At 36.9% G+C, this 68,908-nt stretch overlaps 11 protein-coding genes and 7 non-coding genes across 22 annotated transcripts; 5 read left to right on the plus strand and 13 right to left on the minus strand.

The window, feature by feature from the left end:
* Window positions 1-199: 199 nt before the first annotated feature.
* LOC125202901 lies at window positions 200-283 on the minus strand. Its single transcript, XR_007173232.1, has one exon. It is a non-coding gene; the product is annotated as a small nucleolar RNA R44/J54/Z268 family (small nucleolar RNA).
* A 231-nt stretch (window positions 284-514) lies between these two features.
* On the minus strand, window positions 515-603 carry LOC125202900. The gene has a single exon (XR_007173231.1). It is a non-coding gene; the product is annotated as a small nucleolar RNA R44/J54/Z268 family (small nucleolar RNA).
* Window positions 604-685: 82 nt separating this feature from the next.
* Window positions 686-759, minus strand: LOC125202898. Its single transcript, XR_007173229.1, has one exon. It is a non-coding gene; the product is annotated as a small nucleolar RNA Z267 (small nucleolar RNA).
* Window positions 760-6,823: 6,064 nt separating this feature from the next.
* LOC125193630 (E3 ubiquitin-protein ligase RNF130-like) lies at window positions 6,824-7,306 on the plus strand. The gene has a single exon (XM_048091468.1). It carries the CDS (start codon window positions 6,824-6,826, stop codon window positions 7,304-7,306), a length of 483 nt encoding a protein of 160 aa, XP_047947425.1.
* A 319-nt stretch (window positions 7,307-7,625) lies between these two features.
* On the minus strand, window positions 7,626-9,143 carry LOC125202493 (flotillin-like protein 3). Its single transcript, XM_048100894.1, has 2 exons — window positions 8,580-9,143; window positions 7,626-8,490 (listed from the first exon to the last, which is right to left on the minus strand). Exons 1-2 carry the CDS (start codon window positions 9,141-9,143, stop codon window positions 7,633-7,635), a joined length of 1,422 nt encoding a protein of 473 aa, XP_047956851.1. The 3' UTR covers window positions 7,626-7,632.
* A 2,798-nt stretch (window positions 9,144-11,941) lies between these two features.
* LOC125201046 (chlorophyll a-b binding protein P4, chloroplastic) lies at window positions 11,942-13,106 on the plus strand. Its single transcript, XM_048098929.1, has 3 exons — window positions 11,942-12,162; window positions 12,351-12,766; window positions 12,849-13,106. Exons 1-3 carry the CDS (start codon window positions 11,972-11,974, stop codon window positions 12,980-12,982), a joined length of 741 nt encoding a protein of 246 aa, XP_047954886.1. The 5' UTR covers window positions 11,942-11,971; the 3' UTR covers window positions 12,983-13,106.
* Window positions 13,107-13,225: 119 nt separating this feature from the next.
* LOC125201045 (agamous-like MADS-box protein AGL65) lies at window positions 13,226-16,176 on the minus strand. Of its 5 annotated transcripts, none has more exons than XM_048098928.1 (13): window positions 15,984-16,176; window positions 15,779-15,836; window positions 15,404-15,611; window positions 15,100-15,159; window positions 15,007-15,025; window positions 14,850-14,914; window positions 14,743-14,758; window positions 14,581-14,642; window positions 14,319-14,415; window positions 14,115-14,162; window positions 13,858-14,036; window positions 13,441-13,771; window positions 13,226-13,363 (listed from the first exon to the last, which is right to left on the minus strand). In XM_048098928.1, the coding sequence occupies exons 3-13, from the start codon at window positions 15,586-15,588 to the stop codon at window positions 13,340-13,342; spliced, it is 1,086 nt and encodes a 361-aa protein (XP_047954885.1). In that variant the 5' UTR covers window positions 15,589-15,611; window positions 15,779-15,836; window positions 15,984-16,176; the 3' UTR covers window positions 13,226-13,339. The 5 variants fall into 5 exon arrangements, with proteins under 5 accessions (XP_047954885.1, XP_047954883.1, XP_047954884.1 ...); XM_048098926.1 differs by having other exon boundaries at window positions 15,404-15,619; XM_048098927.1 differs by having other exon boundaries at window positions 15,404-15,836.
* A 337-nt stretch (window positions 16,177-16,513) lies between these two features.
* Window positions 16,514-16,734, plus strand: LOC125202913. Its single transcript, XR_007173243.1, has one exon. It is a non-coding gene; the product is annotated as a small nucleolar RNA U3 (small nucleolar RNA).
* Window positions 16,735-19,754: 3,020 nt separating this feature from the next.
* Window positions 19,755-19,873, plus strand: LOC125202917. The gene has a single exon (XR_007173247.1). It is a non-coding gene; the product is annotated as a U5 spliceosomal RNA (small nuclear RNA).
* Window positions 19,874-21,308: 1,435 nt separating this feature from the next.
* LOC125193641 (E3 ubiquitin-protein ligase RNF130-like) lies at window positions 21,309-21,791 on the plus strand. Its single transcript, XM_048091480.1, has one exon. The coding sequence runs from the start codon at window positions 21,309-21,311 to the stop codon at window positions 21,789-21,791; it is 483 nt and encodes a 160-aa protein (XP_047947437.1).
* Window positions 21,792-25,388: 3,597 nt separating this feature from the next.
* Window positions 25,389-26,875, minus strand: LOC125215057 (cyclic dof factor 3-like). The gene is made up of 2 exons (XM_048116362.1): window positions 26,620-26,875; window positions 25,389-26,222 (listed from the first exon to the last, which is right to left on the minus strand). Exons 1-2 carry the CDS (start codon window positions 26,764-26,766, stop codon window positions 25,527-25,529), a joined length of 843 nt encoding a protein of 280 aa, XP_047972319.1. The 5' UTR covers window positions 26,767-26,875; the 3' UTR covers window positions 25,389-25,526.
* A 5,006-nt stretch (window positions 26,876-31,881) lies between these two features.
* On the minus strand, window positions 31,882-33,524 carry LOC125204476 (protein ENHANCED PSEUDOMONAS SUSCEPTIBILITY 1-like). The gene is made up of 2 exons (XM_048103143.1): window positions 32,888-33,524; window positions 31,882-32,741 (listed from the first exon to the last, which is right to left on the minus strand). The coding sequence occupies exons 1-2, from the start codon at window positions 33,489-33,491 to the stop codon at window positions 32,059-32,061; spliced, it is 1,287 nt and encodes a 428-aa protein (XP_047959100.1). The 5' UTR covers window positions 33,492-33,524; the 3' UTR covers window positions 31,882-32,058.
* A 208-nt stretch (window positions 33,525-33,732) lies between these two features.
* Window positions 33,733-38,383, minus strand: LOC125204465. The gene is made up of 2 exons (XM_048103133.1): window positions 36,503-38,383; window positions 33,733-36,422 (listed from the first exon to the last, which is right to left on the minus strand). Exons 1-2 carry the CDS (start codon window positions 38,381-38,383, stop codon window positions 33,852-33,854), a joined length of 4,452 nt encoding a protein of 1,483 aa, XP_047959090.1. The 3' UTR covers window positions 33,733-33,851.
* Window positions 38,384-44,481: 6,098 nt separating this feature from the next.
* On the minus strand, window positions 44,482-44,599 carry LOC125202923. The gene has a single exon (XR_007173253.1). It is a non-coding gene; the product is annotated as a U5 spliceosomal RNA (small nuclear RNA).
* Window positions 44,600-44,964: 365 nt separating this feature from the next.
* On the minus strand, window positions 44,965-45,078 carry LOC125202922. Its single transcript, XR_007173252.1, has one exon. It is a non-coding gene; the product is annotated as a U5 spliceosomal RNA (small nuclear RNA).
* Window positions 45,079-53,929: 8,851 nt separating this feature from the next.
* Window positions 53,930-56,268, minus strand: LOC125203479 (protein ENHANCED PSEUDOMONAS SUSCEPTIBILITY 1-like). Its single transcript, XM_048101835.1, has 2 exons — window positions 55,554-56,268; window positions 53,930-54,705 (listed from the first exon to the last, which is right to left on the minus strand). Exons 1-2 carry the CDS (start codon window positions 56,198-56,200, stop codon window positions 54,048-54,050), a joined length of 1,305 nt encoding a protein of 434 aa, XP_047957792.1. The 5' UTR covers window positions 56,201-56,268; the 3' UTR covers window positions 53,930-54,047.
* A 3,383-nt stretch (window positions 56,269-59,651) lies between these two features.
* On the minus strand, window positions 59,652-60,995 carry LOC125193645 (uncharacterized acetyltransferase At3g50280-like). The gene has a single exon (XM_048091486.1). It carries the CDS (start codon window positions 60,993-60,995, stop codon window positions 59,736-59,738), a length of 1,260 nt encoding a protein of 419 aa, XP_047947443.1. The 3' UTR covers window positions 59,652-59,735.
* Window positions 60,996-64,476: 3,481 nt separating this feature from the next.
* LOC125214109 (uncharacterized acetyltransferase At3g50280-like) lies at window positions 64,477-65,997 on the minus strand. The gene has a single exon (XM_048114996.1). The coding sequence runs from the start codon at window positions 65,946-65,948 to the stop codon at window positions 64,677-64,679; it is 1,272 nt and encodes a 423-aa protein (XP_047970953.1). The 5' UTR covers window positions 65,949-65,997; the 3' UTR covers window positions 64,477-64,676.
* Between the last annotated feature and the right edge of the window lie 2,911 nt (window positions 65,998-68,908).

Here is a 68,908-nt window from a genome sequence, read left to right on the forward strand (position 1 = left end):
TTCTGGTAATATGCTTAATAAATGCATCATTGGCAAAGAGAGTTAATAGATAAGAAAATAAGGCCTCAGCTACGATGATTCATAGAAACAATCATTGTTCAAAAACTCAATAATATACAATATTATGCATCACTGGCCAACACATACAAGAGAATTCAGGAAAACAAACAAGTTCTAATGGAATAAAACATGAAATATGTATGCAACAGAGAGATTCCCAAAGACAAATCATCATATCCTAATTGAATGCAGATGTCCCTGTCTGTTAATCATCACTTGCATACAACAATCACTAAAGTGAAACATAAAACACAAGTTTTCATGACAATTGATAAATCGATCTTGTAACAACCAAGTAATAATAGCAACTGTTGGCAACTAGTATTACACAGTTTTCAAATGGACAACAAAATATCCAAATAAACCACCTTATGATTCCAAAAGATGATAGAAAGTTTGGTTTTAAATTCTATGCCAAACCAAAAAAAGGATGCAAAACTTAAGAATTGTCATTTGAGCATCAGAGAGATTCCCATTAGACTAAGTCATCTTTTCTCCTCAAGGAGTTCTGATGTCCCTGTCTTTTGTATCATCACTTGCTTCATACATCATAATAATAAAACAACATAATCCGAAAAAAATGGATCATATTTTCTGATTTCAAATTAAATATCTTAATGCCCCGAAGCCTCAGTTGTACAAGTTTTTTCATAATGAAGAATTCACTCAAAGTATATTTAACACCATCATCGGCGCAGCGCAAGGGCATTCCAATAAATATTACTACCAATTACACAAAAAATGCATCAGAGATTCTGATTTCCGTGTAAAAGTATCATCTTTCTCCAATTCGAGTAAGACAGATTGTAAATATCATCACTTGCACACAAATTTATCAAATAAAACCTGTTGCACAAAACAACGGAGCTGAAATCCGAAAACCTGGAAACGAATCCAGCTGGTTGATAGCTATACAAATCATTTCAGCAGAAATAAAACAGGGATTGCTGAGGTTGATTGTGTGATTGAGATTTAGGGTTTATGAGGGGCCGTATATTTATATATAGGAGATTGTATCTGAAATCATCACGTTTCGGCAACTGGGCTCAATCTATCATTTGTTTTTGTGGGCTCCAAAAATACCACCAAAATAAATTTGGCCCATTAATTCGGTCCATGTAAGTTTAAACATTTATAAAGTAAGAGGCTCCATGGAGTAATTTTTCATTTACATATTTATAAAGATATTAATTCGGTCAATGTAAGTTTAAAAATTAAGACGCAATTATTAGCATTTGATTTATTTTTTTTGAAAATAATCGTAGTTTTGAAGTAGAGAGTGTTTATAAATTGATGGTAAATTATCTTAATCTTTTGCTTTTTTAGGATTTTTATTTGTATCTCCTAATTTTGGTTGGTACACCAACAATAAAAATAGTTTTCAAAGTGCTGGTGGTATACTTAGACACATAAATTAACATCAGTAGTATTAAAAAAATGTTCTTAGCCGTTTTTTTTTGTTGTGTTAGCAAAGTAGCTGAGTAAGTTTGTGGATGTATTCCCGACAGGAATTATTGAGTATTTTTTAATCTTTTAACAAAAACTTACTCCCTCCGTTCTAGATAATTCGTCCCATTTTGACCGGACACGAATTTTGAGAAATGTAATGAAAAGTGAGTTGAAAAAGTTAGCGAAACGTGAGTCCTACTTTTATAGGGAAATTGGTCTATAAAACCATGAACTTTGCCTAAAATTTGGTATTTCCCATGAACTTTGAAATTGGTATATAATATCACGAACTTTGCATTTTGTTTGGTATTTCCCACGGCATGTCTATTACTATATTGACTAACTTACGAGGCTTTTTCATCATACTTCACACAATTAAATTAACGTGATTTTCAACGTAACTTTTTTATCCTACATGTTATGAACTTAAAAAACTGGTTCAAAATATTATAAAACATATCACAGTTGCGTAAGAAGAAATCAAAATTCATCTTTTTTGAAAAATCTAAGAAAAAGCCCTTTCATTAAAAAGGTAGAAAAAGTCGAAAAACACGTTAAATAAGATTTTGATGAAAATATCTTATTTGAGTGAGTTTGGGAAATATCAAACAAAATGCAAAGTTCATGATTTTAGAGACCAGTTTCCCACTTTTATATATTAGTTTTATAATAAAATGTGAGTATGAATGAGTTAGTGGAATATGAGGTCCACTACCAAAAATGATAAAAGGTGAACTGAGACGTACCGAAATAGAAAAGTGGGACAAATTATCTGCCCGAGGGAGTATTAAATGACAGAAAAACCAAAGATACGATGAATATATAAAAACTAGTCCATAATAAAAACAATGAAGAAATAAAGAAAAAGCAAAATTACACCAAATGGAGGCAACATCTTATATATATATATATCCCACCAACTTCCTTCGGCCACGGCATTGCTCTTTGCCGTTTATCATCAAGTAATCCCTGACCGGAGAATAGTTATTTGAGCCCCTCGGCTTCCTTCTTCGGAGCGTAGAGGTATCCCTCCAACTCCAACTTACTTCGCCCTCCACCTTCTCCTTTCCTTGATACTCACCCAACTTCAATTCTTGCTCCTTCCCCCTCTGGCTGGAGATGGAGAGGTTCTTGGCGTCGAACTTGGCGGCATTCTGCCTGGTCAGCTTGGGGCCAACCTTGTTACATGGTTCAAATTAATTAGCTAGCTTTGATTTCCGTTGCTTCTACAAATTAGAGTTTCCTAAATTTCTTAACTTCTTTTGATTTATAGTATTTTTAAATAAGTAAATGGCAAGTTATTGGCCAGATTAATATGATTATAAGTTTTATACCTTCTCTTGGCGTCATACATACATGGTTGAAATTAATTAGTTTTGATTTTCTTTTCTTCTACAAGTTCCCTAAATTTCTTTAACTTCTTTTGATATATTAACTTTAATTTCCTAAATAATTTGAATAAGTAAATGAAAAGTTAGTGAACATCTTCTACAAATTTCTTAACTTCTGTTGATATTTATTAGCTAGTTAATTTACTATGATTATGAGTTCTATACCTTCTCTCCGTGGCCTTGGACGCCGACGACGGGCTGCTTGACGTCGGCTTCGTAGACGAGGAGGCCGACCTGGTCGAGCTCGAGCTGGACCTTGTCGACGACCTTTTGCATGAACTGCCTGGTGCCCTTAATGATGCCCTCCATGGTCGGGGACGCGGCGAGGGACCGGGTCTCGCTCTCGACGATGCCCTCGAGAAGAGAATGAGGAGATTTATGATTCAACACACAAATTGAAGCTCCTATTTGTAGAGGTATATATAAACAGATCCCGACAAGGGAAAGGAGATGGATTATAAACAAATCATCGAAATCTTTGAATCGAGTTTTTCGGTACTACGTAGTCACTATCTCTAGGTTTCCTATCGCTATACTAATTCCTATGGATTTTAACAAATAATATTTGACTTATAATAATTCTATTAGAATTCGGGTCCAAATATTGATATTTGTATATTTTTCTTGTTGATATTGAATAAATGAATGTGAATTAATTAAGTTTTTTAACCTTTATTTTCAATATTTAATCTGTTAATCACACATTTAATTATTTAATTTTAGTCTAATACTCATTCCATGGAAAAAAAAAACTATGTTGAGCACAACACAAAGGATGATTCTTTTATTGAAAACACATAAATTCAAATAAACATTACATTTGATTTGGGATTTTTTAGAAGGAAATCTAACAAGGTTACGTTGAAAACACATAAATATAATATCCCAAATGAAAACACATAAATATAATATCCCAAATGACTAACTACGAAGATAAAATGAAGGTTACGTTGATGGTAACAAGGTTAGAGACATGTTATTAGTTGAAAGATCTACTATTCGTAAAATGGCTGTCAAGCTTGAAATAAGCAAGATTGTACTAGGTGTTAAAAAGGAAAGAAATAAATCCACCAAGGCAGGAGGATAATCCGACAATAGGGTGACTTTATCCAAGAAATTGCCTCCTGAAATTGACCAAAATCTAGTGCAAAGAAGTGCCCTTGAGCTAGCTACAATTTGCAAAATTACATTGTTGGGCAAGAATGCAACAAGGTCTCCTTTAATTTATTAGCCTCAATTTTAAAAATATTGCTCTGTTACAGACTCTGAACTTGAATTGCTTCAATGATGAAGTTGAGCTCATAAATGAAAATAATGTGGAAGACTTGCAGAGATGGTTCAAAACGTGGTTCATATGTATGGCGATATTGTGCCTCACGGAAATCTGGTATATACTTAATACTCATTATGTATGGAGCTCTCTCAGGTTTTATTCAAATAAGTTGGTTTAGATTATTTGAATAAATTCCAAAATTGGTCTCTTACGTTTATTAAAAAAATTGATAAGAAAGGTGAGATATGAGATGATATGTAAAATAAAATAAGAATTACGTGCTTCATGTCAATATATGCAGAAATAAGATTTTTTTTCGTTGTTGTTTAATAGAAAAGAAATGATCTAAATTTGTGTAGTATTAAGTAACGGTGGCTTAACTTGACAAATTGGTGAGTTACATATATATGGTTAAATTTATAGTTTTGGCAAGATTGAGGCAGACCTTGTCTTATATATTGAACTTTGGGTTAAGGTTTAATATGATATCAAACAATTGGAAATGTCCAAATATAATTCTCTATCTTGGTATTACTATTTTATCAAACATGTAGTGTGTTAGTTTTTTATCGTAAACAATATATTTTGGTCTATATTTAATGGTTCTATCAAAAATTAATGGACAGTCATAACATTCGGACAAAAATCTATTTGGTCATATGTAGATGTGTATGGAGTAGTTTTTTTTTTTTTTTTTTTTTTTTTTTTTTTTTTTTTTCTCATTAAGGCAATATATTTTTGGTTTATATTAAATCAATTAAGTAAAAATGTAATTCATCACATTTTTTCCGAAACCATTAAACATGAACTATAATATTTTTTAGGATCAAAAGCTAATACACTTAGTATGGATCAAAAGCTAATATTTTCCGAAATCGAGACGCGTCGGAGAGGAGGAGGGTCGCAGAGCACATCAGAAGCAAAGTGGTGCGTGATCACAGAGATGATGGTGATGGAATGTGTGTGGTTTGCCAGGACAATTTGGTTGAGGAAAATCGGGAAATCGCGAAGCTTGATTGTGGGCATCATTATCACCAGGGCTGCATCACCAATTGGCTCTATGTCAAAAACACTTGCCCCTTGCCCCTTGCCCCTTGTGCCAAACTACTGTCTTAGTATAATTCTTGTATTTTAATTTGTTTTTAAGGGAGAATCAGTTATGTACACGACCGATGCTTAATATAAAGTCTCTTATGATCTTATCCAATCTATTGAGAAAATCGATTTATTTTATTAAAGTATTAAATAATGGATAAATAATAATGTAAATAATTTATTTTATTAAATTATAAAAACACAGAAAAACTAAAGATATGATGAAAAAAAATTATATAAAAACTAGTCCATAAACAATGAAGAAATCGACAAAAAGAAGTGACAAAGTAAACGATAAAAAGTAGTCCAAATAAAGAATGCAGGCATCCGGTTTAATTTTGATCGGTAGATAGTTGAGGCATCCATGAAGGTGGAAGCATTCTAGTTTGTTCTTGCACCGTTTTGAATAATGGAGGCAACATCTTATATATTCCACCAACTTCCTTCATTGCATCACTACCACTGGAGTTATCTCCGTTAGTCCAGATGCTGAGCTTAGAATTCCACACTTAAAAAAGAATTGTGGTCTATTATATATAGATTTTATAATAGCGACGATGAATTTTTGTTTGCGTTTTATAGAATGAAAACTGTTTTTGGGGCGTAACGATAATTTATGTTTTTAAAGTGTTGGATTTTTTCTATTGATTCTTTTTCAGTTCTAATGAATTATTTCGATCTATATATGTTTTGAATATTGATATACTACTTTCTTTGTACTATAAAAATGGACATTCTTTCCATTTTGATCCGTCTATACAAATAATTCATCCGTCAACCATTTATTATCTCACTTTGATTTAAATTTTTTTTTTTAATTTGTGATTGAAAAATGGGGAAATTAGTTAGCGAGTGTGACCCCATTTTTACGTATATAGGATTTATTCTTTAATTAGTGATTTAGTTGAACGTCCGGGTTGCACTTAATCAAGATGGAAAAGCGTAAATAAGATTTTAAATTGTGGACGTCTCGAAATAGCAAAATGAGATATAGTATTTTTTACAGAAGTATATTTTACAGACGCAAGGTGTAATACGATACAAAATACTTTCTCTAGGTGGCCTATATTTTCTACGAAAATATTTCAATTACATTTTCTTTTTATTTCACTATTACTTTATTAATAGTACATTAGAATGTGTAAAATATCTTTTTTATGGGTCAAAATAGAGTATAAAAAGTGAATTATAATACTATTGCAAATTTATATGCAAACTAGAAAGTATGAGGATCGTGCAAAGAATACATTTTGTAAATTGGTGCAAGCTCAAACATTCTGGTATGATAAAAAGGAACGTGCCGGATAATAAACAATTTATTGACAAAATAATTAAACTCTAAGTATTTTTATAATAAAAACGTCTAACGGTTATATAATATAATAATGTCAGGATTAAAGTTAACGTTGAACTACAAGGAAAGTTTTACTCCACAAGGAAAGTTGTACCTATAAATAGACGCCTAATTAACACCTCTCCAATCTTACTCTGAAATCTTGCTCAGAATTCCAAAATTTCCTTTGGATTTTGACACAATTCATTCTTGTGCAAGAAGATGGCTGTCTACAGAAATGGCGCGACTTGGTACGACCGGTCGATGCTGCAGAGCGACGAGACGATCTTCGTGATCCCGCCCAATCAGAGCCGTCACCGCTCCTCTAATTGGTACGACTGCTCGATGCTGCAGGGGGACGACACCATCTTCCTCGTCCCACGCATCCAGAGCCGTCGATTCGTCGCCGCCGCCGACGGTCATGATCGAAATCAATTAGGGGTTCCGAGGAGGAGGAGGATGATGATCGCGGAGCACATGAGAAGTAAATTAGTGGTGCGTGATCACAGTCACAGAGATGATGATGATGATGATGATGATGATGGACTTGGAGTGTGCGTGATTTGTCAAGACAATTTGAATTTGGTAGCGCAAAATCATAAAATCGTGAGACTTGATTGCGCCCACTATTATCACCCGCGCTGCATCACCAATTGGCTCAATGTCAAGAACACCTGCCCCTTGTGTCAAGCACCTGTCGTTTAGTTTAATTGCTGTATTTTAATTTGTTTTTCTTTTAAGAAAATCAATTATATTTGCTCAATTCTTGTTGATTCAATAAAGTCTCTTATCCAATTTATTGAAAAAAAAAACATCAATGTAAATAATTTATTTTATTAAAGTATTAAATAATGGAGAAAATAATAATGTGAATAACTTATTTTATTAAATTATAAAAACGCGAAAAGACTAAAGATATGATGAAAAAAAATGATATAAAAACTAGTCCAAAAACAATGAAGAAATCAAGAAAAAGAATTGACAAAATAAACGATGAAAAGTAATCCAAATAAAGAATGCAGGCATCCAGTTTAATTTTGATCGGTAGGTAGTTGAGGCATCCATGAAGGTGGAAGCATTCCGGTTTGTTCTTGCACCGTTTTGAACAATGGAGGCAACATCTTATATATTCCACCAACTTCCTTCATTGCATCACTACCACCAGAGTTATCTCCGTTAGTCCATATGCTGAGCTTTGGCTGGAGCCCGCGCACGGCCTCGGCATTGCTCTTTGCAAGATCTTGAAACACTCCCTCCTTTATCATCAAGTAATCTCTCATGGCCGAGTAGTTTCCTCCAAACGCGCCGAGAATGGAGCGTATGTAAGTCCCTTGCGCCTCGGCTAGAGCAGTGAGCCCCTCGGCTTCCTTGAGCTTGGCGTAGAGGTCTCCCTCCACCTTCTGCCTCCGTTGATACAGCTCAGCCTCTGCTGCAGCCTTGATCGCCTCCGACTCCTTCTGCTTCTCGTAGAGATACGCCTCCGCAGCTTTCTGTTTGGCGTACAAGACGGCATTGGCTTCCTGCGACTTGGTTTCAAACTCAACGGTGGCTTTGGTGAGGAGATCGGCCTTGAGTTTTTCCGTGGTTGTGAGTGCGTTCATCCTCTCCACCTCTCTCTGAAGCTCGGCCTCGCGGATGGCGACCGCCTTCTTGGACTCGACCTGCGCGACTTCAGCCTCCCTAGCCCATCCGGCTTTCTTCATAGCGAGCTGGGCGTTGGCTTCCGCAGCCATGGCCTCCTGCTGGTTCTGATAGATCTTGACATCCGTCTCCACCTTGAATTCCTGCTTCTTCCCCTCTCCTTGCCTCTGGGTGGAGATGATCTTCGTCTCGGCGTCAATCTTGGCAGCATTCTGCTTGGTCTGGCCGTCTCGAAGCTTGGCACCAACCTAATAATAATGCATACATTGTTGAAATAATTAGTTACTAGTATTTTTTATTTTCCTACTAATTAAGGGGTTTCCTTATAATTAATTACCTCGCCCTTCATCTTGGCCTCAGCGACATCGATCCGGGCCTGGTTGGCGGCTTCCATTTGGACCTTCTGGCCAAGATAGGAGAAGTACTCATGTCCGGGGACGTCAACGAGCTGCTTGACGTTGGCGTTGTAGATGAGGAGGCCAAACTGGTTGAGCTCGACCTGGATCTTGTTGAACACCTCTTGCTTGAACTCCTTGGTGCCCTTGAAGATTTCCTCCATGGTCATGGAGGCTGCGAGGACACGTGTCTCGCCCTCGACCACGCCCCCCACGAGGTCGGTGACGTGGTTGGATGTGGTGGAGTGGGAGGACATGAGCTTGGCGTACTTGAGGATGCTCTCGGCATCGTCAACGCGGGGGCCGATGGTGAAGACGGCGGGGAGGATGAAGGGGAGCTTCTCGGCGCTCATGGCTTGGACTTGGAAGGTGTAGTTGACCGGAGAGAGGTCGATTCGGGTGCATCGTTGCCCGGGAAACACCCACGACTTCCGAGTCAGCTTCATGTCCTTGATCCATCCTCCCGTTATCACAAGGTATTCCGATGCTTTAGCTACTTTATACATTATCACAATCTTTACTTTGTACACACAAATTAGAACAACAAGAGAATAATGAGATTTGTGATTCAACACACAAACTCAAGGTCCTATTTGTAGAGGGATAAGCAAATCCCGACAAGGGAAGGAGATGGATTTTATAAGGAAAATTTCAAACTATTGTAATCTTTTTTTCGGTGTTAATCGCTATCTCTAGGTTTCCTTATCACAACACTCATTCCTATAATAATACTCACTCTATTAATTAAAAAATGTCCTTTTTGACCGGATATTGATTTAAAATATATTATTTGATTTAAAAATAATTAGAGTATTGATATTTGTGTATTTTTGTTATTGGATATTGAATAAACTGAAAGTCGTCATTGTAATTAAGATTTTTCCTTTATTTGTGATTAAAATGTTAATCACATAAGTATATAATTGATTAATTTAGTTTTAATACTCATTCTTCATTAAAAAAAATCGACAAACTGTGTTGAACACAAACGATGATTTTTATATTGAAAAAACATGTACTAAATTCAAATAAAGATAACATGTGGGGTTTTTTAGAGGGAAATCCAAAAAACCATGTATGAATATCCCAAAGGAGTAACTACTGAATAAGTTGGAGGTAAATCTAAGCTAAAAAACTTATAAAAGCAATGATTACATCCAAAATGAAAAGTTAGCTAACACTTGGCCCTAAGAAAAATTTCCTCATTGGGAAGACTACAAGGCAGAGGGATTGACGGCAACTTATAAGTTACTCCCCCGTTCCATAGTAATAGAGACATTTCTTTTCGGCACGAAGATTAAGAAAAATTATATTAGGTGAGTTAATTAAATGGAGAAAAAAGTGGATAATGAAAAAGGTAGAGAGATGAAGAGAAGAAAAAGTAAGAGAGAGTAAAGTAGTGTGGAAAATGTTTTAACTAGTACTAAAAAAGGAAATGACTCTATTACTATAGAACGTACCAAAATGACAAAATGACTCTATTACTATGGAACAGAGGGAGTATAACTTATAACTCAATGGTTTTAGCCAACAAAGCCATTCATGTCAGCTGTGCCACATGAGGGCTCAAAGAAGCAACACTAGTGATAATTAGAGACTTAAAATAAAATTATTGTACTATGATAAAAGATGCATTAAATAAAAAATGCAACAATAATCTCACAACCATGAATCGATCCTTGGCATCCAGTTGAAAAGGGAGCTTTCCACCACTTAAACTTGAGGGTTAACATCTCTATATTTATCATAAAGCTAGGATTCATATGTTGGGTTTATAGTTGTACTCCTGGTCATATGCTAGATTCGACTGTGCATGCAAGTCAAGAGAGGTTCATCACAAAAGTTATTTGCACAAGATGACAATTGAGTGAATTGACAAACCATATTAGATGGAAAAATTGGTATGTTTCCGTCACAACCTTGGAACTAGCAAAAAGAAACTCCAAGAATATAGCAAAAGGCACATTAGAAACCAAGCCGATGCATGCCATCACAAAGGAAGTCATTAGAAATTGCATATAAAAAAAGGTACACTCTTTATTGTCTTGGAATTCTACTAGACATATAAAATACTATCACATATAGAGTTTTTTCACAGATTATACCAGCAATCAAGTCAAAATAACCACAAAATGCATATATGAAGATAACATCCCACAAGATAATGCCAAATGACATATCAACCCCACTAATCCAGAGTTTCAGACAGTTGCAAACTCTTGGATGGGTTCAAACTGCAATTCATCGTTCAGCCTTCCAATTCTCCGGACACTAATGTTCTTAATTAAGGATTATAATGAAGTCTATGCGAGATGACAAGATGGTAATGGAGTTAATAACTCAGTGATGAATGTATGCAACTCTTTTGAAGAACTTACCCCACACCCACCCTCAACAAATCTTCTAACTGATGGTAAAGGATGAACAATTACAGTCTTGTTTAATGCATCTATTTTAGTTTGAGAGCATTTTTACCCCTAGTGCACTTATTTTGTGTCACGATTAGATTAGTGCTCCATTGTTATAGACTTATAGTGGTTAGATTAGCCTAATTAATATTTATAAATTATGTATATCAACAAAAAGTTTAACTAATTTATAATTTTAAATAAATTAATCAATTAAGTTTTAATTTTTATATTCCCTCCTATCACATGAAAATAGTTTTCTTTTTTTTTTAAATTTTCTTTTGGCCAATCCCACAAAATTAGTTCTCTTTAATTTTTGACAAGTTTTTCTCTTAGAAGGTGAATCATATTTCTCACTAACCTCACTTCAGTCACTTTTTTCTTTCGATCTCTCTTCTATTTTGTAATTTTTGCATTAAGATTTGTGTCATTCCCAAATTCCTACATGAGACGGAAGGAGTGTAATTTCTAAAATTAAAGATACTTTTAATAACTTTAAATGTTAGTACAAGATTAATGTAAACTAAAGAAGGAAATATAACATGAAAGCAAAACTGAATTGAACTCGGTGTCCCTGTCTCTAAATCAGAAAATCAAGGATTAACATCGATACATACAAGTGTCGAGAAACTATTGGGAAATCGAGATTCCACATAGCCAAAATATATGCATTAGATAGCCAACGTGGAAAAGAAGGTGGAGCCCACATGATCTTAGCAAGCCAACAGCAGCAAAGAATTAGATTTGTGGATATGCCAACTAGGCATAAAGATAAGAGCAGTCGATTCCCATGTGCAAACCAGCCGTCCGATCCCAAAAATCCACTAATCCAACGGCCACCTCTCAACCTCCAACCGCAACCACAATTGCACCATTCAAAATGGGCACTAACCCCCTAAAAAATTTAATAATTTGAGCTAGCAGAAATGGCCGCCGTGACCACACAAGCCTCCGCCGCTGTATTCCGGCCAAGCCGGTTCCTGAGCGGTTCGTCGGGAAGACTTAACCGGGAAGTGTCGGTTAAACCGTCGGCATCATGCTACAAATCATTCAAAGTGGAAGCCAAGAAAGGTGAATGGCTACCCGGGCTTCCATCCCCCGCCTATCTCGATGGCAGGTGCGAATTATTATAAACTTCGGGTCCGTTTGCTAGGGCAGATAACTTATCTGACTTAAAATATACTACTACTACTATGTTCTTATTATATGTTTTTTTTTTCTTATCTTTTCTATCAAACGACCCCTTATTACGACTATATTTGTAATTACATTTGTTTATAATGTTTATTATAATGAATTAAACAGCCTGGCCGGAGACAACGGGTTCGACCCGTTGGGGCTGGCGGAGGACCCCGAGAACCTGAGGTGGTTCGTCCAGGCGGAGCTCGTGAACGGGCGTTGGGCAATGCTGGGGGTAGCCGGAATGCTGCTGCCAGAGGTCTTGACGTCTATCGGGATCTTGAACGTTCCCAAGTGGTACGACGCAGGAAAGGCCGAGTACTTCGCCTCGTCGTCCACGTTGTTCGTGATCGAGTTCATCCTGTTCCACTACGTAGAGATCAGGAGGTGGCAGGACATAAAGAACCCAGGGAGTGTCAACCAAGATCCCATCTTCAAGCAATACAGCTTGCCCCAGGGCGAAGTCGGCTATCCCGGCGGCATCTTCAACCCCCTTAACTTCGCCCCCACTCTCGAGGCCAAGGAGAAGGAGATCGCCAACGGTAAGGATAGTAATAGTCATTTAAATCACAAAAGTTTCAATTTTTCTCAATTATCTCATCTCACCCGTGTTTTTGTATGCAGGGAGACTGGCGATGCTGGCCTTCTTAGGATTCATCATCCAACACAACGTCACCGGAAAGGGGCCCTTCGACAACCTCCTGCAGCACCTTTCTGACCCATGGCACAACACAATCATCCAGACATTCCAGGGCTGAGACTTGAAATCAATGTACTGTAATATATGATATATTTGAGTGGATTTTGTCTCAAATTTGAGCTGTATTTGTAAGACAATATTAATGTACAGGGAGAAGCAACTTGGACTTGAGTTTTTTATCATCGATACGCAGCATTTATCTCGTATTTTCACTCATCGATGATAAAACTTTCCAACAAACACTATAATATGTCTGTTTTACTACCAAACTAAACCAAAATTTTCGGCCTGGCTCCATGAACCAACTTGTTAATAATCTTCTTTGCTGGCATGAGAGGGTTATAACAAACTTAGCTACGTGCATTGTCTCAACTCCAGTAAACTCGAGCAAGCTGCGTACGAACCAGACTTCGTTTCAATTGCTGGAGCAGTCGGGAGGCTGCAAGAAATGACAAGTAGTTTGCTTAGAACTTGATAATTCATTATATGCATACCACATAACTGAGATATGCTCACCGGATGATAAGAGTTATCGTCTAGCATGGAAATGGCACACGGACCAGCGTTAGGAACCAAACTATGTGGAAAGTCAAAATTCCCGTTTATCTGGTAACCCAAGCTACTCAGTTGAAAATTTACATCCTTTCCGGGTTCAATCAAGTCAGGAAAACTTAAATTTCCAAACGAATTATAGGGATATTGATCGCCAAGAGGCGGTCGCATGTGAGCAGAATAAGAGTAATCATCAACGGACAACAAGTCTAGTCTTCTTTCATTTTTCATCTCTCTTGAATTTTCAAGATCCTGTTCTTTCACATTGGGGAAGTAATCCGAGCATTCCATATCTCTGGTGATGAACATTATGAGTTTTTGAACACAAGTTGAAATTAAGTCACATATATCCATATGTGAAACTGCTGAAGATAGACTTACCGACTACCTAGGAACTGGGGTTCGCCCGATAGCATCATATGCTGACCCTCTCCACCGGGAAGCCATGACTGGTTTACACAGTCCTGATCACTGCTTGTAGCCAAGGGAAATTGCATGCTGTTTGCAAACTGTGGTTTGGGAAGTTCTTGCTCGTAAACACTACCAAAGTCTCCACACACCTATATTACACGCCAAAACCTATTGAAATAAATAAACAGAACAGGGTGAATAATGAGAAATCTGGATTGCATTGTTACCTGGCTTGTGCAGTCAAACTGAATAAGCGGTTCCTTAAAAATCTTTTCCTGTTGAATCATAATTATATCAGTACACTTAGTTTAATCACTCTTAGCCTGGATCGTGCAATCAAGATCTGACTGTTTTGCCTACATATTCGACTCTATAACACCTTGTACTAAATTCATGGAGCATGAAATCAGTGAAATGGCTTGCAAATTTACCTTGGTTATGTGGGTCCTATTCAGCGATTCGCGGAGAGAATTTTCCATCTGATCTAGGTGTTCAATATCTTCAATAGTGTCGGGATTACTCCACCATCTGAAGACAAATGGAACACTTCATATATCTACAAGCAATTAAATGAAGAGCTAACTTGCTAACCAGATCATGATTAACACCTCAAAACTGAATTTCAATTTTCAACAAAATTAAGCAAGTACAAAATTGCAACAAGTCTATGGACCAAAAGTTATGAGATTTAACCTTATTCTTTCATGTGCTTCAGCAAGTTGAGCTTGAAGAGTCGTGACTCGGTTTTGCATTTCCTATCAATTATAAGAACATATTAGGCATTTCAGGGGTTGGGGGTTCAGGCCAAACTATAGTAAGTATGACGTTTAGATGGATTATGGCTAGTGAGAGTACCTCAATTGATGGAGTACTGCAAAACGAAAAATCAGAAAATGGAAAAAATCATCAAAAATTGCATAGGGCTTAAGCAATTAAAATTGTCCAAGGAGTTAATAGTTTACCTTGCATCAAGAAACTCCTCTATATCAACATCTTGGTCAAGCTTCTTGAAGTTTCTTTTTAAAGTCTTATTATATCACATATCCAAAGGGACTACATCACTTTCTTTTCAAGAAGAACAATAGAAATTGAAGCTTACATAGTTCACATTATACTTACTTCAAGACTCTCCAACCTCCTGCTTGAGATTCAGAAAACAAAGTTAAAAGAGGTAGAGTTCTTATAGCATTGGAAGATGAGAGTTATTAGTACCTCTTTGCCCTTTCTTTTGGTGTAAGTTGAGCATATTTTGCTATCATTTCATCAATGTTGCTGAATCAAAAAAGAAGATGAAATTCACAAAAGTCCATGCTAAAGGTTAATCAGTCATATTTTGGTGCTTATTCTTCAGCATCAAAATGGGAATTATAATCAACATCAAACATGTTACAGAGTGTATATCAACAGCGTAAGCAACACACACATGCTAAAAGTAAGTCCTTCCATCAACATAAAGACCACACGGAATAGCCATTATCACAAATGATAAGCCTAATTAAAGATGCTTAATAACTACCTTCGTTGACCGCAGAATATAGATGGCTTCCCAGATGGAGAAAACATGATAAGTACAATGGGAATGTCACATAAAACAGAAATTTCTTGGGCCTTTTTCAAGATTCCAGCCCTTCGTTTTCCATAGGTAACCTGGCGGCTGTTCAGAGTCTCCAATCTCTGTATCTTGAGCTTTACCCTTCCCATCCTTCAAGTTCACAACCACACTTCTATACACCTTTATCATTTTCACGTAACCAATCATTCCTTACGATATATGTAGAATTAGCTTTACTACATGATTTCCATCATTATAAGAATCAAATCACACATCATTATTAGATATATATATATTATAAAAAAGCGATCTTTCCTAATACTATATAGCAACAACAACCTTAATAAGAAATCGCACGAACAAGTGCAAATTGCAGATACAAAATCAAGCGATAATCCTGTATTTCCACAAACAAGGGATCAAAATCGGCAAATTAATAAGAAATGGAAAAGAGAAAGAGAAGTGTGAGACAGTCAGAGTGGAGGAGGAGGATATTAATGGAAAGATTGAAACCCCTATTTTGGCAAAGATGCAGAATAATGACCTAAAAATGGGATATCCAAATCATAGAGCTGATATATGTGAATAATTTGCAATGGTTCGTGAAAATGAAAAAGGGGAAAACAGGGGAAGGAGGAGTGAATTTAAGGGAGAGAGAGAGAGCTATGGTGAAGGATTGAGGAGAAGACAACAGGTTGTACTATGATTTCGGCAGTTAAAACTCGCGGGAGAACCGAACCTACGTTCACTAGATAGGCGCATCAACCAAATATTTTATTATATTTTCATATACCTATACATTTTTTACAATTAATTGTTACTGTTTTAATTATTATCACGTTCGGTTAGATTTTGTTTTAGGGAAAAGAATGGTGAGCGATCAGCCCAAATATTATAACTGAACTGATGGCCTTTTCTTGATGGGCTCCCCAGCAACAGTATAGATACCCTGGCCCATTATTACAACCCAATATCTGGGATATAGAAGTCGTATCCAAAGATGTGTATTCCCACATCGAAGAGACAGTAAGCACTTCGCATATATTTTATACAGACTGTGTGGATGTTCAGAGCACGACCTTACTTGAACAGGATCTGTTCTATAGGCTCGTACCTCTGTATCCTTGATTTCTAAGGAGATAGGAAACCAAGTTTGGTGGATGAACCTTGGCTTGCTTGACCTGAGCGTGATTGACAGCACCCATGGCTTGATCCTTGAGCTGTTGGTGTAGTAGATGATCGTTCTTGGCTCGCTTGTTGCGGACAAAGATGGTCTTTCAGCTGTCTGACAAACTTCTAATCTTTTTGTTTGCCAATAACTTTTAAAGTTATTCCAGTTTACTTGTTGCTTATACGTCGTTTTGTTAGTAAGCGCATAGCTTCTAAAATTTTATCTTAATCTTGTTAATTCACATTGAAAGGCATGCAACCACATCTAATTGCCACAGTTTTCTTGTCAGACCAAGCTGGTCTTGCTACCATTTGACATACTTATAATAATTTTTTAGCATCTCCAACCATTACATTAAACTCAAATTTATTTTAGCGTAAATATTATACTAAATATTGATTTAGCTCCAACCATTTACATTAAACTCAAACTTAAAAAAATATTTCTCATCTACTAACTTTTTATACTTTTCAATCATATCTATATATTTTATCTAATTTATACACTAAACTCATAAAACTTTATCAATATCTTAAATTAAATTAAATAATAAGTATAATGAAATTTATTAATTAATATAACTATGAAATCTATTATTTTTTCCATAGATTTATATGTACTGTGAGTTATTAATCTTATCTAATAAAATTGGATTTTGTATTTTGGGATAAAATAACGGCTCTCTTTGTATAGTAGTAGTACTAGATTATTATTTTCCAATTGCGTTGAATACTCCTATAATACTAATATGGGCCAGCCCATTATTTAATACTCCCTCCGTCCACCAAAATTTTTCCTATGTTTTTATTCTGCCCGTCTCCCAAAATTTATCCCATTTCATTTTTATCATTTTTTGTAGTAGACCACATATTCCACTAACTCATTCCTACTCACATTTTATTATAAAACTAATATATAAAAGTAGGACCCACAATCCATTAACTTTTTCAACTCACTTTCCATTACATTTCTTAAAACCCGTGCCCGGTTTGATGAATTTTCGTGGACGGAGGGAGTAACTAATCAAATATTAATAAAATTAAATTAGGTTATTTTTTCGCATCGTCTTCTTCTCTACTCCACGCCGCCTGCTTCTGTAAGTTTTCCTATCTTTATACCATTTAAATTTCTCTTCCTTATCTTCTTCTATATTGATAAATATGAATTAATTTAGACTTGAATGCAATAACTCAAACTTTGAAAAGTATTTTTTTGATATACTGCAAACCTAAATATGTATATTTTTTCTTCAAAAATGTATAATGGAATTGGTTTTGCAGTACTGTTGGAAGTGTTATTCTACTACTCCCTCCGTCCCAAGATAAGTGACCTACTTCTTTTGGGCACGGGCTTTAAGGATTGATATTTAAATAAATTAAAGTGGAGAGAGTAAAGTGTAAGAGAGGGAAAAGTAGAGGAGAGAAGGGAGGATAAAGTAGGTGGAGAATAAAGTAAGAGAGATGACTTTTTGCTAAAAATAGAAATAGGTCACTTATAATGGGACACCCCAAAAAGGAATACAAGTCACTTATCTTGGGACGGAGGGAGTATATTTTAAATTTGGCAGTACTATTAGAGATGGTCCTATCCATTATTATTTGTTTTTCCACAAAAAGATTTATCATGTCTTGTTAATTCAAGTAGAAAGGCATTCGGCCGCATTGAATTGTACATTGCAAATTTGCAATGCAGCCACACACGCGAATCCCGTCCAAAGTGGCTGATTGTGAGTGCCTTAGAGCATTCAGAAGGGGGCGGATTATAGCCCGTCCTAAGCGACGCCCTATGTACCACCACATCAGCATTTTTTCCTCTGCCTATTCCACCTGCAGTGGAGCAGACTATAGCCCACCCTAAGTGACGTCCTAAGCATTTTATCTATTATTTAAATATTTAAATACTTCAAAATTTGGAAAAAAAACTTCATTTCATTAAAATTAAAACATTACAATACGAAATAAAAAAACTACAAATTCTCAATGGCGGTTGCGGTTCCAAACTTCTTCAATCATGTCGGTCATGAGCTGAGTATGGTCTTATTGGCTGCGCATTGAGCTCTGTCGCTGTAGAAGCTCACCGAAGTCCATCGGTAAGCCTCGAGTGACAGGCGGCTTCATTAACGGCATTCCGCCGCTGCATTTGTGCCAAGCATTCCGCCGTGGCTTTATTAACGGCATCGAACAAGGCTCGAGTCAAGGCCCGTCTGCAGCCATCTGATGTACTCAAATCGTAGTCGTCGGGATTCATTTTTGAGGAGACAAGAGAGAATAATTGAAGAGATGTGAAATTGGAGTGTGTGAAATGAGTTGGAATTGTGGTGTTTAAATAAGAAAAAAAATTTGGAAAAAATTAAAAAAAGAAAAGAAAACGCGTTCGCATCTTCTGTGGCATCGTCCGCGATGCCACAGTGGCGGACAATCTATCGTGCGCGGACGATGATTAACCCATCGTCCGCCCCACTACGGATGCTCTTAGCCGCATTGAATTGCACGTCGCAATAAAACCACGCCCGCAAATTGTATGACATCAAATGAAATTAAACAATATAGAGTAGACCAAAGTGACAATCAAGCTATTACATGATTTACATCAATCTTACTACTCCCAATGTTCACTTAAACCCAAGCGTCTCCTCACACAAAGCAATGACAAGAATTCTAACAATTTTCAACAATTAAGGAATTAATTAAACATTCCATCTTCCTTCATTCTTTTTTCTTCACGACCTCCCAACCCTCTAAAAAAACAGGCGCACCCCACCTGGATTGCCTGCCACCCACAGAGGAGGGAGACGCCAGCCAAAAATGAATGAAAGTAGAAACAATGTGGGCAAGAGCTAGGGAGTTCATCATCAAAGAAGAACAAATTAATCATGCAATCAGCAAGGCTCGTTTTCCCCAATTTTTGAAATAAAGACTAATCAGTTAAGAATCCTTGACTGAATTTACAGCCTCAACTAATTTGCCATTTCCCTAACCTTTTCTTCATCACTTTCCAACTTTGAGAGGCGATTAAAGGAGGGCATAGAAGGTGCCCAGTTTTTGGAATTCGAATCAGATAAGTATCCCACATCGACAGCTAGAGACACACAATACCAAACTGCCGCTATAAAATAAGAGCCCAATTTTCAATTGTAAATCACGCAGCTGCGCGTTGAGCACATAGCGAACTATTCTTTCGCCTTTTACTAAAGAGTACCGTGTGTTCGTCGCTTATAAGCAGCATACGCCAATTTTTGGAGGGGTTTTCTCTTTAAGAAAGCCCCAACAGTTGAGTTAAATTTTGAAAATATAGTTAGGACTTAGGAGCGTGCTTTCTTATAAGAAGGCACCCAATACGATTATATATAAATTATTTTTGTACTTTGTCGTGTATATTGCCTACTATTCCATTTTTTGTCCCCATTGGTGACGTAACATTACATTCCACTTTTCAGATATGAATTTGCGAATGGGCTGAAGCCTCAAACTATATTAAGGGCCCAACTTCAGAAATGGACTGATGTAAATTGATATGTGAATTTCGAATTTTTGTTATAACTTATGGCATGGAGGCAGCCAACCCTGCAGGTCATCTAAAGTGAGCTTAATTTTAATTTAGAATCGAATCAGAAAATACTATTGTCACCACACGGCCCACACCAGTGTTAAAATATACTCCCTCCGTCCGCCAATAAGAGACCCATTCATTTTCAGCACGGATTTTAATAAACGTTAAAAAAATGGGTGGAAGAAAGTTAGTGGAATATGTGTCTCACTTGTATACAGTAGTTTTAACGAGTGGAATGAGTTGGTGGAATGTGGAGCCTCTACCATTTATGGTAATTATGAACCGAAACTTCTATTCGCGGACGGACAAAAATGGAAAAACGGGACTCCTTTTCGCGGATGGAGGGAGTACTCTCTATTTCTTGTTAATTGGGTCGTTTGGAGGGGTGTCTTCTTGCAAAGAGGCTCTCAAGTCTCAACAATACTTATGTGAGAGATTTCGTAGGATTATATAACATTCTGTATATCTAGATGCTCATAAATAATAATTTATAATCAAATTTCGCTACTCGTTAATCTTATGCGAATTCTTATAAATATCAAATTTTGTTCCCCATCATATTTTTTGAAATATCAATAGATTTTAAAGCTTTTCTGCTTATATTGTTTTATTAAAAAAAATAATAGTGTATAGTAGTGTTATAGAAAACTTTGTTTTTTATGAATAAATCAGAAGGGGGTGATATAAAGATAGATTCCAGAGTGGACCTTCAGTGTGTATTATTTGTGGGTAGGGAAAAAATCATCAAATATTGTATGCTTATGGAGTACATCTGATTTCACATGCCAAAAGATGTCTACTTCTAACTCTTTTATCCATCCACAAAAATTATTAAGATTGCTTGATCAGAGTTGTGGAGTAGTGCTGTCTGACTCAGACTTTTACTACTTTGCTCTGCATTTTTACAGAATGAAAATTGTTTGATAATTTATGTTTTTAAGTTAAACGTTATACAAGGAAAGAACAGTTCATAAGGAAAGTTATACAATAAAAGGCAAATTGTATAACGTTATAAAAGGAAAGTTATACCTATAAATAGACGCCTAATTAACATCTCTTCAATCTTATTCTCAAATCTTACTCTGAAATCTTGCTCAGAATTCCAAAATTTCCTTTGGATTTTGACACAATTCATTCTTGTGCAAGAAGATGGCTGTCTACAGAAATGGCGCGACTTGGTACGACCGGTCGATGCTGCAGAGCGACGAGACGATCTTCGTGATCCCGCCCAATCAGAGCCGTCACCGCTCCTCTAATTGGTACGACTGCTCGATGCTGCAGGGGGACGACACCATCTTCCTCGTCCCACGCATCCAGAGCCGTCGATTCGTCGCCGCCGCCGACGGTCATGATCGAAATCAATTAGGGGTTCCGAGGAGGAGGAGGATGATGATCGCGGAGCACATGAGAAGTAAATTAGTGGTGCGTGATCACAGTCACAGAGATGATGATGATGATGATGATGATGATGGACTTGGAGTGTGCGTGATTTGTCAAGACAATTTGAATTTGGTAGCGCAAAATCATAAAATCGTGAGACTTGATTGCGCCCACTATTATCACCCGCGCTGCATCACCAATTGGCTCAATGTCAAGAACACCTGCCCCTTGTGTCAAGCACCTGTCGTTTAGTTTAATTGTTGTATTTTAATTTGTTTTTTTTAAGAATATTATAGAATTGATCTGTTCAACATTTTTTTTATCTTATAATCCTTTTGAAATCAAAATATGATTTCAAAATTCCACATAAGTAAGTATATTGTCCAACTAGTCAGATTGTTAAAAAGGCAAGGGATGGTATATATTAGAACAATTTTAATAATCAATTTTCTAGCACAATGAAATTATTTATATGGACAACACATGCATTGAAAATTGACAAGATTATACCCTTTTAGTTGATCACGAATTTTACTACACAATTACTAAAATAAGAAAAATCTAAAAAGAAAAAATAATTAAAATATTGTTAATGTGGTACAAAATAAAAGAATTTCTAAGATTAGATAGTATTGTGGTACATATTCATAAGGAAAGAGTAAATACTCTTATGGGATAAGAGAAATACTTCCTTTGTTCCACAATAAGCAAGGTGCTTCATTTTTGCACTCATTTTAGAAAAATGATATATAAAATAATTAAAGCAGAAGTAATATAAAGTAAAAGAGAAAATAATATAAATAAGACTCTTCTCTACATTATTATATCTTACTTTGCATTTTCTCTATAATTTTTTTAAAATGAGTGCAAAAAATGCTTTGTTACGGTAGTATGGAGAAAGTACTATTTTTTAAAATCCGTGCTGAAGTCACGTAATGATACACAAAAGAAAGACGAACTCTATTAAACAACTTATTTATCCCATAAAAAATGTCACACTTTTCCTTTTAGTTTATTTCACAAAAAATGTCGCATTTTCTTTTTTGAAAAAAAATTATCTCTCACATTAATGTAATTATATTATTTTCTCTCTTCACCTGATAAACAAAACATCATTTCCTAAAATCTCATGTCATATCCAAATATGATACTCCCTCCGTCCGTGAAATGTTGTCCAGTTTTGCCATTCGGTCCGTCCGTGAAATGTTGTCCACTTTGATTTTTTTAGCTTTTTTTGGTGAATGGATTTCATTTTCCACTAACTCATTACACTCACATTCTATTATAAAACTAATACTCCCTCCGTCCCATAGTAGATGTCATACTTGGGAGATGTCACGTGATTTTTGAAGATGTTATTTTGTGTGTTAGTGAGAGAAAATATAATTGATGTGAGAAGGAATTTTTTTCAAAAGAGGAAATATGACATCTTTTGTGGGACAAACTAAAAAGGAAAGTGTGACATCTACTATGGGACGGAGGGTGTACATAAATGTGGGGGCCTACATTCCACTAATTTTTTACACTCACTTTTCTTCATATTTCTTAAAACTCGTGCCGAGTCAAATACAGGCAAAATTTTGCGAACGGAGAGAGTATATATTTGGACGAAGGGAGTACCTTTGAAGTCAAAATGCATTTCTAAATTCCATACAAGTACCGACCATCTAGTCGGATCATCAAGAATGAACTCCGGGATGCTAAAATATATTTTCTAATGAATTTTCTAAAACAAAGAAATACTCCCTCCGTCCGTCATTAAATATCCCATATTTGACCGGCACGAGTTTTAAAAAATTGTCAGCCTTTATGAAATGAAGTGGGTAGAAAAGTTAGTTAAATGTGAGACCTACTTTTATATATTGGCTTTATAATAAAATGTGAGTGAAATGAGTTTGTAAATGTAGGGTTCACTAACTAAATATGGTAAAAGGAAAAATGAGATATTTAATGGCGGACGGAGGGAGTAATTATTAAATTGGACATAATGAATTGATCCCGAAAATATAATGTTACTTATTGAAAATCAACCAAACTACGTGTATTTTCTAATATAAGTGTCAAAATCTGACTTGGACTTTTAATTCAAGTCTAATTTTTTGGCTCTTGATTTTTTTTCCATATTACCATTTAGATAATTACAACCACATACTAATAATTTAGAAAGCACAATGAAACTTTTAACATATCTATTCCAAACTCTCCGAATTAGATTTAAGTAAAATCGATGCACACGTGATTCAAGACCACATGTTTGTTGAAATTACTCTTTAAGTCGTAACATTAAGACATAATGCAATTTACCAGAATCTCAATATGCTAGCAACATTATGAATTTATAATATCCCAAATCCAATTAATATCATAAATATTTTTTTTGTAACATGTGGACTGAATCGGTTGCTATAGAAAAAGTCAAAAAGGCAACGTTTGGTACGTGTTATAGGAAAGTGGCGATAAATGGTAGCAAAAGGGAATAGGCAGAAAAAGGCAATCCAGAAAGTTGAAAAAAAGGCTAAAGCCATTAATGGATTAACATTAACTAAAATAATTAATAAGATGTGGTTATCCTTTGCTCGCACAAAATATCTCAATTAATGGTCCACATACTTTATTATCTTTTCAAAAGTCATTTTTTTCCTGTTATGTTGAGTCATGAGTCTATTTATATTTATTACTCCCTATATTCCATAAAAATATATATATTTAATTGGCTACAAATTTTAATATAAAATTAAAAAAAATATATTAAGATATTATAAGTAGATAACGAGTCACGTAAAAGAGTTTCTAAATTTAAATAATGCATATTCTTATAGAGAAAGATGGAAAATTATGGGTATCTTCTATGAACAAATAGTGTTTACTACATTAATTTCGTTCATCACCATCACTTCCTAATATAATCCCCAAGAAGACGACATAAAATGTATTCCCTCCATTCCATAGTAGTGGAGACGTTTTTTTTTTACACGCGATTTAAGTTAAAATTGTGTTAAGTAAGTTAAATAAATGAAGAATAAAGTAGGAAATGGAAAAAGTAGAGAGATAAAAAGCTAATAAAGTAAGAGTGAGTAAAGTAAGTGAGAAGAAATGTGTTGATTTTTGTTAAAAAAAGAAATGACTCAACTATTATGAAATGTACCAAAATGGCAAAATGACTCCACTACTATGAAACAAAGGAATAGTAATTATTAGAAACTTGAAGCTCTCATGAGCCAAGAATAAAGTTAGAGCATCTCCAAGGGTATATAGAAAACATATATTATGTATTTAACTTCTTAAAAAGTGAAATATACCTTTCTAAAAGGTAACACTTTCCAAAAGGAAAAGATATATAGAAAGGTAAATTATTTTTTAAAAATAAAATAATAGTACAATATGCATTAAAAAATATAAAGTATAATAATTTCTCAAATAACTTTCCCCTTAGAGAAGGATTTTTGATGAAAAGAAGACAAATATGGTAGTTATAAGATTTTACCTCTCCATTAATGGGTAGGTAAAGATACCTCTTCAAAATGAGAAAAATGTATAATACCTTCTCAAATACCTCTTTCATTAGAGAATGATTTTTCATAAAAAAAAATGTAAATATGGTAGTTATATTAGTTTACCTCTTCATTTACCTTTCTCATTGGAGATGCACTTACTCAACCTACTTAACCCACCTAAATCCGCCATTGTTTGTATCATAGCTCAAGAATTGGTCATACACATCACATATTAAGACATATTAAGGTGATTGCCAAAAGTTGAAAACTCAATTGAAAGCCACTAATAAACACTTCGTTTATCCATGAAAACAATGAGTGATAAATTCTTATGAAAAATTGACAAAACGAAAAATAGAGAGAAACGAAAAGTTGTCTCGTTAAAGAGAAAAACTTAGCAAAAATAGACAGTATAACTACATCTAGAACAACTTTTAACTATCAGTATATACAACTTTTGAGCAAAACTACTAAACACAACACCAAAGCCCAATCAGGCACGCTCTTGGAACGCAACGGACCGCGACAGAGCTGCCGGATTGGCTTGCAGCAGAGGCCCGACAGCCGGTTTCTTGCCACAATCCTTGGGCTGCAAGGCCTTGAAAAGGCCTTGTCGACTAAGGGAATCATACTTGGTCCCGAGAGTCGACCATATAGAGCTCCTCGCAGCTTCTTCCGGATCATCCATCCTCAACGTCTTCGGCACCACAACCTCCCCACTCCTCGAACGCTTCCCCAGCGCCGACTCAGCGTCCAGATTCCCACCATTCCATAAATAGTACGGCATTGGAGGCCATGAAAATCCATGGTTGCCAGAACAGGGCATTTGGTGTGAGAAGGAAAGGACAGTGGTGGCGTTTGGGCTGCGGAATCCGTCGATGGTGAGGTGGCGGGAGGTCTTGTTCTTGCGTCGGCCCGCGCCAACGGGAACGTTGCGCATTGTGCCCCCGGCCGTCCAGTACCTCTGGCAGCCCCTGCAGAAGTGGCGGGGCTGGTTGACGTTGTAGTTGTTGTAGTAGCAGAATTTGGTGTTCATGCTGTCGCACCGGGGGCACGGGATGATTTTGTCCGGCTTCTTTAGGGCTTTTCGCTTCGAATCGCCCTTCTCTTCGTCGGATTCCGGTGGAGCACTGCCCTGTGATTCCTCATTTTCTGCACTAGTTTCGCAGATTTCTCCCTTTGCTACCTCCTAAAATTTTTGAGAAACAATTGCAGTTAGCTTGATATAAACAAAACATGATAAAAATACGCATTTTAAATTGTTTTTGTTCGTATAACTACAAAATAGATGAGTTATTTATTTAACCAAACAGCCCGAACCAAACACCCTTTTTTAAACAAACCAATGGTTTCAGGAAAACAAAGCATGAAAAGGGGCGGCAGAATCAATACTTTCAAACTGGATGGATTTGCTTTGAATCTTTAAAACAGAATAGTCAAAATGGAAATGCCCAGCTCAGGAAACTCAGAGCAAAAAACTAGACACTTTGACTAATAAAAATTCAGTGGTTTGAATATATTGTTATGTCCAACCCATCATAACTGCAGAAATATTCTTTTCCTTGCATGAAGTCTGAAAAGTGTACCTCATCTCTCTGCTCCTGCCTTCCAATTTCTTCTCCTTTACACTTCTCCAAGAAGCGATCGCAATCACTGGAACGTTCTCCGGCGGAGCTGTTATTCGGAAAACAAATCTTCCGGCCGAACAGCTTTATCTCCGGCTCCTTCACCATCTTCACCTCTCTCCGCTGCTAAATGAAGACTCGTTCTGGAAAAGATTGTGAAAAATGAAAAAAGCTTAGTTGGCAAAGCTAGTTGGAAGGATTTAGATATGTTTGGAGTTTGGAGGTAAAATGAAGACAAAAGGTGAGCGGTAGGGGATTATAAGGATGTTGGTATTCGGTAATGCCGTAATCACGTCATTAGGGATCTGATTTTCTGAGCCACAAGTTTCTTTTGGGTGGCTCCACCAAAATTTATCATTTTCATAGCTCTATAATTTTGAGTTAATGTTAAATCAATGGTACAATTAAAAGAAGCTATTGTTGGCCCCGTTTTTATAAATGGAAATTTTTGAAAAAGCACAAGTTTAATGCATGATAGAAAAAAGTGATTGGTGAATTAATAGTGAAGATGAAGTGGAGCCTCCTATGACCAGTGGACAGAATTAGATGGCCTACAATATTTCATATTTTAGAATTAAATCAAACTTAGTAAAATATTTCAGAATTTAATCGAATGCAAATTAAAAGAGTTTTGAAAGATTGAAGATACTCCTTTGTTTAAAATTGAAGCATAAACTGGACCTACAGTTGCACGGAAACTCAAGTGTTACCTCGGATGGTCGGTAACATGATTTGTAGAAGTGGATTACATTTGTACTTGTGCATAATTTTTTTTTCAAGTGATTATGGGGCTCAATCCTAGCCAACAAATCATCACCTAAAGCCCCTTGCTTTATAAGTATGTCCCAGATTATTAATGATATTTCATGTCAATTTTTAAGTAATAGTGCTGCCCTCCTTCCACAAAAAATAATACTACTCCCTCCATCCTACATTTGGAGTCACTTATTGTTATAGCTCGGGTTTTAAGAAAAAAGATGTAGTGTGTAATAAATGAAGTGAGATGATGGAGTATGTAATAAATGAAGTGAGATGTTAGAGTGTGTAATAAATGAAGTGAGATGATAGAGTTGGTTGAAGGTGGGTCCCTTTTGACTTTTGATTTTTGTTTTGGTTTATTTTAATGTAGATAGTGGCATTTGGATGTAATTTTGATGAAGAATGGGGTAAAATTGTATGACCAAATATGGAAAATTCTAAAAGTGATTCTTAAACTGGGACGGACTTTTATGGAAAAAAGTGACTCTTAATCTGGGACGGAGGGAGTATCATTTTATAATTTTGAGATGTTCACGAAAAATAATTCAAATTCTAAATATGAAAAGCTTATCTCTTATATATTTTATCCATTTTTTCTCCCTTTCTCTCATGCTTACCTACTTTTTCTTATCTCTCTTACTTTACTAATTTCTCGTTAAAATTTGTATTGTTGAATAAGACTATTGTTTATTAGTTTATTATTGTTTTATTATCTCGCTTAATATTCGTAAAATAATAGACATTCAAAATAAGGAAAAATGACATGTTGATAATGAAATCTAGTTTAATTTTGGGATAATAATATATTTGATTATTTTCGAAATGGAATACCCTTATATAGTGAGAAATGCAATAAGCACATTGCAGTTTTCAATTATTTTTCATAGCTTCCAGCCCCACGCCCCCACGTAGTATTGGTTTCGTATTGTCTATATAATACAAGTAATTTACACTCCCAAATTTGATACTCTCATTCCGGATAAATACCTTTCAAAAAAGATTTTTTTTTTTAAAAAAATATCATGCATGTGTACAAGTTTCATCTTGACAGTAGAGTACGTAGGAGAGTGACAACCAAATGATAATGTGATATCACAGAAATACGTGTTGTTTCCATAGTAAAAGATCCCATCATTTCAATTTTAGAATAAAATGTTTGAGCATTAATTTTCAGACGATCGAAAAATTGACTTGGCAGCCGAAATACACATCCATGGTTTACATGGCATTTCTATATGACGTAATTTAAATCAAATAAAAAATAAACAAAAGAAAAGTACCAGGAGTACAAGAATATTATACACCGATACCTCAACTAAACTACTTAAACCTAGGATTTTGTGATTATTAATTTATCTAATTTTCATTGAGTTGATAGAATATATCTAGTAATCTTTAATGGACTACTTCGTGGGAAAAAATCGCTATAGGGGGACGGCGCAATAACACTAGATATTAAATTAACTGCTATGCTACTACTGCATCGACGAATAATGCAAGAGCAATATTATGACAGACACATAAATTATCATAAGCAGTTTGGAACTTCTACAATTTAATACACTAAATTGAAGGTTGCAATAGCATAAGAATTCGAACTTCGAAGGTTGGTACAATCTTTTGATGCAACGCTTAAATTGATTTTTTATACTTATTGGAGTACCTTTGACTAGGGATTGGAGAGATATGATTAGATATAGAAACTCTTATCTTATTTTGCTCTAATTAATAAATCGATACTATAATTCTCCATAATGTTATTTATTTTTGTTCATTGATTATATGGAGGACAAGTGTAAATTATATTATTTTTGGACTTTAAAGTAAAATTTTACACATTTGTAATGGAACTTTCTAGAGGTTGACAGATGTCCTAATGAGGCTCAAAAGTATGATATCTTCCTAATAAGGTAAAGAAGAAAAAAATGACAAAGATAGAAAAGTGGCTACCAACATCTTTTGCTCTTTCCACTCTTTCGGTGTAATAAAGTCATGCTGAATTGTACTTTAAAATATTAATATGCCAGTACCTTAATATTAAAAAAATTGATAATGATTAATTACAAGTCTTCTTAGAGAGCGACGTCTTTAATTAGTAATTCACTTATTTTAATTTGTGACGGTGGGTAATAATAAATTAAGGCAAATTTGGATTTTGACTAGTTTGTCTCCGTGTATGATGAACAATAATGGCATAAAATGACTATTTTGAATATGACTATTGTTCTTCCTTAATTTCACCCCTTAAGGGATAAATACAAAGATCAAACTAATACTAATAGATATTGGTAAGAGCTTTTATTAATTCATTTTCTTATAATTATATAAATATATAATTTGATTAATGTAAAATTTTCTAGGAGTACTACATTTTTTTCTTTTTTCAAATCCATATTTCTAGTGAAATTTAAACAATGGAAAAATGATAAAGAGATGATAACTAATTAAAAGGGACACATGTCCGTCCATGGGTAGGGCTGGGGAAAAATACCGAAATATCGAAATACCGGCCTTATCGTACCGAAAAAATACCGAAAATACCGAATTTTCGGTATACCGTGACTTACGGTACGGTATGATACCTTACCGAAAAATTCCGGTAAGGTAACGGTATGAATTTTCAAATATCGCGGTATACCGCTATATACCGTAAATTAAGGTATATACCACAAAAATATAAACACAATTATATATAAAATATATTTTATATATTTTTAAATTATAAAATCTATTGTGAAATATAAATATAATTATGAATAAATTATATTTAATTTATTTTTAAAATTATAAAATATAAATAATATTCTAAAAACTCTAATTTTCTATTTTAATTGATGTTGAAAGTGAGGTATACCGCAAAAGTAAGGTATACCGAACTTCAGTACGGTATATCGAAAATGAGGTACGATATCGGTATGAAAATTCGTTATATCGAAAATAAGGTATACCGAAGTTTGGTATGCCGAAAACTTTGGTAAGGTAAAGGTATGACTTTTACGCATACCGTATTTACGATAAGGTATACGGTATGATGATTTCGGTAAGGTATACCGTACCTACCCACCCCTATCCATGGGCGAAGTGGATCAAACCCTATATTAAATTACATTTAATAGTTAATTAAGTAATGGTATTGATATCTAGTGACTAATAATAGTATATTGAATAACATGTACAGGGCAACGCAATGATGCCGCGAAATTATGTCAAAATCTAGCAGCTTGACTATCATGATAGTAGACTGAGTACCAAATTAGCAGTGCTCGGGGCATGTGAATGTATGAGACTACTATATAATCCCTCTCTTACTAGATTGTAGACATTTCATTTTGGCATAAAATTTTAAAAAAATTATTTTAAATGAGTTAATTAAAAGGAGAATAAAATAGAAAGGAAAAGAATAAACAGATGAAGAAAAATGATTTTAAATGAGTTAAGTAAAAGAAGAATAAAATAAAAAAGGAAAAAATAAATAGATGAAGAGATAGTAAAGTGAGAAAGAGTATAACACTTTCTATCAGAAAAGGAAATGACTCAACTATAGTGGGATAATCCAAAAAGAAATACGACTGAGCAGTATTATTTATGTATGTATACACAGAATTTAATGTACGAGTACTATTATAATACTCCAAACAAGCATTACAGTTTCCTTATTGATCAATTTCCATGTGTGTGCATATAGGTCTGTCAAATTGGATATCCGCGGGTATTCGATCCGAAAATTTCGGGTACTCGATCTCGAATTTCCTAAAATCTAATACCCAATACTCGATCCGAAAATAATTTTGGGTACCCAAATACCCGACTCGGGTATCCAATCCCGATTTTGGATTTTAATTTTATTTTTTTAATTATTTTTTAAGAAAATTAACTATAAACTTTTAATTAAAATTTTAAAATAATAAAATAAATACACAATTTATTAAATTTAATTTAAAAAATCGGGTAATTCGGGTAATTTGGGTATACCCGATCGGGTATCGAGTTACCCGATACCCGATAATCCAAAAATCTTATACCCGAACCCGATCCCGAAACCCAAAAAATCGAATATCGGATATCTAATTACCCAATATTTCGGGTTTGGATATCGGGTATCCAATTCCCGATATCCATTTTGACACCCCTAAGCAATTACATTATTTAATTAACTACGTATAGAATTATGAATTGCGACTGACCTTTTATCACGTTGAGGATGTTATATATTCCCATTCGAAATTATTGCTCTAATATCACTCAAAAATAAAAATTAAAAAACAAAATGATCCCCAAAAGATTGAATAGTGGAGTATATTTAAAATAGGTTAATCCATTATTCCTTGCCTGTAGCGGTAATTCACTTGTGGGCCTTGCATTAGATGCGTTATTGGGCTCAGAAATACTACTATTCCCCTCCGTTGTATAATAGAAATGGAAGTTACACTTTTCTTTTTAATTTATTTTGTAAAAGATGTCATATTTCTATTTTTAAAAAAATATTTTTTTATATGAATATAAAAATTATATTTTTTGACACACATAAATAAAACATCCTAAAATCTCATGCCGTGTAATATTTTGTGGGATGAAAACATCCTAAAATCTCCTGTGTAATATTTTGTGGGATGAAGGGAGTAGGGAGCAGTTATTTATTGATCAGAGAAATATTCCCATGAACGCAGCATCACGCTCCATTGCCTGCAACTTCACCTGAGCCAAGCAAACCTCCACGTCGATACCGCCATCCTCCACCGCCGGCAAAACCACAACTAATCCATCAAATTTCTGCGCTTTCCCACTCCTCACAGCAATCGGTTTCCCCCACCCGAAATCATTCCCGTACACATCATCCCGCTGCGAACCCCCCACAACAACACACGGACCACTCTTCTCCATTTCCTCTAACGTCACAAACTCCACCTTCTCTTCCACGTATCGCGCTATTTCCTCACTCCTCTGCTCACAAACCACCTCATTGATCTTCACCGCACCTGCGCCCAACCCAGTCTTCAGCAGATCAGCCTCACTAATCGCCGCCGCAGCTACATAAGCCGCGTTCCCGAAATACCCCTCCGCCAGAGACACTCTTCCCCTTGCACCGATCGCCATCATTATCCGAGCCTCTCCGCCGCTCGAGTGCCCGCACCGCGTCATGCTCCGCCATAGATGGGCCAAGACTGCTTGCAGAGAAGATATTTTGTGATCGGTCCCAGCTTCGGAGTTTGCCTTGGCCTTAAGCTCAGCCACATTTTCTCCGGTGAACCGGAACACCCTCTGCGGCAGCGTAGACGGAGGGATAAGGTTTTTTTCCAGCGTGGGGAGATGAACGCGTCTATTCACTGCAAAAAAAAAGAAGAAAAAAAAAAGTTTCGCACAGTATTTTTAATGACACAAAATAGAAACGTCTAGGATGCTTTCATTTGCGTCCTCTATTTTTTTTTAAACAATAAAGATGCTTTTTGAAATGTTAGTGGTATATTATTACCCTCAGCGGATTTGCTAGGGTACCAGCGCTCGAACACGGGGACCTTCGAGATGGTGTCAGAGCCGCGGGAGATCTCGGACCAAGAGTTGATGAAATGCCAGAAGGAAGTGCCGTCCACGACGGCGTGATTGGCGGTGCAGCCGATGAAGAGGCCGTCCGCGAGCTCGGTGGCTTGCACCGCCAGCAGAGGCTTCGAAATCCCTTCTGAATTGTTGGTGTCGTTGAGCCGGAAGAGCGAATGCACGATTTCGGGGATGTACTTCGGTTCGATGATGTCGGAAACAGAGACGGTCGCGGCTGCTGCGTGAGTGAACTCGGCTCCCGCATTATTGCAGTCAACGAAGAAGCTCGCCGTGCTGTCGTCGTATCGGGTGGTGGCGAGCCGGCCGGCGAGCGGCGGAAAGAAGGCTAGTGCGCGGGAGAGGGAGTTTTTGAGGTGTTGGATTAAGTTTTTGTGGGATTTAGAGTTTTGATAGATGAGACCTTTTTGAATATGATTTGTTTGGAGTAGTCTTAAATCCCAAGTGGTGAGATCAAGTTTTGACATGAAAGGAGCACTTATGCTTCCAACAAGACATGAAGAAACAATCTCAACTTTTGTCATCTTCCAATTAATCCCAATTTTTGGTGTGTGAGCATTAAGTATGGCAAGAAAAGATTAAATAGAGAGAAATAGCTAGAGAGGTCAAATATGATGGCCATGACCCGCTGTTGATAATGCAAACCATGATAGATTTGAGCTGTCAATTTAGTCGTTGCACATGTGATAGCATTTGAATTTATGGCAAACCAATAAATTTGGATGATTAGTATTTTCTGTGATTCTATAGTTTACCATGTTTGCATACATTGAATTTAAAAGTTTATTATGCTTGACAGATCATTACAACATCTACAAACATTGATTTTCACTATATAAAGATGAAACTAACAAGTACTAACAACTTAAATTTGTATGAAAAGTTTAGGTAACAAACTCTTCCTTCATGGCAAGGGACAGAGGAGCTAGGGTGGCTCCACTGCCCACGGTAGCTCCGGGCATGGCCACAGCTCTGCTCCCGATCAATCCGCCTCTCCTCACAATGACCTTGCCATACTTGACCTTACCCTCATCGCCCTCATAGATGTGCCCAAACATCAACGCTTCTCTCCCAACCACACCATTCTCTTGTATTTCCACCAGTTCCGGATTCAACGCAGCTCCCATGCTATCAATGTACGCGCCACCACCCCACGCAACATCCGATCCCATCGCCTTCAACCACACATTGAAGATAACCGAACCGCTCGTCATTTCCATCAAATACTCACCAACCAATGTCTTTATAGCCTGCCAAATAGTGTCCATGAATATCCCAAAACTCCAAATTGGTTCAATTTTGCCCTGTTTCTTCTTCCCTACAAGAATCCATTTGCTCACACCACACACTAGCCCTGCTAGAATGCCTGACCAAACCCAAAAAAATGGAAGCAAATACATCATCTCTACTCCCTTCATCTTGTTCAAGTAGAAGATGAAGTTCAATGGTGCAAATGCCACCAATCCCATCACAAAATAAGGCAGAAAAACCTGTAGGAATGGCTGAGCAGACATCAGCCAAAATGTGAAATACCAAGGCCTTACAAGAGTTATTTCCTTGACAACAGAGGCGGCCGCCATCGGACACCCGGAGAGGTCGACCTTCACGTCTGACTGATTCAAGAAAGCCCTCCAAGCCTCCGGGAGCGGTTTCTTCTTCCTCAGATGCTGGCATATCGCATACACTACTGACCGGCCGTGATCCATCGACGCGCTCTCGTTGCACGACATGGCACGGATGACATCGACCTCGGGGCATTTGAGGAAAGGGTTGAACTCTAGATCATCCGATTCTTGTTTTGTAAGGACTTGATCAATGGTCACCTCTCCTACATCAAAGTGTGGAAACTCTGTTTCGTCCCACGGCTTCGTGCAGTCGAGGGCAGCCTCACGTGGCATTTCATCATCCGGGATGGGGCGGATTTGGAGCTGCAGGACGTACCTGACCTTATCCGGAGAGTGAACTCGCTGTTGGAAGTCGTCAGCGAGGAAGAGGCGAGGGCGCTTGTCTCCCTCGTCTCTAGGAATGGCTCCCGTCTCTGGTGGAAGTACGCCGATTGGCTCGACTTTCCCATTCTCCACACCAATTTCTCTGTCATAAGGCCTCAACTTGAATTTGACATACATTTCCTTACCATCTTTGAATCTAAACAGCCTGCAAATATTTGAGTAGTAATGAAGCTCAGTGTAAGAATCTGCTCTCCTCAATGAGTCCCACATAGCATCCCTAATGTGTGGAGAGTGCTTCACATACTCTTCCTTTGCTGCAGCTCCACAGACAAGCCACGTTGCGAATTCGCCTATGCTTCTTGCGTGAAAGGCATTGCCAGTCTTGAGTGTAAGATCAAGCAACGGAGATGGTTCAGCATCTCCGTTGTTTGAAATGATCCTCAGCGCTGCTCCGCGAGGATCAAGGCGGGCATCATCGTCCGAGCTTAAGCAGTTGCTATGGCGAAGAACGACACGATACTCCTTCCTAGGGGAGAAGATTTCATGATCTGGTAAGCCTAAAACATGATCATACATCCTCAGTGATCCTTTCCCGGCTGCGCCAATGCGATGGAAGTAGCGCGAGTTCAACTTGAGCGTCGAGCTAGCAAGATTAGCAGCAAGGCTTCCTAAGACCTTCTTGTATTTTATGTCCATCTCCTCTATCCTGTCGTCGAATCCATGCAGCGTGTTCTTGACCATGACGGGAGATGGAGAGCCGACAAAGACGCCGCCTGCTTGAAGGAGTCTGCTAGGAGGAGCAACTGAAAGTGCCCCAAGAATGACATCTCTCTCAAGGACAGAGCCAGGAAGGACTAGGCCTTGGCTGCCTACAACCGAGTTATCTTGTATCTCGATCCCGCCTGAGATGTACCCTCTTGAAGAATAATAGCCTGGCACGACACGGCTGAAATCTCCCAAGTGGACTCCATCGCCTAATGAAATGAGGTCTGGATCCGAGACGGGGTTGATGGCTCTGATGGAGCAATGCTTCCCAACTTTGGCTCCCATACACCGCAGGTATGTGCAGAAAGCCTCGGTACCGGATAGGAACTTTGCGAATCTCACGTGGCATGTCGTCGCAATCCTGTGCAGAAACCAAGTAACAAGAAATGATCTTGAACTATTCATACATCTTCTCAAGTAGGATTTCAGTAGGCAAGTAAAGCAGCTGAGGATAAGGCCGTAGGAAGTGTAGCCCAAGGCGATGTAGATGGCGAAGACGAGAGGGTGTGGAGGGGGGATACTAGCCATCACTGTGTATGCAACAATGGTGTAGGGAAGCCAGTGAAAAGCTCCACATAAGCAAATCAAAGCAAAGTGTTGAATGGTGGGAGGCTTTTGTGATATCCAGAGATAGATCAGATATGATGCGGCTGCGGATAAGCTGCCGATACAACCAACTGCATAGATCCCTGCCAAGTGAATTATAGGTTTGCTGGTGATCATTTGCTTCACTGTTTCATCCTGTAACAGAAATGGAAGGATAAGGATGGAAGTGCTAATATATACTATGAATTGATCATCAAGGGCTTTTGTGGGACTACCTTTGGGAGAGCAGTGTCATGGGAAGATGCAACTTCACTGTTTCCTTCGCTTGAAACCAAAGCAAGGATTTCTTCTCCATCTCCGAGCACGGTGCCTCTCTGAAGCAGAGCATACGGTCCGACTGAAGCTCTAGACCCGATTTTGATAGGGGAGAGACTCAAAATCCCATTTTTGACTTGATGACTTTGGAGCAATGCTCCTTCTGCAAGAACAGCTTCTTCCCCGATCGAAACAAGGTAGGGATCAGTGATATCGGTTGTATCAATCAATGCTGAGGATGCAACCTTTGCTCCTAGCATCCGAAACCAGTAGTTGATGAACACGGTGCCTCTCAAATGAACTGCCAAAACTTTCGAAGATACCTCCTGTGCCTTGTAAAGCGCCCACCATTTGACAAATTGGACGGACCAGATCGACATCTCAGAATCGAGAGCATAATTTGGTTGCAGATATGGAGTGCCGAAGAAGGATATGCAAATGCAAGTCGAGAACATGCACAGCATCCAACAGAGAGGGGCAAACACAAAGGAGGCTAAGTAACCGAAGATTGTAGCTCTCTCCACAATGGATAAGGCATACGCGTATATGGAGATCGAGAAACATGAAGGAAGCATCAACAAGAAGCAAACGTAAATGAGAGCTATTAGCTGCATAAACCAAATACTTAGCTTCTGAGATGAAGAAGCCTTAAAAGATACTGATGCTTCTTCCTTGGATGTTTTCTTCGTAGAATTTGGTAGCCCGATGACTGTCTGAGGGCGATGCTTCTTCAACAGATTTTCAGCAAAACATGCCAAGTCTTCCACACATGTTGCTGTAAAAATATCAATTGCACCAACAGGCACTCCAAGATAATCCGAGAGTTTCTGAGCAGCTCGAACGACACCTATAGAATCAACTCCATAGGATATGAGGCTCTCTTTGGTGGAGATCTTGGCACTGGAAACTCCAGTCATTTCAGAGAGCAGCTCTATCAAGAAGCTTACTATGTCCATCTTAGATATGCTCGAAGGCCGAGTTTTCACAGCTTGAGATTCTGAGACTCTTTCATCAGATTGGATTGTCCCCTTCTCATGATAAATGATATCTAGAGTCCCATCAGTGAACCTCTTAAGACATTCAAACCTCTTGATTTTTCCCGATGTTGTCTTGCTAATGGTCCTCGGCTTTATTAGGAGAACTGAAGCAACCATAACTCCATGCTCCTCTGCAACACTAGCCTGAATCTGTCTAACAGCTTCGCTTGAAACGGACTTAACATCCCGAGCCTCTGCAATTATGATCAAACCAACTTGGTCAGAAGTTTCAGAAACTAGTATGCCTTTTGACAGAAGTGTCTCTTTTGGAACACCGATTGCAGCACAGCATCCGGGGCGTATCACTTCACATGAGTTCTCAGCTGTTTTCTCAATATCCGAAGAATATACGTTTCTCCCTGCAATGATGATGAGGTCTTTTATCCGACCAGTAACGAACAATTTTCCATCAATGATCCGCCCCAAGTCTCCAGTCCGTGTGTATTTCCTGCCAGGCTCGTTGTTAAATTCGTTTCTGAATGTCTTCTGGCTTAGCTCCTCCTTGTTCCAGTAGCCAGCTCCAGCACTCGGACTACTAATCCATATCTCTCCTTCTTTTTCACAATTTTCATGCTCGTTGCACGTTTCTGGATCCACAATCTTGACACGAATATCATCCTCGTCGCCATCATCATCTTGGCTGATGTAGCCACAACACACCCTTTCTTCCCAATCAACCAAAATTTCTCGGCTTTCTCCATATGCACTGCACACATACACGCAGTTCTCAGCAAGTCCATAACCTGGAGCCATGACCTCTTGAGAAAGCCCAAAAGGTTGAGTCAGCTCGAGGAATTTTCTCATAGTCGCTGCACGAATTGGCTCAGCAGCAACCATGAGAAAAACCATGGAGCTTAGATCATAATGCAGTGCCTTGTTAGCCTCCAGCCTGCGGTTGAGAAGCTCAAACGCGAAATTGGGGCCAGCACTATGTGTAGCACGGTACGTAGTGATGGTTTGCAACCATAGCAAAGGGTCCCGGATAAATGTCACCGGAGAAAACAGAATTGCAGATCCACCACTTACCATACTAGTGAAAAGTCCTCCAATGAGCCCCATGTCATGGTACTGAGGCAGCCAGCTCACGAGCACTGTATTCGACGTGCTCTTGTATCTTCGCCTCATCATTTTCACGTTGTGGATAAGGCCGCCTTGAGTTATCATGACTCCTTTAGGCTCACCAGTTGAGCCTGATGTGAACTGGAGGAAGCATAGATCATGTGTTTCCGGTTGATGCTCCTCAGCTGCATGATCCCGAGGGCTTGAGATCTTCGACTTCTTCACCCAAGAATCTGTATGCAGCCACGGAAGAACAGGCCAGCACGAAGATGATTTGCTGCGCCCGTTGAGAGCAAACAGGTTCTTGACAGAAGCTGCCTTTACTGTAATGTGATAGCCAACTGTTGAGAGAATGGCAACTGCATTGCACGCTTTGGCAATATTCGAAATGTGAAGCAATGCCTGCCCGCTTCTTTGAGATGGGTCGGGTGGGATTGCAGGCACTGGAACGATGCCAGCTCTCAAGCACCCGAAGAATGCATCAATGAAATCCAGACCTGGAACATACACCAAGAGAACCCTGTCACCCATCTTTATAGACGGGCTTTGACATGTTCGTAGTTTCTCAGAAACTATCGAAGCATTTGAGTGAAGTTCTCTGTATGTTCTCTGAGATATAACACGCCCCTTCTCATTGATCCATGTATAGAGGGTCTTGAATTGGGTGGCGCTGTGAGTTCCCCAATATCTCAGATATCCATCGAGCGAGGAAAGTTCTTTAAACTCGACTCCAGGTGATTCATCCAACTGCTTCAGAGCTGCTCTTCCATGGCTTGGTCTTAGTGTTAATAATCTCTGAAGCAACATAAAATGCAAAACTAAGTCTATATCTTTGCACATATTATCATGCTGTGGTAAAAATAGGCCTTATGCATTTTCTTTACCTTGACATACGGATAGCTTGGTTCGGGACTATCAGTTGAGAAATGTTTCCGAACAAGATCAAATGCATAACTAGAGTTCCTCTCTGTGAGCTCAAATGCCATCAGCCCACCAACGAAGTAGGTATTGCGATGGCCCTGTAGTAGAAATTCCAACTTGTCGTAGAACCCGTCCTTCATATCTGTTTATCCAAGTAGACTAATTAGATAAGTAAAGGCATATCTTTTGAAGTTTCTTAGAAGAGAAATTTAACACACCTTTGCTGCTAATATGAGGAAAGTACTTGAATTTTCGTTGTAAAACAACTCCCTCGATTTGGCCTCCCATTCTTTCAGCTGCAGCAATGGCAAGCTCAGCCACTTTAGTCCCTTGAATATCAGCAGAGTTGCCATACGACCAGAAGAGGAAAACATCGGTATCTTGGTAAAATCTCTGCATTGCAACGGGATTTCCTATAGCTGCAGGATCATCCATGAACTCATCAAAGTAATAGAATCCTTTTTGAATATGGTCCAATCTCTTTATTTTCAAGGCTGTAGTATAATAGTCTATAGTTTGAACTTTACTGAACAGCCGCGTCTCCATCTCATCCATGTCGATTCGGTGGTTAACTGCACCTGCATGTAGAATGCTATGAGATGATCTGGAAAAACAATAACTTTCTAAATATTCATACAATGGATCATATATATACCTGTATTTTTCAGTGAATTAGGTGATCTGTATGTCTTCCCATTACTGAATGGAAAAGCTCCAGAAATAATAATCTTGTCGAATTCCCTCTCTTGGACATCACCATCCTCACATTTTATTTGAACTTTGACAACAGATGAATCTCGTGTGACCGAGAGTACTTCTGTGTTGCAACAGACCTCTGCAGGGAGTCTTTCAGAGAGCCTCTTCCAGAGGCTCATGTATCCACCTCTGAAACGACGTATCTTCCCAGCCATCGATGTCCTTGTGAACTCGTGCACGTAAGCATAAGCCATGTCTTGCAAGTATCCATACCCCGAGGCTGTGTAACCGTACATTACTGATTTAGGAACCGAGGCAAAGCCTTGATCCTTGAGATAATCTGGAGCCAAATCCGGAGCAAGCTCGCTCACAGCATGCACACCAATCCGACCAGATGCTTTGGCCTTGTCCTGCACGAACACGAGATCGAATCAGATTGGATGGAATCATTGAAAGAGAGAGTTTGGATAAAATTGTTATTCTTGTGACCTGAAGTTTGAGTGTAAGAGAAATCATAGATACATAATCTTCTGCCAGATTCATTTCACTAAGTGCTCCGGTTGAACTATCGACAAGTGCAAATTTGTGAGTGTCCAATTCCTCCATTTCTGCTCCAATCTCCCGAGCTAAGTGAAAGATCGAAGGAGCGCTGTTCGCTGCAAGAACTTGACCTCCCAAATCATACACCTTCCCTGCATCAAGGCATTAAACTTGCTTATATATAATGCTTCTTTAATACTATGCCATAATCTCTCTCAAATCAAAGTTGCTTTGTTGCTTATATCCATCCAACTAAATAAACTACTAAGTACTAATTTTCACATTTCCTTATTGCAGTATACAAAATCTCCTCTTGTTTAACTCAATCAACTTAACTTCACCTAGATAGTAGTAATATACTTATATCTTAAGATACTAAATTATCTTCAAAAACTAAGTTGAGAGCTCAAATATTCCCAAGTATTTTCTTGAACAGGAGATGATAGAACACAAAAATACTTATGTTAAGCAGCGGTTACCTTCGATTTCGACTGATTCACACATGCCACCGGGATTTCCATTTTTCTCCAATAGTGTCACATGAGAGTATCCCAATCTGCAGAGGGCATAGGCAGCAGAGAGTCCACTTGGGCCGCCTCCAACTATTGCAATTCTTGTGTTTGTCGGAAAACAAGGATGCAACCGATCAACGCTACACGACCCTTCCATCATATCCTCGCTTCAAATTCAGCTGCGGATTATAACTAAAATTAATGAGGCACAATATTTACAAGACTTACGTAGCTAACTTTTTTTTCTTTGCATGCATGAAGCTTGTCATAAGAAAGAGATGAAATTAAGTGAATCTATTTGAACAGGTTCGACAAGTTTATATAGTCCTACAAAATTTATTCTAGTAGCCGATTCCACAACATAATTACACGTATATATGAACCCCTAACTATTTTCTTTTAATTCTAGAAAATATGACATGGTCTCACTAGATAAACCAAAATGATATAATACCTAGATCGCCTAATTCTTGACTTGACGCCAATTATAAAATGACAATTGAAAACTAGTACTACTATATAGTAACATTTATTTAATAAATTTATGTTTGTTTGTAAAGCGACTAGGGATACTACAACATGGGTTTTTGTCAAATATAATACAGTAGATAAAATTAACTATATGGTGACATAAAAAATAACCACTAAGATGTGGAATATCTCTCTGAATTTGAATATTCGTTGAAAATAAACTGGGATATTCGAAGGAGTTTGACACTATGTATTCGGCCATTACTGGCTTTTCATTTCAATCTTACAAATTTGACGGTGTTGTTTATGATGAATTCAAGCGTTACCATTCAAAAAATAAATTCAAGCATTAGAGATTAGCCATGTATTTTTCTCTGACTTGTTAAAACCTTTGAAAAAGGGAACTTCATATTACTAAGGAAAATAAAATTGTTCAAACTTTTGAAAATCAAATCCCAGCTGATCAGATGACTTTTTACGTTGACTTTGAATCTTCTATACAGTTAACTATGATGATATATGATGGCCATATGATGATAAGAAATAATAGTAGTAATAATAGATGCCTGATGAAATTTGTGTTGAAAAGGTTATACATGCCGGTCATATTACTTAATCCTCAACCTATATCATCATTAAAATATGATTAATGGATAATGAGCAAATTATTAGAGAGAGAAACCGACTAAAATGAAATATAATTATTAAATATGGACTGATGAAGTATAAGGGAAGGTTCAAACTAGTCCCTTTTATTGTTAGTCCATTGGTTTCATAGGTGACATTTTCATGTCACACAACGAAATTAGTATTCTATACTTCGATTGTAATAAACTAACTAATTAATGTGGTAACGATAAGAAAGAGACTAATAATAACCATATAGAATTCGAGAGGGTTTCAGATTGACTACTAAATTTACGAAATGTCAGCAGAATAGTTACAAAGCAAAAAGAATAAATATATATTTTATTTATAGCTAAAGCTTATTTATAGATTGGGTATATTGTATTCATAAGTTACCGTCCGTTCTTTCCAAATTTTAAAACTTGTTGAGTAACATTGTACTAATAAATAAAAGTTGCTACTTTTATTATTCATAAGCGACTCTGATCGACTAAATTTAGATATATGTACTTTTCATTTGCTAGAAATGCATCCCACTTAAAACACCGGTATAATAATAATTAGTCCCAAATCAAAATATAAATCTCGCTCTATCAAGAGAAGAAAATGATAAAAAAAACCCGTAAAAAGTAAATAAATGTAGTCAATGTACCATGCATCATAAGGAAAACATATTTTTCATAGAAAAACATATATACTTATTACTTACCTTGAAGATTAAGAGAACTAGAAGATCGGGCTATACTAGTTTGGACAAGTAAATTATGAGTTGTAGTTTAATTAACTATAAATATGTATCACAGATGAAATAATATAAGGAATTTGTGTACATATATAGACAGGTGGCCATGCATTTGCCAGATGGAAGTATGTATTTGCCAAATGTACATAATGCATTAAGTTGTATCACCTAAATTAGCTGAAGAAACGTTACGAGCAATATTTATTAATTTTTCTCAAGATAATATATACACACATGCAGGGTAGACGCTGATCGAAGAACTAATTGAAAGTTATATTTTTTACTCCTATGTTTCGTAGTATTGGAGACATATTTTTTTCTGGCATGGAGATTAAGAAAAAATGTGTAATGTATTAAATAAAAAGTTAATAAAGTAGAAAGAAGAAAAAATAGATAGAATAAAGTAAGAGAGGAAAAAAAGTAAGAATAATAAAACGTGTTAATCCCTCTATCCCATAAAAATATGGGCATAGGGAATTCAGAAAAAAATGGTAGAGTGGAGAGATGAGAGAAAAAGTAGGTAAAATAGTGTTAGTGGATAATGAGATCCACATTATTATTAATGTTTATTGATTTGATGGTATAAATTGTAAATAACTTGATGTATCAAACTGAGATAACTTTCCATTAATAGAAATGCTCATATTTTTATGGGACGAACGAAAATGAAAAGTGCACATATTTTCATAAGATGGATGAATTACTTTTTACTAGAAAAGAAAATTGTTTTACTGCTATGTAATGCCTAAAATAGAAAAATCACTAGTCTTAAAAAAAATCTTCAAATAAAGTAGCGTCGTAGTGTTTGTAGCCAACTTTATGAAAAAAATTAGGCCCCGCATTAATTTAGGATGGCTATATCTACTGAATAATATGTTTCATAAAACTAAATGAATTTTGTTGCGATCTAATTGTCTTGAAACTTCCTGAAATTGAAAAACGATTAAATTAACGAGGTACAGATTCATTACATTCGTAGTGTTTATGACTCGATTCTAAATGAAAATTAAGCTTTATAGTCCTTGGTTGGCTGCTCATAACCATTAGTCATAACACAAAATGAAGATGTCCTCACACAAAAATTTTATGAAGTTTGGCCCTTATTCTATTTTCAGCCCATTTGCAAAATCTAACAATCTTTTAAATTCATGTTCTGATGCGTAAAATGTACAGTAATCTTCTGTAATTGGCCTCTCTCGCTCGCCTAGACCAACTAAAGAGGAATTTTGAGCAATAAATACGAGAAAAAATTAAATACAAGAAAAATAGGGGACCATCTGACAAGAAACACTGTCGAAATGATAAATTCAAAATTTCACACTGAATTGTTGGGGCTTCCTTAAAAAAGAGACCCCTCCAAAAATTGGCATATGCTGTTTATATGCGACGAGCATACGGTATTCTTTAGTAAAAGGCGAAAGAATAGTTCGCTATGTGCTCAACGCGCAGCTTCGTGATTTTAACAGACCATTCGCCTTCTCATTTTATATTGGCACTTGGTTACTCTTGTGTCTCTTCCCCCGATGTGGGACATTTTCACTCTACATATATGTTACATGTATATACTAGAGAAGGTCCCAAAAGGATAAAGGCAAAACAAGTGTATCTTGTGAATGTGAAATGCTTGCTTCATCATCATGGCAGGTTGAAAATGACTAAAAGCGCAGTGAGAGCATCCTAAAATGAGTAGTACGTACAATATAATTTGGAGTATTTGACAGCATCCTTGTAAAGAATGTTCTCTCTCCCTAAAGAGGCACAAAGAGTCAAAATAATATTTGAAACAAAATTTAAAAATAAGCATTGTAGAGGGCCTCCTAGCGAGAAGACGCCCCTCCAAAAAGTGGCGTATGCCGCTTATGAGCGACGAGTACACGGTATTCTTTAGTAAAAGGCGAAAGAATAGTTCGCTATGTACTCAACGCGCGGCTGCATGATTACACAACAGAAATTTGGCCCTTATTTTGTAGTGGCAATTTGGCATTCATTTGGCTCTAGCTGTCGATGTGGGATACTTAACTCATTTGAACTCCAAAACTGGGCGCCTTCTCTGCCCTCTCCCTTTATAATCTCAATTAGCAGAGGAATCAGATTCGTTGATGCCGTTTTGATTGCGAGAATTCTTGAAGCCGTTGTCGGGCCGCTCCTCCCCTCTTGGCCAAGATAAATCCTCAACTCTTTTGCTTTAATTGTTATAGTACTAATGTTTACCTCGATGGATTTGGCAGATTGGTTTATTTGAGTTGTGCTCTCAATTATGAGCTACTGTTAGGACATGTTTGGTTGTTGTTTGAACATTTTGTGGTTTTTGAAGCCATTTTTGTGGGTTCTAACAAAGCTCTTCTCCTATAACTTACATGATCATGCTCTAAATGTGGAAATATATTTTGAGGAATACCTTGCTGTGATGAGGAGTTCCCTGCTGGGCTTTGGGTGAATCCTCAAGCTATCAATGGGGCTCCTCTTCGCTGCTATTTACTGCGATTGGGTGGACGAATACAAGCCGATTGATCTATGAACTTGTGGTGGTTTGGAAAGTGATGGAGACCGTTGGGGAAATGGCTGATCCATGTACATAGCCAAATTCGTTGGCTTTTTTGTAAAGAGTGAACTACATGATTAATCTCTAATCTTGTCATAAAATACATCAATGGTCCCTAAACATATTTTATACTCCCTCCGTCCCCCATTACTTGACACGGTTTGACTCGGCATGGGTTTTAAGAAATGTAATGGAAAGTGTGTTGAAAAAGTTGGTGGGATGTGGGTCCTACTTTTAAAGTATTAGTTTTATAATAAATGTGAGTAGGAATGAGTTAGTGGAATATGGGGTCCACTACCAAAAATGGAAAAAGTGAAGTGTGTCAAGTAATGGGGGACGGACCAAAATGGCAAACTGTGTCAAGTAATGGGAGACGGAGGGAGTAGCATTTTTGGTCCCTAAAGACAAAAATAACCCTCTAGGCACCACCAATATAAATATTTAGCGTTTAAGGATATTTTGGACTTTTGAACTATACAATCATTACTTTTTGCAGAACCATGACTTTACCACTTTCTTTCCTATATCTCTCTCCTTCCCTTTAAATAACCATTCATCTCTCTTTTTTTTCTCTCTGTATCTTCTCTCTCTACTGTATATAAAAAACGTATGGTACAAAAATTTGGAGGCATTCCGCTGATGATGATTTAAACCCACAAAAACAACCAAATTTCGTTGCTTGCTGCCGGTTGACGGCGTATTTGAGATGAGAGATAGACAACGTGTGAGAGGAGAGAGATAACGGCGAGGCGGACGTGCGAAGTGAGAGTGAGAGAGGTGAAACAACGAATGGAGGATATGATGGAGTGAGGGAGGCGAAACGTCGGATGGAGGGAATGGAGGGAATTTTAGAGTGAGAACAGTTGAATTCTTCGATATTAGTTGAATATACTTCTATATTTTGTCTCAAAATAAGGAACAAGTACAAAAAATAAAATAATACACAAAAACAAAATAAATCTACTCACTCTCATACTGCACAACCTGCAAAACTGAAAAGTCACTCTTCTGAAAGCCCTATAATGCACTCCATGGCATTTTGGCGATTTTTCAAATGCATAAGGGTATAAAGACCGACAGGTACCAAAAATGTAATTTTTAGGAATTAAAAATACTATAAAAAAATTTTAGGGACTATTGGTGTATTTTATGACAAGATCAGAGATTAATGGTGTAGTTCACTCTTTTGTAAATTCAGTCAAAGACGATTCTCTCTATTGAGCTTTTAACTGCTTTGATTCTCCTTCTTTGAGACTTGAGAGCTTACATGAGCTCACTAGCTCTTGGCCACATTGTTTCTATCTCCATTATTGTGAAATGCTTGAGCACTCACGTTTAAAACTTGCTTTATTATCATGGCAGGTTGAAAATAGATAGTATAATGTGAGAGCCTCCTAAAATGAGTGCCCCTACAATATAATTTGAATATAAGTTTAACTTAAAATTCTTGCCCTCTCACTTAAGAGGCAAATGAGGAATTATTAATTAAAAACAATATCTGAAACGAATTTTGAATATAAGTATTATAGGGTCTCCCTTGCAAGAAAACACTCATCCAAAAAGAAGCATATGCCAATTTTAAGCAACAAGCACACGATATTCTTTAGTAAAAGGCAAACAACGCGCAGCTGCATGAATTTAGGTTTGTAATCGCCCAGTGTTTTTATAGAGGCACTTGGGTGTTCCTTTTGTCTCTCTATCTCAACTCAAGAAACTAGGCGCCTTCTCCGCTTCTACATTGGTTGTGCCTATTTTGCATGTTATTATTCACATTTTCAGAGATGAAAGGGATCACATATTCCTTGTTCTTGATGGGATTTGGATTGATTTCTTGTGTTCAAGATTGTGAAAATAAAGACATTTGGGACGTCATGAGAGTTAATGTATAATTAGTACTCCTTCCGTTCCATAGTAATGAAGGCGGTTCTTTTCTGCACGGAGATTAAGAAAAATTGTGTTAGGTGAGTTAAGTAAGGGGGAATAAAGTGGAAAATGAAAAAAGTAGAGAGATAAGAGAGAATAAAATAAGAGAGGGTAAAGTAGGTGTAGAAAAATATGTTGACTTCTACTAAAAAGGAAATTACTCTATTACCATGTAATGTACCAAAATGGTAAAATGACTTTATTTTTATTTTAATATAGTAGTAGTATTATTGTTAACGCGAGTATTGCAGAACAATTAACATTTAATTAGGTGGAACTACTATTAGCATTTTATTCCATGTGAGAATAATTATGCACATGGTCATCATTATTTCGATTCATATACATAGGCGCAAGAACCGTATTTATATTATAATTAAGAGTGAACTACAAAATTAGTCTCTATATATGGCTAATCGAACGCTGGAGGTACCAATGTTTCAAAAAATTGCACCAGACACCTCTACGTATAGGTATAATATCATTTGAAGTTCTTTTTCACTATTTACGATCTTTCATGCCCTTCTCATCCTCAATTTATTTCCAAAATGCCAATCCAAGGGCACATTAATGTCTTTCCATTATTTCTCATATTCCTAGTATAAATTAGTTTTAGAAGAGTGTGGGGAAAAGAATTTTTATATATTATTAGTATACTTTAATCTTTATCAGTATTTCTCAAGAAAAATAATTGAAAAATAAAATATATTTAATTATCATTAAAACATTAGCTGATAATATGTGTATTATAATTTCTAGTATTTCTAATTTATTGGTATTATGTTTATATAAAAATTATTATTTTAATAATTTATTTTACAATATTTTTAAAATTCAAATTTGTCTTTAAAGAGTGTGGGAAACTAATTTTTATATATTATTATTATATTTTAATCTTTATTGGTATTTCTTAAGAAAAATAATTGGAGAATAAAATATACTACTATTTAACTACCATTAAAACATTCGAAGATGATAATATGTGTATTATAATTTTTGATATTTTAATAGAATATCATCAGAATGTATCGTTTACATCATACTCTTGGATATACCCGAGGGGAAACATCAAAAGCTAGCCCACAAGGAGACTGAGCAAACCAAAACCATGGGCAAGCCCATGCAAGTTACAAAGAACAACAAAATCAAAACAAACAAAGAGAGCATCATCTTTAGACACCTACCGTAACCAAAAGTGGGCGGGCCTCGTTAAAACCCCTTAGGAATAAAACCTCATGGGAAACTTCCCAAGGGAAAAAAGAGTACCCTGATGAGTGACTCAAGACGTGCCAAAATTCCGCTACCACCTGAACAACAATCATCATCATCATCATCATCATCATCTATCTTGGAGGTGGAGAACAACATGATCGTGGGAGAAATGTGAGTTTAAAATACTATAAGTGGCTTCCTCGATCTGAAAGGTTACCCTCACAATATCCCAAGTCTTCCCATCAAATATGACCGCGTTCCGCCTTTTCCATATGCGTGTGACTGCAGCCAAGTGCAATCCTTTTTGCCATTTGCACTACAACTGAGCCCCATGTATGCCGATATGCCCATTTGATCACACTTTTGATTGTCTCTGATCTCCTTGAAATCCCAAGCCACTCTAGAATCTTGCCCCACATTGCCCACGTCTTGAAGCACTTAAAGAACAGATGGTCCGTTGATTCTTCGAGTAGCCCGTAAAGCTGACAAGTGGGGTCTGTCCCTAGTCGCGAGCCTGCCTCGGATAGCGAGCCAAGTGATGAACGAGTACTTGGGAGGGACAAAATCCTTCCACACGTACTTAGCCCAAAACCGACGCTCACCCCTTGGCCGGAACCAATCATATGCTTCCTGAGCTCCCTTAGAGGAAAACCATTTTGCCCACAAGTTGATTATCTCTTCCCTCGAGCACTTTTCACGCATCTCGTCCAAGATGGACAAAATTTTCTTGATCACCGGTGAGTCATTCTTCTTATGTGGTTGCCAATCCCACAAAGTTCTGTTTTGGAGGTAGTGGCAATGAATCCAACGGATCCATAATGAGTCCTTCTTCGAGTGGATGTTCCACGGAATCTTCGTGTGTAGCGCCTTGTTCCACGCTTTAAGATCTCGAACACCAAGTCCGCCTTCTTCTTTTGGCAAGCACACATCCTTCCAAGCCACTGGGGCATATTTTCCCCCCATAGGAACGAGCGAGAGATACCAATGAGCTTCTCAATGACTGTTCCTGGAAGTGGGAAAGCTTGAAGCCAGTAGGACTCCACACCCTACAAGACAGACTTAATAAGCTCAAGCCGCCCAACAAAAGATAAAGTCTTACCTGGCCACTTCTTTGTGATGTTCGCCAATTTTTCAATTAGTTGACCATAGTTCGAAGTAGGGCTGGCAAATCGTGTGGATTGGGTCGCTATCGGGTCAACCCAATATCGACCCAATCTTATCGGGTCCCAACCCAACCCAACCCAAATCATCGTGTTCTTATCGGGTTCGACCCAAACAGATTCGTGTCGAATTCGTGCGGATTTCGTGTCATCCAAAAAAATATCGGTCCTGTCGGATTCGTGCGGATTCCGTGTCATCCAAAAAAATATTGGTCATCTTTTAATGATAGTAAGTTACTACACAATATAAACAATATACGATAACAACCGACATATGATATTATATAATTAAAATTTGATATTACACGATAAAATAAGATATTATAAAATTAAAATAATTAATTTAAATAATGTTTAAATCAAAATAATAAAATTAAAGTATATTAAAATTAAATCTAACAAATAAAGTTAAAATAATTATTTTTTTAATAAAATTTAAGTATGCAGTAATATTTTTTATCATAAAAAATAATTAATAATAGTATTAATCATATTTTTACTAATAAAATTAAAATCATAATATTTTTAATTAATAAAAATAATTAAAATTAAAATTTAATATTTTATTTTAATTAATAAAAATAATCAAAATAATATTTTTTTTTCTTAACGTATAACCCAACCCGACCCGCATCCGACCCAACCCAACCTAAAATTTTCGGGTTCTTATTGGGTCGACCCTATAAGGACCCAAATCTTAAACGTGTGTGTTCTTGTCGGGTTAACTTCGTGCGGATTCGTGTCGGATTATCGTGTCGGATCAAAAATTGCCAGCCCTAGTCCGAAGTGATTAGCCTTTTCGAAGCCAAAGGAATGCCCAGGTATTTAATAGGCAAAGTTCCTTCAGGGTTTATGAATGTTGGTGGGGCAGTACTCTTAAATCGAACAAAACTTCTTGGGGGAAAAAGAAAGAATTATCATAGGAGAATAAAGATAAGCTAGTGTGGTGCGATTGGATTTGGGCCAGAAATTCAATGATATTTGGACTGGGCTTTCGTGTGGGGATTCTGCTAGTCAAATTGATCCCCGGTAGTCCGGTACCATATAAACTCAGCATAATATTAATTCATGTTATTATCAAAATCAATAATTTATCTGTCTAAATTACAAATAATCTGGATTTCATTTTACTTAATTTATTTTTATACTTAATTTGATATGGTGAAAGAGGTAAGTATATTTATGCAAACGTGCTAATAAGTGTTTCTGTAAGAGCATCAATAATCCTCCTCTGCCGATGCTTCCTTGTTCAAGGCACCTAAGACCTTTTTAAGTTAATTTAATATATAATCGTTTTTGGTTTTACACTCTGATCCCCCGCAACTGGTCACTTGTTTTAGGAATTGTATACTTGAATAAGTTGGTCACGTTTCCTAAGTTATCTATTACTACTAGTTAACATGATACCACCTTTACAAATTCAGAGATTTATCGATTTTATTTTATAGCTATATTTACAATTATTTTCTTTTCTTTTTTCAATGTGAGATAGGAAATTTTTGTCCTATAGTTACATTCAACAAAAATTTTATATATTAATTTTTTTTCTAAAAATGAGATGTGCAAGTCCACCTCATATTTGCATAACATCATTATTCATACATACATACATACTATTAACTCTTAAATTCCACATCTATCAATTTCAGCGGTACACATTATGTTAGAATAATTTTATTTCATTGACTTTATAGAAATAAAATGCCGTGACGAGATTTTACTCATTGTCGACTTAGTGTAACTCCACATCTCCTTCAACGCCGTGATCCACTCGCAACCATCCATCCCTAGTGTCGTTTTGTGAGATATAGGGTGACAGTTGTTGATTACTATACAATAAGATTTTTAACTATTTTATAAATACTTTATAATTAAAATTGGTGCCATGCAAGGTCGATTTCGTTATATGGAGTATTAGATTTAATTTAGGTGAAAAATTAAAAACAAAGGTATTGTAATAATAACTTTTAAATTCATACACTATTTATTTGCAACTTTTCTTCACGATAGGTATGGAACTATAGTGACAATATAAGAGTTGACAATTATTGTAGGTATTCCATTGTTATGTACTCTCTCTATTTTCTATTAATTGGCCACTTTTGTTATTTTCATCTGTCCCCACTAATTGTTCATTTTTCAGTTTCACTAACTTATTTCACTCACATTTTATTATAAAATCAATAAATAAAAGTGAGACTTATATTTCACTAATTTTTTTAATTCACTTTCTTTTACATTTCTTAAAACTCGTACCGAAATCAAAGTGGACAACTAATGGGGTACGGAGGGTATATATTGTTCATGACTTTAAAGTAGAGGTGGAAAAAATGCTGAAATAATATCGGAAAAATAGTGATATATTGATTTGAAAACATTTCTTGTGTTCAAGATTATGAAAAAATCTTCTTATATTTTGGAGTGAGTTTTCAAATATTTTTGACTTGGAACTTTGCACAAAATGTTTCCATGCAATCGATTGACAATCATTCCCTTTCGCGTTCCACCAATGTGGATTCGAGCAATATTTCTTCACCAGTAATGAAGTTTGAAATAATAGTACATCATTAGGCCTTAGCTTTCTCGGTTGATCACTGAGTAATGAGTTATTTTGAATGCAGCTGACACAACACATCACCAGGCTCTGCCAAATTTGTAACTCTGCATCGCCAAATCGATCCTTTTCATTGCTTTCGTTTGAGGGGACTGATAGTGGTGACTTGGATTGAAGCTAACATAGGCAGTAGTAAGTACTAGTAAAAATGATGTTATAACTTGTTTGTCATTTGACTCCTATTTTACTATGGTTTATTTGTTTCATTTTGCTGTCATAAGATGATTAAAAGATGATATTTTGTATGCTTAATTTCATATGGTGAAAGAGGTAAGTATTTTTATGCAAAAATGCTAATAAGTGTTTCTGTAAGAGCATCAATAATCATCCTATGCCGATGCTTCCTTGTTCAAGGCACCTAAGACCTTTTTAAGTTAATTAGGAGTAGTACTCCCTCCGTCCCCGATTAAGAGTTACACTTTTCCATTTCGATCTGTCCCCAATTAAGAGTCACACTTTATTTTTACCATAAAGAGTAAGTAGGTCTCACATTACACTAACTCAATTCACTCACATTTTATTATAAAACTAATATAAAAAATGGATCTCACATTCCACTAATTTTTTCAACTAACTTTTCTTTACATTTCTTAAACTCCGTGCCCGATCAAAGTGTGACTCTTAATCGGGGACGGAGGGAGCATTTAATAGTGGTTTTTGGTTTTACACTCTGATCCCACGCAACTGATCACTTGTTTGAGGAATTGTACACCCAGAACAAGTTGATCACGTTTCCTAAGATCTCTAGTGGTTTTTGGTTTTACACAACAAATATCTAGTATATAGTACAATTGAATAATTGCAAAACAATTAGTACAGCACACATAAAACAATCATCACATATAAGAATTAAAATGCGTTAAAAATTCAAATATTTATCGGTTCTCTTTTATAGCTATTTACTACAATTATTTTTTTTTTTTCAATGTGAGAGAAATTTTTGTCCTATTGTTGCATTCAACAAAATTTTTTAAGGAGTACTTTTTTTCTAAAATGAAATGTGCAAGTCCACCTCATATTTCATATCTTCTTCAACGCCGTGATCAACTCGCAACTTTCCGCCACTGCGAATTACTCCCTAGTGTCGTTTTGTGAGATATATAGGTTACGCAGCAGAGAAAGAGTGACAGTTGTTGATTATACAATAAGATTTTTAACTATTTTATAATTAAATTTGGTGCCATGCAAGGTCGATTTCGTTATATGGAGTATTAGATTTAATTTAGGTGAAAAATTAACTTATAAAGGAATTGTACTAATAACTTTAAATTCATGCATATAGTATTTATTTGCAACTCTTCTTCACGAAATACTATCTACTGTAGTGACGATTTAAGAGTGACAATTATAGTAGGTATACTATTATTATGTGTATAGTGTTCCTAACTTTGTAGCAGCGGTGGAAAAAATGCTGAAATATATCGGAAATATAGTAAAAATATTGAATTTTTAGATAGATATGGTTTCCAGAAACTCGGCATCATCTTCCATCGCCTGCATCGTCTCCGGCGCTAAGCAAACTTCCACGTCGATTCCGCCATCCGCGGCGGCCGGATAAAGTTTGATATTCCCATCAAACCGCTCAATGGTCCCACTCAGGGCGGCAATCGGCTTTCCCCATCCAAAATCGTTGACATACACATTATGCCGATGCGAGCTCGCAATCATCACCCCAGTGCTTCTTTTCGGCGGAGGAAAACCCCCAAATAGCACAGGATTCCTCACCCAACTCTCTACCGTTTTGACAACCGCTTCGCCGCCCTGCGCAGCAACATGCTCGTTGATCTTCCTCGCCGCGTGCCCCAACCCTCTCTCCACCAGCTCCCACGCACTCATCGACGCCGAAGAACCGTTGAACGCGTTGCCGAAGTAGCCCTCCGGCAGAGGTATCCTCGCCCTCGCGCCGATCGCCATCAAGATGCGAACCTCCTCGTCCGCACCGTGCGGATTCCGGCTGCGAGTTGTGGTCCGCCATAGATGAGCGGAGAGTGCTTGCAGAGTCGAGATTTTATCGCTGCCGGCTTCGGAATTGGCTTTCGATTTCAGCTTTCCTAAACTCTCCTTGCTGAAGTGGAAAAGCCTCGCCAGTAATGGAGGCGGAGGGTACCTAATCATGACACAAAAGAAATCGTTTTGTCTATATAAAAATATTAATTATGATCAAATACTACTACGAGTAATAAAAAGATATAGGAGTAGTAAAATAAATCAGACTAAATTATAATAACTACTCATTTCGCTGCATCGCAAATGATCAACTTCTTTTCCTATTCCTCCTTTGAGTCCATCCATCCCTAATTAATTGTCACTTTTTGACCGGATACGAATTTTAAGAAATGTAAAAAATTAATTGAAAAAGTTAATGGAATGTAAGATCCATTTGGTTTTATAATAAAATGTGAGTGAAGTGAGTTAATGTAACGTGAGATCTACTTACCATTTATGGTAAACTGAAGTGTGATAATTATTGAGAAACAGATCGAAATAGAAAAGAGTGACAATTATCGGGGACGGAGGTAGTATAAAAGATAAGAAAAGAACAGAGTAAAAAGGAACAATTATTTTTCTGTTTGAAAAAGAAATCAATAGTTTGAATTAGGATTGATTACTTGAGACGGAAAATAAATTAAATCAGTAAAATACACTTAAATTACTCCCTCCGTCCCCGTAAGAGTCACACTTTTCCATTTCGGTCTGTCCTCAATTAAGAGTCACACTTCATTTTTACCATAAATGATAGTAGGTCCCGCATTCCACTAACTTACTTCACTCACATTTTATTATAAAACCAATATAAAAAAGTGGGTCTCACATTCCACTAACTTTTTGAATCAATTTTTCTTTACATTTCTTAAAATCCGTGCCCGGTCAAACTGTGACTGTTAATGGGGGACGGAGGGAGTAATATGGAAAATATCAGCTCAATTCCTGAATAAAATAAAAAAAAATCCATACCGGATTTTATCCAAGGGCGGGAGAGGGATAAGGCGGTTGCTGGTCGGGAACCAACGGTCGAAAACAGGGAGTTTGGATATCGTGGCAGAACCACGCGACAGCTCGGACCAGGAGTTGATGAAATGCCAGAGAGAGACACCGTCCACGACGGCGTGATTGGCGGTGAAGCCGAGGAAGACTCCGTCGGCGAGCTGAGTGACTTGCACGCCCAACAGAGGCTTGGAGAGGCCGTCGGAGTTGCAGTATTCGCCCAGTGGGAAGAGATCGGATACTGTCTCCGGTATGTATTTGGATCCCAAGATGTCAGAAATGGAAAGAGAGGAGGCGTCTGCGTAGATGAATTCGGCTCCGGCGTTGTTGCAGTCGAGGAAGTAGTAAAACGAGTTATCGGCGGCAGGATCTGCGGCGAGGCGGCCGGCGAGGGGTGGGAAGAAGTCGAGAGCGCGGGAAAATGAGTTTTTGAGGCGGAGAATAAGCGAAGTTTGGTCAAATTCTGGCTTACGAAAGAAAAGACCTCTCTGCATAGGGTTGAGTTGGAGTATTTGCAGATCCCACGGAGTTAGATCTAATCTTGACATGGGATTGGGAGCTGCATCCATGCTTGTCGTTCCAATCAGACATGAAGAAATCACCACGACATTCGTCATCTCTAGATATTTCGAGAGGCAGATTTTAGATTATTTTTTCCGTGCAAGAACTATCTTTATCCTCCTTACGCAAGTGAGCTGATATTCATATGCTCACCAGACACAGTTTATGTATTATCCAATCAGTGATTGACACATGAGGATAATGTAATAGTACTGTATCATTCCAATGACGCATGAGGATAATGATATTAATAAACAAATATTCCCTCCATCCCACAAAAGATATCACATTTCTGGGACGGCACGAGATTTTATGAGGTTTTATTTTATTTGTTAGGTGGAAAGAAAAATAATATTTATATTATTATAAGAGAGACTTTTTTCTAAAAATGAAAATGTGACATATTTAGTGGGACAAACTAAAAAGGAAAATGAGACATTGGAACGGAGGGAGTACTATATTTTGGTCCAATGATACTTCCTATATTTATTAATCCTTATGTATCCCCACTAAATTGAGTTGTACTCCTTCCGTCCCAAATAGTTTGTCTCATTTTTCCATTTCGGTCCGTCACATGGAATAAACGAGGTCCGTCCGTCCATGAAATATTGTCCAACTTTAATTAGATACGGATTTTAAGAAATACACCCTCTATCCTAGTTTAAGAGTCTTGTTTTGTCATTTCTGTCTGTCCAAGTTTAAGAGTCTCATTTAGAATTTGTCATATTTTGACATAAAATTTGGCCTCATTGTTGATGAAATTTACACTCAAATGTCATTACTTTCATTAAAATAAAACAAAACAAAATGCTAAACATACAAAAAGTCAAAAGGGTCTCATTTTCCACTACCTCATTTCAATTATTACACACTTCAACAATCACTACCTCACTTCATTTATTACACACTCCAACAATTTTTGAAAACTCGTGCCCTAGCTAAATTGCACTTCTAAACAGGGACGGAGGGAGTATGAAATAAAGTGAGTTGAAAAATTAGTGGAATAAGGATCTCACATTTTTATATTAATTTTATAATATAATGTGAGTTAATTTTACCAAAAATAGATAAAACAGCAAAGTGGACAACTTTTCACGGACGGACTAAAAAGGAAAAATTGGACAATATTTCATGGGGAAGGAGTACTTCTTCCATCCACCATTAGGAGTTCTTGATGACACGAGTTTTAAGAAATGTTAAGAAAAGTAGGTAAAAAAAGTTAGTGGAATATAGGTCTCATTTGTATATTCAGTATTAGTTTTAAATAAAATGTGAGTGAAATGAGTTAATGGAATGCGTAACCCTAGTACTATTTATGGTAAAATTAAATCGTGACTCTTATCGGTGGACGGACTAAAATGGAAAAAATTGAGAGAGTATTTCTCAAAAACAATTATAAGAATTGTGTTTCATCGTGTTTGATTGTGTTTTTTTTATAATGTATTGTATATTGAAACATTTACTCCGTACAAATGAACAAACTGGTTTATGAGTTACTCCATTCGTCCCAGATAATTTGGGACACTTTGATCCGGCATGGGTTTTAAGAAATCTAATGGAAAGTGAGTTGAAAAAGTTGGTGGGATGTAGGTCCTACTTTTAAAGTATTAGTTTTATAATAAAATGTGAGTAAGAATGAGTTAGTGGAATATGAGGTTCATTACCAAAAATGATAAAAGTGAAATGAGACAAATTATTTGGGACGGCCCGAAATGAAATACTGGGTCGAATTATCTAAGACGGAGGGAGTATATACTAAAGGTTCTCTTAGTTGGTGCCCCGTTACAAGACCAATATCGGCCCAACCGATATCCCCCTTTTTTTTTTATTTAAGTCAATTTTTAATCCAATATATATACCTTGTTCCCCATCAATTCACATTCATCCATTTTCAATCTCAATTTCAATTTTTGTTTTCTCCATGAGGATATGAATTTGAGCTTTTTAACGTCAATTCACATTTTATCTATCTTTATCTTGTTTTTTTTAATGTATGATGTTTTATTTATGTTTTTAATAAAATTTGTTTTTTTGTTGTACATTACGATGTTTTTAATTTACACCAACAATTAAAAGTGAAATATAAAAAAATAGTGATGATGTGAGAATGAGATGGACTTTGAGATAGGCTCGGGGATGGACTCTCATTGCAGGGAGATAGACTCTGAGATGAGCCTGCTGACGTGGCATGAGAAAATGGAGATAGGCCCTGAGATGGGTTCCGAATAGAGGTCACCTTTGGACTTATAAAATCATTGTGGTATAACATAAAATTGATTCACAAAAATATATTCTTTCTTGCTCATTGTGAAAAGACGAGATCACGTTGATAATCAATACTCTCTCCGTTCCACTACAAGTGATGGATTTCTTTTGAGCACGAGATTTAAGAAAAATGATATGTATTGAGTTAAAGTAAAGAGAATAAAGTATGAGAGAAGAAAAAGTAAAAAAGATGAAGAGAGAATAAAATAAAAGGAGAGAATAAAGTAAGAGAGATGGAATAATAAAGTAAGAAAGTGTTAAAGTTTTGTTTATTTGTAAAAGAAGGAAATTGATCACTTATGGTGGGACAACCCAAAATGGAAAGTTGATCACTTGTGATGGGACGGAGGGAGTATTTTTTTTTTTAATCTTTGTAATTTGCATTAGAAATTATGGCAGTATTCGTTATAAACTTATACTCCCTACGTCTATGAAAAATAGACCACATTTACCATTTTGAGTGGTCCTCGAAAAATAGACTAAGTTTGAAAAAGTACTCCACATTTGTTACCTAATGGAATACAATTAAACACTACTAATAATATATATGGACTTCACATTTCACTAACACCACTTATCGTAAAATGCACGATCTAATAAAATTATGATGTATTGGATAATGATATGGAGTAGTATAATATTCTAGAGGTAATGTTATTATTATTGCATTTATCGTGTATCTCGAGAGAATTCGATTAAAAATATTATCAAAATGTATTCAGAAAAAAAAATATTATAAGAAATCTATAGTATTATAACGATAAATAATATCTCTAAACTAAACCACCCTTGAAAAAAATATGTTAATTAAGTAAAATTAGTAAGAAATTTAAATTAATTAATAGATCTGAAAATCTTAATTATAAAAATAAATAAATAAAAATAAAATCCAGAGTATTCGATTTGGACAGATATATAAAATGATATAATTGAGTTTATATTATATACTCCTGCTTGATTGACTAAGCAATAAACCAACATGAAAGCCCAGTCATCATGAATTTATGGCCTAGATCCATTTGCACCCTATTACTCCCCCTGTCCCCTCCAAATAGCGTTGGAACTAATTTTAGCTCTATTCTCCAGTCAGATTTCTTTCCTTTCCAGGAAAGTTTTATCGGATTTATAGACTACTGCCACACCAAGAGTTATACCCAATCAGGTCTTGTACTACAAATTAAGGCCTTAGCAATACTCATTTGAAATACAATAAGAATTTGATGCATAAACTGGACAGCTTTATAAGTTCATAATTTCTGTACTGAAATGGAGACGTTTACAATATGTAGAAAATCCCTAAAGTTCAAGAAACTGCAAAAGGCAATTTCAATGGGCGAGAGCTGCAATGAACTCGGGATCATCTTCCATGGCCACCATTTTGTCAGCAGCAAGGCTAACTTCCAAATCGACGCCCCCAGATTCGGCCGCCGGAAAAATGGTGATCTTCCCATCGACATTTCGCCCTCTTCCACACCTCACTGCAACGGGCTTCCCCCACCCGAAATCATTCCCGTACACGTCGTGGCGAGGCGATCCGATGATCAAAAACGAAGGCCATTTTCTAATAAACGCCCGATTCTCAGAATCTTCAAAGTTTTGGATTGCTGCTTCACGCGTCTGCTGCTTCACCAGCTCATTGATCTTCACCGCAGCGTAGCCTATTCCATTCTGCAACAGCTCATGCCTAGTCAATGAAGTTCCAGCCGTATAAATCGCGTTCCCAAAATAGCCCTCATCCCAACCGATCCTTGACCTTGCACCCACTATTAAAGTGAAGTCCACTTCTTCGCTATTTACATTAGTATGCATATTTATGGTCCGCCACAGCAGAGCAGAGAGTGCTTGATACGACGATATTTTATCACTTCCGCCTGTAGAATTGGCCTTATTTTTAAGTTTGGTCAAGCTTTCTTTCCCCAAGTGGAAGACCTTCCTCAGCAATGGAGGAGTTTCCACCATCGGCGGAGGAAGGTGATTGCTGTGGCCCCCTACTTTTACCGGCTCGATGGATCGTGAGAACACTGGAGTTTTTGATATGGTCTTTAAACCGCGAGAGATTTCAGACCAAGAGTTGATGAAGTGCCAGAAGGAAGTGCCGTCCACGACTGCGTGATTGGCGGCGCAGCCCAGGAATAGGCCGTCTGCCAGCTCGGTGACCTGCACCGCCAGCAGAGGCTTCGAAATGGCTTCGAAGTTGGTGAGGTTTTCGAGCGGGAAGAAGGAGTAGACGATTTCCGGGATGTATTTGGGTCCAATGAGGTCGGAGACAGAGACGGCGGCAGCGACTGCGTGAGTGAACTCGGCTCCGGAGTTGTTGCAGTCGACGAAGTAGCTCTTTGTGCCGTCTTCGTGATGGGTGGCGGAGAGACGGCCGGCAAGGGGTGGAAAGGAGTTTAGTGTGCGGGAGAGTGAGTTTTTGAGGTGAGAGATGATGTTTTGGGAATGAGGTTTGTGGTAAATGAGGCCTCTTTGAATGGGGACGATCGGTAGTAATCGTAAATCCCATGGATTAAGCTCTAATGTTGTGATGGTGTTTGCAATTTCTTTGTTTTCCCTTCCAACGAGACAAGAATATATCACCTCCATCTTTGACATCAATTTTCTTCAAAATGCTTTGATCAACAATTATTTCACGTGCATATATATATGAACATGACATGACTATTGTTTTCTTTGACAAGGACCACCTTTCTATAAAGGTTATTATTTGTATATATTCCATCCATCCTTTAAAACACCTACTTCCATTTCTGTTCCGTCTTTAAAAATTTGTCGCCATTCACGGTTATTATTTTTGACAGTGCACCCTACATTCAACTAACTCATTCATAGTACATTTTATTATAAAACTAATATATAAAAGTAGGATCCACATGACACCAACTTTTTCAACTCATTTTCTATTACATTTTTTAAAACTCGTGTGCGGGTCAAATGATGACGAATTTATTAGGGATGGGGCGAGTAATTGTGAAACAACTAATCGTCAAATATAATTGTGAAACAACTACTCCCTCCGTCCCAGATAATTCGGGACACTTTAACCCAAGACGGGTTTTAAGAAATTTAATGGAAAGTGAAATTGAAAAAGTTGGTGGGATATGGGTCCTACTTTTAAAGTACTCCCTCCGTCCCAAGGAAGATAACTCCTTTCTTGGACGACACGGGATTTTATGCAGCTTACATTTTGTGTGCTAAGAGGAGAGAGCAAAGTAAGAGAGAGGGAATAAAGTAGAGATAAATGTGTTTTCATTTTAAGTAATGTGTCATCTTAATTGGAACAAACCAAAAAGGAAAGTGAGTCATCTTCAATGGGACGGAGGGAGTATTAGTTTTATAATAAAATGTGAGTAGAAATTAGTTAGTGGAATATGGGGTCCACTACCAAAAATGGTAAAAGTGAAGTGGGACAAATTATGTGGGACGACCCGAAATGGAATACTGGGTCGAATTATCTGGGACGGAGGGAGTAATCGACTAACTGGTATTCGCCAAGACGTTGAATCAAATCGAGACCAGGTACAACAAGGTGAAGCCGGCGTGGGCGTGCAAGCAGAACAAGGAGCAGCTCCGCAAGTGTTGAGATCGGATCAAGCTCCACATCAACAATTTTAGGGATATTTGCACGAAGTTGAAGGACGAAAGGGACAGCGACGAGAGCATGGAGGATGCCATCCAGAAGGCAATGGCTGAGTACCAGTCAAAGCATGGCCAGTTCAAATTCTACCAAATTTGGTTGATTTTGAAGGACAAGCTGAAGTTCGACGGAGGGATACCGGTCGCATCCTCAGCGCTGAAGTGGACGAAGATAACCGCCAATGGCGATTACACGAGCAGCGGCGGCCCGTCACAAATGGATCTTAACGTTGAGCCGGAAGGGAGTTCCGACATGCCAACGTCTACTTTTAGGCGTCCCGTTGGCAACAAGACGACCAAAGCCCAGGCCAGAGGGAAGGTGGCCGTGTCTGGATCTGGATCGGCTCCCCCATCGCCGTCTACTCAGCTCGTGGCCTCAGCGCTTCAGGAGTTCGGTGGTTTTCGCGAGAGTTATAATTATAGGTTGGTACTTGACTTAACCACCAACCTTCCAAGTATCACCAATTCGCATAGGATTGAGAAGATAATCAAGAATATGAGCAAGAAATTAGATTTTCTTTTAAATTTAGTAATGTAGTTTTTTTTAAAATTAAGCATAATGTAGTTTTTTTTTATTAAGTAACGTAGGTGTTTGATTAAATTTGTGATTTTTAATATAATATACTTATATTGGTATATTAGTAATTGAAAAAAAAACAGTAACATTGAAAATTAAATGAAAAATGAATTTAAATTGATAGGGCGACACTAGGGGGAAACCAATGCAGAAGGAAGGACCGAACTAAAAAAATGCTGATGTGGCGATCACTAGGACGGACGATCTTTCCACCACTGTGGATGCTCTTGTAGTAGTATTCGTTATATGTAGACTTATATGTTGACGTAGTATTTGATATATATAAAAATATGCATGATTCAATAAAATTCTGATAAACTCTCTCAGTTCCAACTAAGTTGAGTCATATTCCTTTTTGGATATCCCAACTAAGTTGAGTCATTTTATTTTTAGAAAAAAAACAAAACATTCAATTACTCTTACTTTATTCTATCACATATTTTACTCTATCTTTATCTTTCTAACTTTATCGGTGTGCCCAAAAAGTTTTGAACGGAGGGGTGTTAGATAATGATATGGAGTATATAATATTCTAGAGGTATTGAGATTATTATGGCATTAAGTCGAGTATCTCGTGAGAATTCGATTAACAATATTCCCAAAATGTTTTTTTTAGAAAAAAAAATACTTCCTTCGTTTCATAGTAGATGTCACATTTTCTTTTTCAATTTATTCTACAAAAGATGTTATATTTTCTTTTTTAGAAAAACACTCTCTCACTTTAATGTAAATATACTATTTTTTCTCTCCACCTAACACACAAAACATCTTCTAAAATTTCGTGTTATTCTCCAATCATGTCATTTATTATGGGACGGAGGGAGTATTATAAGAAATATATTGTAATTTATTCTATTAAATATTTAATATCTCTAAACTAAACCACGCTTGAAAAAATATGTTAATTAAGTAAAATTAGTAAGAAATTTAAATTAATTAATAGATCTGAAAATATTAAGTATAAAAATAAATAAATTAAAATGAAAACCAGAGTATTCGATTTGGATAGACATGAATTGAGACATTGAGTTTACATTGATTTGACTAAGCAAAAGCCCTGTCAAATATCATGAATTTGTGGCCTAGTCCATTCACACCCCACTACATCATAGCGTTGGACTAAGTTTTATTGGATTTATAGAACAATAAGCCTATGCAACCAAATTTATAGAATAAGAACATCTCCAATGGTCGGCTAGCGACCGGCTAGCCGATTCGTCGCGCTGGCCGATCGGCTAGCCGAACCATTGAGTCCGGCAGTCAGATCAACGGCAAAATCGGCTGGAAATTTTGGCGTGCGCTTGGCCGCCATTGTGGCGTGCCGATCGGCCAGCGCAGAATTTTTTTTTTTTTTTTTTAAACCTATATAAACGCGATTTTCTCTCTCTCTAAATTTCTATACAAGAGCAACATCCAACGATGGACAACATACAACTAGACCCCTGTTCGGCTAGCGGCAAACTAACACAGATTCAAGGCATACTAACATTTTTTAATGTATTTTTTTAATAAATAAGTGAGGAGTAGAGTGGGGCGGTGGCTCGTGTGTGGAAGCCCGGATTTTTTTTTTATTATGTAATTTTTTTGATTTTTAGTTAATGTACTTTTTTTTATTTAAATAAAATTAACGAATTTTTTCCGTATATATGTCGTAAATTTAATTCCGTATTGTGATTTTAATTCCATAAATGTAGTATTTTTTGAATTATTTTTATTGCGGCTGGCCTATGGCTGGCCTAAATCTGATGTGGCAGGTGGATTTTTAGTGCTGCTGACGTGGCAGGGGGAGAAACTGCTGGCCGATTTTTGGCCAAAGTACCATCGGAGATGCTCTAATGGCAATGCTCATTTGAATTACGTGGCCGAATTAACAACTTCATAAAAATTTGATTACAAAAATTTCAATCAATCACAATTTCTTTACTGAAAATGAGACGTTTACAATATGTGGAAAATCACAAAGAGTCTGACATAGTCCAACTTCAGCATAACATCATGTAAATTGTTGTTCATTTATAAAAAACGTAAAAGGTCAAAAAAGAGAGAAGGCAAATTCAATGGGCAAGAGCTGCAGTGAACTCGGTATCATTTTCCATGGCCACCATTTTCTCAGCTGCAAGACTAACTTCCAAATCGACGCCGCCACATTCAGCCGCTGCAAAAACTGTGATCTTCCCATCGATATCTCGTCCTCTTCCACACCTCACCGCAACGGGCTTCCCCCATCCAAAATCATTCCCGTACACGTCGTGGCGAGGCGATCCGATGATGAAAAACGAAGGCAATTTCCTAATAAACGCCCGATTCTCAGAATCTTCAAAGTTTTCCATTACTGCTTCACGTGTCTGCTGCTTCACCAGCTCATTGATCTTCACCGCAGCGTAGCCTATTCCATTCTGCAACAGCTCACGCTCAGTAGTTGAAGTTCCAGCCGTATAAATCGCGTTCCCAAAATAGCCCTCGTCCAAACCAATTCTTGACCTTGCACCCACTACTAGGGCGAAGTAAATTTCTCGGCTACTACTCATATTCATATTTGTGAATTTCTGGCAACGCGTAATGGTCCGCCACAACAGAGCTGCGAGTGCTTGATACGACGATATTTTATCACTTCCGCCGGTAGAATTGGCTTTATTTTTGAGCTCGGTCAACCTTTCCTTCCCCAAGTGGAAGACCTTCCTCAGCAATGGAGGAGTTTCCACCATCGGCCGAGGAGTAAGGTGATTGCCTACTTTTACGGGCTTGGTGGATCTTGAGAACACTGGAGTTTTTGATATGTTCTTCAAACCGCGAGATATTTCAGACCAAGAGTTGATGAAATGCCAGAAGGAGGTGCCGTCCACGACTGCGTGATTGGCGGCGCAGCCCAGGAATAGGCCGTCGGCCAGCTCGGTGACCTGCACCGCCAGCAGAGGCTTCGAAATGGCTTCGAAGTTGGTGAGGCTGTCAAGCGGGAAGAAGGAGTAGACGATTTCCGGGATGTATTTTGGCCCGATGAGGTCGGAGACAGAGATGGAGGCAGTGGCTGCGTGAGTGAATTCGGCTCCGGCGTTGTTGCAGTCGACAAAGTAGCTCTTTGTGCAGTCGTCGTGATGGGTGGCGGAGAGACGGCCGGCGAGGGGCGGAAAGAAGTTTAGTGTGCGGGAGAGAGAGTTTTTGAGGTGAGAGATGATGTTTTGGGATTGAGGTTTGTGATATATGAGGCCTCTTTGAATGGGGACGATTGGTAGTAATCGTAAATCCCATGGATTAAGCTCTAATCTTGTGATGCTGTTTGCAATTTCATTGTTTTCCCTTCCAACAAGACAAGAAGATATCATCTCCATCTTTGACGTCAATTTTCTTCTAAATGCTTTTGATCAACAATTATCTCACTTGCTTATATGAACACGACATGACTATTGTTTTCTTTGACAATGACCACCTATCTGTAAAGGTAGTTATTTGAATATAATTGTGAAACAACTTATTGACTAATTAATTGCATGACCAACAAGTTGTTTTAATTTATACGCTTCAACAGCCTATACATTATAATCATATGCATAATTATTTTTGAGAGTACATCATATAAGAATTTAAATGATAATAGTAGTTACACCTAATGAACTAATTTAATACTACTATCTGTCGTAGACCAGCTTAATAATAGTCAGTTAATTATTACTACATGAACTATAGACCACTTAGAGTATTTTTCATGAACTTTAGCGTCTAATCATTTTCTCATTAAATCAAATATTTTTAGCCAAATTTTATCACGTGTGGCTGATCATAAATTCTATGTGGACTCATTGGCCATCAAACTAGACAACGTCATTTAGATAAGCAAAAAAAAAACAATGTTTTATTACATAAAACAAGAACTCATTATGTTTTCTTCTTTTCTTCAATATTTTCTTTCATCTCCTTCTCCTGATGTCCTTACAGAGAAAACTCATATCTATCTCTGTTCTTCAAGCAACGCCTTTCCTATTCGGTGTCTGCTCGTCGTTGGCAGCCACCGCCAACCGTATGTCAGCTTCTGCTTCTCGAATTTTATTTCCTGCTAGTGCTAGCAAACCACCTCTGAGACAAAGGGGGATGTATTGAGTCCGATGTGAAGTGAGGGAATTAATGAGTAGAGAGACGATATTATGATTATGCTTAATTCATTTTTCCCCCTCTTTTAGTAAAAATAAAGTTGAAATTATTTTTTAACAAATGACATTATCTTAATGTTTCAAACTTAGCAATTCAACTCTAATTTTGTGACTCACCTCCGTATTACTTGGTATATAGCTAATGGTCACGCCATATATGATTTAATTTATCTGGAATACTTGATCATGAAATTTTGTATCGTAGTCGATCATCGAGCAATCAAGTTCTCCATCGAGTAGAGTGAATTTTGGAGCCCAAATTCATTTTGGGCCCTCTAAGAAACAAAACATAGAAGAGAGATTTTTGCTGGGTCACATAGCTAGAAAAGGAACCCCAAGAACGTGGCTAGATAAGAGCCACGTAAAACATGCAAAATATTCGGACCATCAATTTTTTACTTAGACATTATAATCCGATATGAATATAAATGAAAATATATGGATTTGGATAAAGCCTTATTAGATTCTTGTCCTTATTGCATGGGTCTACTAGTTAAAAATTCGATAATTCGGGTTGTGTTCAGTTTGGATGTGGATTAACATATTAAGAAATTATATTACTCCCTCCGTCCCACAGAAGTTGGCACACTTTTCTTTTTAGTTTGTCCCACAAAAGATGTCACATTTTCCTTTTTGGAAAAAGTTCTCTCTCACATGAATATAAAAAATATATTTTCTTTCTCCATTTAACACACAAAACAAAACCTCCTAAAATACCGTGCCATTTTCAAAGTATGCCAACTTCTCTGGGACGGAGGGAGTATTATTTTTATTAACTTTTTCAAAAAACTATATTTACTTTAGTTATTTAATTTCATGTAAATCAGATTTAAATTGTGAAAATGAATTTTTATCAAGTAAATCTAGTTTAAAAATTAGGTTTAATCGTGTAATATTATGTATAATCATGTAATATCAGGTTTTAGTCATGTAACATCGGATTCGGGTCGTTATCGTTTCTTGTTAACCCATATTATATCGTGTCGTTAACGGGTTTGTATCGAATTCGGATCGTATTTAGGTTTGAAGGTAGCAGGTCGGGTTCAGGTTAGGCCTTATTGGGTTGGGCAGTTATCGGGTTGACTCGATAAACCCAATCCGCACGATTTTTTATCCCTACAAAATATCTCCAAAACTCTCGGCCACTCCTCGCCTAGCAAAATTATTGCTCTATCCACCATAAAAAAGAAAAATCTCTATAAAACATGATTCACCATTCTTCCGAAAAATTAATAAAATAAAAATTCCACAGATGGCGAATAACAAAATCGAGGTGATTACCTCATGTATGGTTGGAACGGCAGGAAATGAGGCAGCTCCAATGTCAAGATTAGCTCTAACTTCATGGGATTCGAAAATACTCAATATCAATCCTATGCTTAGAGGTCTTTTCTTTCTCGTGGCAGGAGGGCTAAGGGTATGCTGGCGGCTAAGCCCCCGCTGCAGCGGTGGCTTGGCCCTGTATGTGTAGTTCCGTCACTGTGGATAATTCATAAAGGAAATAATATTACAATATTATATTTATTATTTTTTTAAAGAATAATGTTTAAATTGTCAAAAATATATTTTTATCATATAAACCAAGTTTAAAAATTAAATTTAATTATGTAATATTATGTTTTATCATTTAATATCGGATTCGGGCCATGTGTCTTATCAACCAATATTATCATGTAGTTAATTGTTTTGTTTGGACTTGAAAATAGCTAGTTGTTCTAGTTAGACATTACTCCCTCCGTCTGCCATTAGGAGTCTCATTCATGGGCGGCACGAGTTTTAAGAAATGTTAAGAAAAGTGGGTGCAAAAAAGTTAGTGGAATATGGGTCTCACTTGTTTATATTAGTTTTAAATGAAATGTGAGTGTAATGAGTTAGTGGAAGGTGGGACCCTATTACCATTTATGGCATAAATGAACCGGGACTCACTAAAATAGAAAAACGGGACTCCTATTCACGGACAGAGGGAATATTTCATTAGGTAGCTATCCACGAGGAGGGAGATCCCTTACCGTGCCAATAAACACAGCAGCTGGTGCTGTGCATTAAAGCTACACCGTTTCACTCTCATTTTTCCTTCCCCTCATTCTTATCTATTTATTGCTATTATAATAAACATCATCAATAAAAAATAAAAATTGACTCCT

Source organism: Salvia hispanica, chromosome 1 (assembly GCF_023119035.1).
Source record: "Salvia hispanica cultivar TCC Black 2014 chromosome 1, UniMelb_Shisp_WGS_1.0, whole genome shotgun sequence".
In the NCBI taxonomy this organism is placed as follows: domain Eukaryota; kingdom Viridiplantae; phylum Streptophyta; class Magnoliopsida; order Lamiales; family Lamiaceae; genus Salvia; species Salvia hispanica.

What these genes read in the sequence shown, in the direction of transcription:
- LOC125193630 (XM_048091468.1), top strand. Translation starts at nt 6,824, where the DNA reads ATGGCTGTCTACAGAAATGGCGCGACTTGGTACGACCGGTCGATGCTG.
- LOC125202493 (XM_048100894.1), bottom strand. Translation starts at nt 9,143, where the DNA reads ATGTATAAAGTAGCTAAAGCATCGGAATACCTTGTGATAACGGGAGGA. An exon ending in AGGCCAAGATGAAGGGCGAG is followed by an intron (nt 8,491 to 8,579) that starts GTAATTAATTAT and finishes CATTATTATTAG; the next exon opens with GTTGGTGCCAAGCTTCGAGA.
- LOC125201046 (XM_048098929.1), top strand. Translation starts at nt 11,972, where the DNA reads ATGGCCGCCGTGACCACACAAGCCTCCGCCGCTGTATTCCGGCCAAGC. An exon ending in CCCGCCTATCTCGATGGCAG is followed by an intron (nt 12,163 to 12,350) that starts GTGCGAATTATT and finishes TGAATTAAACAG; the next exon opens with CCTGGCCGGAGACAACGGGT. An exon ending in GGAGAAGGAGATCGCCAACG is followed by an intron (nt 12,767 to 12,848) that starts GTAAGGATAGTA and finishes TTTTGTATGCAG; the next exon opens with GGAGACTGGCGATGCTGGCC.
- LOC125201045 (XM_048098928.1), bottom strand. Translation starts at nt 15,588, where the DNA reads ATGGGAAGGGTAAAGCTCAAGATACAGAGATTGGAGACTCTGAACAGC. An exon ending in ATATTCTGCGGTCAACGAAG is followed by an intron (nt 15,160 to 15,403) that starts GTAGTTATTAAG and finishes TTTTTGATTCAG; the next exon opens with CAACATTGATGAAATGATAG. An exon ending in GAAGCACATGAAAGAATAAG is followed by an intron (nt 14,416 to 14,580) that starts GTTAAATCTCAT and finishes ATTTGTCTTCAG; the next exon opens with ATGGTGGAGTAATCCCGACA.
- LOC125193641 (XM_048091480.1), top strand. Translation starts at nt 21,309, where the DNA reads ATGGCTGTCTACAGAAATGGCGCGACTTGGTACGACCGGTCGATGCTG.
- LOC125215057 (XM_048116362.1), bottom strand. Translation starts at nt 26,766, where the DNA reads ATGGTGAAGGAGCCGGAGATAAAGCTGTTCGGCCGGAAGATTTGTTTT. An exon ending in GGCAGGAGCAGAGAGATGAG is followed by an intron (nt 26,223 to 26,619) that starts GTACACTTTTCA and finishes CAAAAATTTTAG; the next exon opens with GAGGTAGCAAAGGGAGAAAT.
- LOC125204476 (XM_048103143.1), bottom strand. Translation starts at nt 33,491, where the DNA reads ATGACAAAAGTTGAGATTGTTTCTTCATGTCTTGTTGGAAGCATAAGT. An exon ending in CCCTAGCAAATCCGCTGAGG is followed by an intron (nt 32,742 to 32,887) that starts GTAATAATATAC and finishes TTTTTTTTGCAG; the next exon opens with TGAATAGACGCGTTCATCTC.
- LOC125204465 (XM_048103133.1), bottom strand. Translation starts at nt 38,383, where the DNA reads ATGAGAAAATTCCTCGAGCTGACTCAACCTTTTGGGCTTTCTCAAGAG. An exon ending in ATGACACTGCTCTCCCAAAG is followed by an intron (nt 36,423 to 36,502) that starts GTAGTCCCACAA and finishes TTTCTGTTACAG; the next exon opens with GATGAAACAGTGAAGCAAAT.
- LOC125203479 (XM_048101835.1), bottom strand. Translation starts at nt 56,200, where the DNA reads ATGACGAATGTCGTGGTGATTTCTTCATGTCTGATTGGAACGACAAGC. An exon ending in CCGCCCTTGGATAAAATCCG is followed by an intron (nt 54,706 to 55,553) that starts GTATGGATTTTT and finishes TGTCATGATTAG; the next exon opens with GTACCCTCCGCCTCCATTAC.
- LOC125193645 (XM_048091486.1), bottom strand. Translation starts at nt 60,995, where the DNA reads ATGGAGGTGATATATTCTTGTCTCGTTGGAAGGGAAAACAAAGAAATT.
- LOC125214109 (XM_048114996.1), bottom strand. Translation starts at nt 65,948, where the DNA reads ATGGAGATGATATCTTCTTGTCTTGTTGGAAGGGAAAACAATGAAATT.